The sequence below is a fragment of the Glycine max genome, chromosome 17 (genome assembly GCF_000004515.6).
Source record: "Glycine max cultivar Williams 82 chromosome 17, Glycine_max_v4.0, whole genome shotgun sequence".
NCBI lineage: Eukaryota > Viridiplantae > Streptophyta > Magnoliopsida > Fabales > Fabaceae > Glycine > Glycine max.
The window spans coordinates 13,935,928-14,007,303 of NC_038253.2; the positions used below are offsets into that span (position 1 = coordinate 13,935,928).

A 71,376-nucleotide genomic window follows, 5' to 3' on the forward strand; every position below is an offset into this window, starting at 1 on the left:
TGTAACTTCATTAAATGGTTACAAGTATTTCCTTACTATAATATATCATTACCCAAGGTTTGTTTAGGTTTTTCTCATGCATTCAAAGGCTGAGACATAGTCTTATTTAAAGAATTTTGTTGCCAATGTTGAAAGGTAGTTTGAGTCAAAAGTGAAAGTGATTAAGATCAAATAATGGATAAAAGTTTATCATGAAACAATTTTATGATGATACTAACATTGTGCATCAAACTACTTGTATCGAAACACCCCAACAGAAGGGCATTGCTGAAAGAAAACATCAACATTTGCTCAATGTGACTCGATCTTTGTTATTTCAACCAAATCTTCCAACTGTCTTCTGGTCCTATTGTTGATGAATTGGCAAGTGTACCAATTTCTCTCAAGTAGTAAAGTTAAAATGGAAGTCCGAGTACTATATTCATAGGGACTTTGTTTGTATTTAGGTAGATGAATATTTAATTTACAAGTAATATATAAGGAATTTAAAAAAGAAGATAAATAAAGATTAAAGATAAGATAAAGATTTAAATTAAAAGATGACAAAGAAAGATAAAAGATAAGATAAAGATTTAAATTAAAAGATGATAAAGATAAAAAAGTAGAAGATAAAATAGATAAGAAATTTTAATGTAAAAGATAAGAAAAAATAAAAGATAAAAATGATGATAAAAAGATGAATTCAGAAGATAAGAATATTGAGAATTTAGCCTACCAGAGTTACTCTTTGATATAATGTTAATGATTTTTTTCTATTTATAATTCTAATTTACACTTGCATCTACTAGTATACTCTAACTTTGGTCTCCCGCACAAAAGAACCTAGTTTATCTATTTTCTCTCCCAAATTCCTTTGCAGAGCTAAAATAGTAAATTGCATTAAGAACAAAGATGTATAACAGACTAAACAAATATCAACCTATCCCTAGTGATGACTTTATTTAGATACTCTTTCCTAACTCTATTAGAAAATAACGTTTTCCAACACTATCCCTAAAACTTATCATGCAAATGGGTGATCAAGTCACAAACAATAATATTAAGCACAAAAAAGGATAATGCAAATGTAATATTATAAATAGATAGGAAGAGAAATTACATCAAAAGTAGTTGACTGTCAAGTTCCTAACAAATGGGGTTTAGCCTCTCATTTTCATGGAGACTTTACAATTGCAAAAGTGGAATATTTAGTAAAGGGGGAAAAGATAAGAAAGGGAATGAAGGGGAAGAATGACTCTTATTGCTTGCTTCTCCTTCTTCTAGCCTTTGCCTTCTATGAGGAATTATATTCTGTTGGAATTTCTATGTGTCTTCTCCTTCTTCTCTCTTCTTCTTTTATAGATGCAGATTAGCGGACTTCTGAATTAGCTTGATTTTCTTTATTAGTCTTTCTTTCCTTAATTATTATGCTTTCCTAATTTCCTTAATTAGTCTTTTTTCCTTAATTAACCATTCTTTCCTTAATTAGTTTGTTTTCCTTAATTATTCTTGCATTTCTGGGCTTTATTTTACTCACTAAGCTTCATAAATCATCACTTTTAATATTCTCTGCACAAAAACTTAAATCATGTTAATCTAACAATTATTTTCTCAAAAAGGAAAAATTAGAAGAAAAATTACAAATTCCTCTATAATTTAACCCCAAAATATACTTATAATTAGCAGTTATCACCTATGCATTGGTTCACTCTATTGTTCTTATCAATTGCATGCATTCTCCCTTTCTTAATTATCATACTCCCTATGAAAAATTACATGGAAGCATCTATGATATTAAGTCTTTAAGAGTGTTTGGGTGTTTATGTTTTTCTAGTACTCTAGTAGCTAACATAATGAAACTAGATCCTAGGGTTGTCACTTCTATATTTTTGGGTTTTAAGCCAAACACCCCAAAGGATTCATTATTTTTTATCTTAAAACCAAGGCCATATTTGTCTCTAGGAATGTGATCTTCTATGAGGATTGTTTTCCATTCATTGGCCAATACAAACATGATCCTGTTCATGTCCTTTCTATTTCTTCTTCTCATTCCATTGATCAATTTGATTGGTTTCTCATCAAAATTACCAATACATAAAGCCAAGTTAGTGGCCAAGGCATACACTCAAGTGGAAGGGCAAGATTACCTAGACACCTTTTCTCTAGTGACCAAGCTAACCACAGTGAGACTTCTATTGGCCTTAGTTGCTATCAATTAATGGTACCTTAAGCAATTAGATGTAAATAATGCTTTCTTACATGGTGATTTGAATGAAGAGGTGTACATGATGCTTCCTCAAGGTATGTAGGTAGCCAAGCCTGGGCAAGTTTACAAGCTGCAAAGGTCCTTATATGGACTAAAACAAGCTAGCAAGCAGTGGTATACTAGGCCATCTTCCTTTCTGATTTCACATAGGCACAAGCAGTGTGCTTCAAATCATTCTTTGTTTCTCAAACATAGATTCAACACTATCACTACTCTGTTTGTTTATGTGGATGATAATGTTTTGTTAGGCAATGATTTGATTGAAATACAAGGTATTACAGAGTTGCTGGACAATGCTTTTAAGATAAAGGATTTAGGTGAGTTGAGATGCTTCTTAGGTTTTGAAGTAGCCAGAAAACATGTTGGTATCAATTTGTGTCAAAGGAAGTATGCCTTAGACATTCTCAGTGATGCTGGTATGCTTGGATCTAAGCCAGCATCTACTCCATCAGATTATGCTCTACTAAGTTGCATCAACAATTAGGAACTCCTCTTTCAATGGAAGATGCTTCCTCTTTTAGAAGGTTAATTGGAAGGCTGATCTACTTGACTAATACAAGACCAAATATCACTTATGTTGTGCAACATCTAAGCCAATTTGTTGTTGCTCTCACCTCAGCTCATCAACAGGTTGTTGTTCAAATTCTCAAATATATTAAGGGATCCCCAGGAGTAGGGATTTTCCTTTCTGCTGTAAGTAAAATTCATTTAAAGGGGATTAGTGATTTTGACTGGGCTAGTTGCATTGACACCAAAAGAACTATCACTGGTTATGCTATGTACATTGGTGACTCATTGATTTCATGGAAATCCAAGAAGCAAGCCACTGTATCCAGAAGCTCATCAGAAGTCGAATACAGAGCACTAGCCTGTACCATTTGTGAGCTACAATGACTTACCTATCTGCTGGAAGAATTTAAAGTAGACTTTGAGCAACCTGCTACTTTGTATTGTGACAACAAATCTGCCTTTCACATAGCTGTGAATCCAATGTTTCATGAAAGAACAAAACATATCGAGATTGACTACCACATAGTTCGAGAAAAAGTGTTAAGTGATCTTGTGAAGTTGCTTCCTATTCCTTCTGCAAATCAATTAGCTGATGTTTACACTAAAGCCCCAATGCCTATTGCTTTTAAATTTCTGCATTCCAAATTAGGAATATTTGATATCCATTCCTAGTTGGAGGGGCTCTTAGTGTTAGTTAGCTAGTTAATTAGAAGTTAGTTTAGTTGGTTGGAACTAGTAGTAGTTAGTTTAGTTTGTTGAAAGTTAGTTGTTATTGTAAATGATTATATATATAACCATCTGTACAACTTTCAGCATTGATTCAACATACAGAATTCCATTCATCATTTCCTATTTTTTTTTTCTTCCTAACTTTTCTTGCAAGCTTTCTTGTTTAGCTCTGCCTTCAACAATGACAGACATGAGGTTTATGAAGTGGGAGCATCAAGCATGACACAATTGGTAATGGATGACTCGAAAGCCATTAAGCCATTAATTGTTCCAGCAAGCATTGTTACTTTGATTAAGTTTGATTGGGAAAATTTACTTACAATATATTTAAATTTATCTTATCATATAAATAGCAAGTGTTCGAGAAAATTTATAAAAATAACTAACGATATGTTTATAAATTATTTTTAACTTAGTTCAATAAATTTTTAAAAATTGATTATAGCTTATAATTAACTTATTTAAAAATAGTTCAAGTCTTTGGTGAACTTGGAGTATCTTCTAATCATAGAGAATAATTTTTCGAAATACTTTAACATTTTTTTACATATATTCCTTCATATATATAGATTTAGAGATCCAATTTTTTACTACATATTTAAGAGGATGATTAATTGTCTTATAATACTCTAATGGGTGTGAAAAAAGTGTTGTAGATATTTATGTAAAAAAAAGTCAGTATTAAAAAAATACTTGTCTAAACAAATCTAAATTTTGTTATCTAATATATATTTGTCATTCCAATAACAAAAAAAAAAAAAAAATTGTCACTCAGGCTGCAAATTAACAAATTTTGAGGATAACAAAATTAAATAAAGCAATGAGCCAACGACAAATCTCACTATCAATAATGAAAAAAAAGACTTAACTAATTATCATAAAAAGGACATATACTTATAGTTTGTTATTAGAGTATATAATTTGTCTAAGAAAAAAATTAACTATTGTAGGCATTAATATTGCAGGTATTAATTCTTAGTATAGTACATCATATTAATTAATGATTTTTTTATATATATTATAAATATTTTAAATATTGCATAATTTTTTACGGTAAATATTAGTGTATGATATATTATATTATTAATGTAAACTCATAATATTTGTAATAATAATTTAATTTCTATTAGATAGACTATACCGACACAAACAAACCTAATGCTTAACATTTTTTTATCTATTAATTAGTAAATGACATTTTCTTGTACTGAATAAATATGTTGATCATTCTCGATCATCAATTGCACTGCAAGATGGGAATCCTTTCCACTAGTGAATCACTGCATGCATATATCTTTGAAGTTTAAATGACCTGCAGACTTGTATAAAGTGAAAAAATGGAAATCATTAATGTGTGGCCCAGGCTAGCTAGCAAGTAGCAACATCCCTTTCCAAAGTGAATTAATTTATATATAGTTGGCCTTGAAAGGGCTTTCCTCATTTTGATCACTTCCCTTTACTTGTACCAACAATATCACCACCTTGTATTATAAAGTTCCTGCATAAAATTGATGATCAGGTATCTATAAATGAGTCTAGAATTATTCTAGGGAGAATATAATGAAGGAGCAAGGTTATGATCCACACCCTGTAGCCAAGGTTGCCATCATACTGATGTTCCACGAAAAGAAACTCCATTATTGTGTCACAAAATGTGATAAAGTTCTATCCTGTGACGTGTCCCTGCATCACATTACAGATGAATGTTCACATCACCATGTGTTTAATGCAACAACACTCACATTCGAATTCAACTTTTAATATTATCAAACAATGTTTAATTATTTGGTAGGACTAATTAAAACAAAATTTGATAGAATTTGAAAATGCCCATTTTTAATTTCCTGAATTAGAGGATTTCTAATAGAATTTGATAGGACTTTAATTATTTACACATTAATTTTATAGTTTGAATTATGTGTGCGTGATATTTGGTTTCCTTAATATTTTTTAGCCATTTTTAAGTCTTATTTATAATACCAAGCAAAGTTGGTCCCTCTATCAATTTTCTTCTATTTATAATCTTCTAACTATCATTTTATATTCAAATATTTGATATTTATGGTTGATTTAAGACATAACATAATTTTAAATGATTAAAAAACAGAAATTTAGTGAAATTTTGAATAATTTTGTAGAATGTGATATTAGGGTTTAAGAAAAACATTTGATTTTTTTAATTTTACTTTTAGTGAAATTTAATAGATTGGTTGGAGAGTTTTGATTAAAAAAAGTCAAAAATAATCGATGTTTAAAGATTTCTCAATATATATATTACATGGTCCAAAAGACAGTGAGACGCTACAGCTGCACCCTTTCCATGTGTGCTGATCGAAGTAGACGCAGCATCTTCTTTATTAAATATTAATGCTTAATTCTTAGAGGGCTTTGGCCTAACCATTTGAATTCGGTATCCCTTTAATTTATCACGCCACTTTACAGCTAAGATGACATTATGTGCAACATTAGCCCTTTCTTTTTGGGTCTTCTTGCTGTTGGGGACTTCCATTGATTTTCATTATGGACAATATATTTAAAGCTATAAATCTCTCAAATTCTCTTGCACATATCTCATGTAAGAACTAATGTTTATTTTTCATTTATTATAATAAACTATTAATTTAATTTATTTCTTCAACAAATTTGAGCTAAGATTATGTTGATCTTTAAAAATATAATGTGCTGCTGGGTATGAGCTAAGATTATTTGTGTGAAGGATGTGATTAATTGACAACATGTATTGAGTTTGAGGAAAAGATCTAGATCAATTTTTACAAAACACACGTGAAGTTAGTAATGCAATTAAAGTCCACACGATAGAATAGTTCTATAGTGATCCCAAAAAATTAAATTTGGTAGAGATACCTTAAAATCTTGCCACAGAGCCAAAGGCCTTAAGTCTAAAGAGAGTATAGAATTTTTTTTTTGGTACATAAATGTATAGAAATGTCTAGCCTTCAAAAATTAATGTCAATTTAATCACTTAATACAATACATCAAAATAGATCTTTAAATAAAACAAGTCTGTTGGTAACAAAAAAATAACAAAACTAAATTAAGAACTTAATTTATATACCCTTTCAATGTAATTCTTTTTACACAAACATTCAGTGAAATTTCATAATTTTATATCATCATCCTTTTCATTAATATGATGTAGTAACAAATAGAATTCTCATCTATGAAAGAAATTACTAACTAGAACCTACCAACATAGGAGAGGGCTTTGCTAGTCCACTTCTTGATCTTGATTTTTTTTAAAAATTATTTTTCCACCAAAGTGTATTGCTATTTACTTTTGTTATTTATCTCAAAGAAGAGATGAGATAGATGCATAAAACTTTCCTTTTGGATTAAGAATATCTATAAGAAAGGTAAAGGAATATTTGTTCTGAGATTATAAAGGGGCTTAAGATTCTTTTTGTCAGGAAGGGAAGATAATTGTAGTAGTTTGTAGTCTTTGGTTAAGACAATGAATTATTGCTAGGAAAGATGATATGCATTAACTAAGATAGCTAGGGAATAAAGGCTTATGATGATGAATATTTCCTAAATCTTGTAGACAACTAATATAATGTTCCTTGGGATGATATTATTTGGTCTTCCAACCTTCTTGTGAATTAATATCATCTAGTGTGACACAATAAGTATATCATCCATCATTCGTTTATTCTTTGATTGCTTATTTGGAAGAAAAAAAAAATTCTACTCAAGATCACGTATGCAATTATGGCATTATTTAGCCGATAAGGTGTGCGTTGTGTAATAAAATGATAAAGAGCTTGAACAGTTTATCTTTTTTTTTTTTTTAACCGTTTATCTTTATATTGCCACTTCTATGATAAGATATAACATTTTTTTTGTACGGAGTATACCATGGGTCAACAGAAAGTTGAAAGGGAATCCTCCAATAGATGACTACTGATTTCAAAAGTTAAAACTCTATGCAACTTAATAGCTAAGTTGATGTTTACTACTGATAGAATATTTTTGCTCCTTTTAAATATCTAAAAGTTAAATTTTAGTCTCTCTAAATATGTCTTGAATTTTTGTGTAAATTTTTTTTCACTTTTACTCCCTCTAAAATATAAAAATGTGATTTTAATTCCCACATATGACACCACTAAGTTAAATGGAATGAAAATGCTATGAGATAGATAATAATGTGATAATTCATTAGTCACATCAACAATTAATCCAAAATTGTTTAGTGAGAGATGAAATATTTTTTTTTAAAAAAAAGAAAGTAAATTACACAAACCTCTCCTAAGTTAGGTTTAAAGAAATTACATGCCCATCTTTTATTTTTAAAAAATTTACACAAACTTTTCATGAGATTTAAGAAAATCACAAACAACTCCCCTCATTTTTAAAATGTATATAGATTTAATGTAATTATTGTTGGTATGGAGTTGGTTCAAGTGATTTTGTGTAATGAATCATTGATGACTTGATTGTGGTAATTTCATTTGCTTTCTGAAATCTATAATTGTTGATTTGGCTTGTTGTTTTGTTGAAATGAGGTTGGTTCAATGGTTTTGTTACTCAGTAGTTTTCATTTGACTTATAGGTTTATTGGTATGGAAACTTGATTAAGTTTTTTGCAACTTGATTTTTTTTATTCAATTGTCTCATGCTTGAAAGGAGAAAGACAAAGATATTTTTGGCAAAAAATACTCATTTAATGTCATGTGCATTGACTTTTTACTATCAAATGTTTATATCACATTTAGAATTAGGAGAGTTTGTATAGGTTTTAAAAATTAAGAAGAATTATGTGTAATTTTTTTAAATCTAAAAAAAAAATTGTATAATTTATCAAAAGAAAATTTTATCGAAAATTATTGGACTAACAACATATCAGGCATTTATATCCTGTGCTCTCACTATTGCATCGGACACCTCTCATTACATTTTGGAAAATCCATTAAATTTATATTCCAGAATAAACTTTCTCAAATATAATAAGAGGAACAAATAATAATCAGAGATTCAGAGTGCATGATACAATTGTTTACTGTTCAGCTTTTAATTGGGTCAGAAAAAGGAGTTTCCAAAAATTCATTCTAAACTGGGCCTAACAATCCATAGCCAGAAGAAAGCCCAATTATGCTGTGCACACCCTGCTTACTGAACTGAAGCGATGATGGTGTTCTGTCCTGTGTTGAAGGAAACGTCGAAACCTGAAAGCGAACCATGCCAGAACGAGAATCCACCAATGGTTACTGCAGCAGTGGCGAAGAAGACGGTGACGCCGCTTGGAGAGCAGCAATCGATTCCATTGCTCAAACCACCACCTATGTCGCTTCCACCACCAAACACAATCACCCAAATCATCATATTGATGATGATGACCACAAACCCAACACACAACAGCTTAAGCACTACCAACTCAAGGTCTCACTTTCAATTTCTTATTTTTCTGTTTATAGGTTTGTGTGTGTGTGTGTGTGTGTGTGTGTGTGTGTGAGAGAGAGAGAGAGAGAGAGAGAGAGAGAGAGAGAGAGAGAGAGAGAGGGTATGTTAAAGTTGCCAATTAGTATTTTTAAAAATAAAAAAGTTGGGAATTTGCCCTTTTCTCTGATTAGCCATGCCCTCAACACAAAATGTAGATTTGTTTACAAAGTTTGCATCTTTTTGCAAATGGGGCTAAAATTAGTTTCATGGGGTGGTTCAATTTCTGAACATGTGGCCTGCTTTGTTGCAGTTGCAGAACTTTTTTTTTTTTTTTCTGGTTCAAATTATTTCTCATCATTTCGTTACAACTTTACAACTCTCAGCTTGGACTTTTGCTATGAAGCTCTGATTATGTGGTGTACCTTTGTCCCCATTTTTTTTTCTGGTCTTTCGTTTCGATGGTATGTATATGTATATATATACTGTGGATGTTCTTGACAGGCACAAAAGCTTCTGAATGAAATATTGGAAAATTCAATAGAGATAGTGAGAAAACCTGTCCCTGTCGTGGATGAGGATCCCGAGAGCAATGAATGCGGCATTCGCTTGTTTAAACATGCTCAGCCAGGAATAGTGTTTGATCACGTAGGTAAGTAAGTGTGTCTTACCATCTTTGGCTTAAGTTAAGATATATCTGTTGTTGCAATTGATTGTTATGCCTATAAAGGGTTGATTTTAGATTTGGGGGTAGTTTTGTTTGCTTTTACTTTGCTATGGTAACTTGGCTTTATGTGGTAATTTTGTTGGTGGTGGCAGTAGGTCACTAGTCACCATTGTTCTTGACTTGAACATGAAAAATTTGAGAACTACTCTGAAATATGAAAAAGCTGCATTGTGGTAAAAGCAGCTTCTGGTGCTGGTAGTTTGGTGTTAAGCAAAAAAAGTACTACTTTTTCAGAATAGTGCACACGCACCCATCAGCGCCAGTTGTTAAGAAAGTGGAGCCCAGATCAGCATGCCATGCATCTCTTTTTTTCACTCTGCAATCTTTTGTTGACATCAGAGAAATTCAGAAGATTTGAATTTTTTTAGCACCGCTTTGTGATATATATTGCTGTGTGATACTGCAATTGCAATAATCCATTCGCTAGGTCGTTAACCACTGAGGAATTTGTCAGCCATTGTGCGCTAGTCACTAGCCATAGAGCAGCATGCTTGGGGCCTCTGCCATGACTTGTGGTAATGGTCTTTCTCAGCTGGTTGGCCAACTTAACCAGAATTACTGGTCCAGGTTATCAAGTGGACCATGTAATTATGAAGTATGAAGAAATTCAGAGTTATACTAGCACATATTTATAAATAAACCATTGTAGTTGAGTAAAGTAGTAAAAAAATGGTTTACTGGTTGTGAATTGTGACATCTTCTCGCAAGTTATTGGTTCGAGGAACTGAACTGTAAACACACCCTTGAAGGTTGAATTTGATCCCACACATCTTGCCATGATGTGGCGTCTGGCCTGGACTGGAGCAAGACTTATATTTATTTTTGACATTAGGATCTATTAAAATGAGTTTAATGATTGAAATTCTAAATAGTCTATTATAAATAAAACATTGTGCAAAAGGGTTAAAAAATTATTAACTTTGTGATGTTACCAAATTGCATTTGTATGTGTGACTTAGGCTTTTACATTATATGGCTGCAGATGAACTCCAACCACCAAGGAAACGGCCTAGACTACTTCCTGGAGGAGATATTGATGAGAAATCAAAGAAGGTCTAATAGTTAATTACTTAATTAACCTAAAAATGTCTTTGTGCATATTGTTTCTTTTTTGTATATATATATTTGGTTATTTTCTTAATGATTATGTGCTACCTCAGCAGTTTAGAAAACAGATTAGATCTGTTGCTGTTAACGGGATAGATATAATAGCTGCAGCAAATGATGCATACAAGAAGTCATTAGCTAGACTAGAAGCTAAAGATGCCGCAGCAAAAGCTAAAGCCAAGAGAGAAGAGGAAAGAATTGAAAATTTGAAAAAGATTAGGGGAGAAAGGTGGCTACCTTCCATGGCCAAGGAGATGCAGGTTAAAATTCGACACTGACATGTTATGTCTTTCCATGCTCTTAACTTCGATGCTAGTTTTATGTGTAACTCTATAACTGATTAGCTTTTTTTATTTGTTAGTTGAGCACTTGAGCTTGTTGTACACAATAATTTTATAGAATTATAACTTGGTTATGAATTTTTTTTTCTTCTTTTTTCTTTAACTTAACTATTCTGTTACATTACCGTTCACAAGTTCACATATTGAAATATCAGAAAATGTTTATCAGTTGCTGTGTACTATAAGGACAGAGGCACTTTTTTCTCTCTCTCTAGTCTTCAGATCAAGACACCTGAAACGTTTATTTCTTTTGTTCCGCGGGAGTGTTTTTGGGTCCATTAATTAGTCTCTTGAAAGCAGAGTGAGAGTATATATGCTTGGGCTTTTCTATTGACACTTCCTATTTACTAAATACTGCATTTTCTTATTATAAATACCTTTATACCAAAATTACCCTTTATATATAGAAAGTTATAAACCCTATTCTCTATATCCCATCTCCGTTGTTCTCTAAATAATTTCCCCCTTTCCCTTTTTCATCTATCCAAGGTTTTAAATTTTAACCTTATTTACATTGCATTGCACTCCTATGTTCAACTTCACTATTTCAATCTTGATAATGTGTACGACCTGTATTCAATTTCATTATACAAATATAATCATTTTGGAAACTATTTTTTGAAACACTATTTCATTTAAAAATAAAAATGTGTTTTGGAAAGTAATTTCCAAAATGCAATATAATCACCGTTTCAGCAATACTTTTTGAAATATTAACAAAAACAAAAGTGTTTCAGAAAATTATTTCTGAAGAGTTTAATACTTATGTATTAACAATGTAAAACAGTTTTATCCAATCATAAATTACTATTTGAATTATTTTAAGATAATTATTTTAAAAGTCAACGAACTTATCATATATGATGGATTGTAATTGAACGACTGTATAAATTTTTTTTACAAATGTATAATTCTTCTCTTAGGTAGTCCAAATGTGTTTACTATAAAGTTGATGAGTTGATTAGGCTTCTTGGAGTAAAGATATTGGAGAGTCATGATAAATATTTGGGTCTTTCCACCTTATTGGAAGATCAAAAACCCAAATTTTCAAGTTTTTTCGAGATAGTATTGATCAAATCAGTTGTGCAATTTATTCTCACATATGTGATGGATTGTTTCTTGCTACCACAATCCATTTGCCATGAAATTGCAAGTCTGACAGCCTGCTTTTATTGAGGAGGAGATGCAGATGGAAGGAAACTCCATTGGATGAATTGGAAAAAAATTGTCTAGGAATAAAAAACAAGAAGGATTGGGCTTTCCTTTTGTGCATTCTTTTAATTTAGCCTTGCTTGCTAAGAAGTGGTGGAGACTGATTGTCCAACCTGTTATTTTCCAAATAAATCAGTGTTGGAAGCCTCACAGGGGTACATACCAAGCTTTATGTGGTCTAGCATTTTCAATGCCAAATGGATAATTGACGAAGGCACATACTGGAGAGTTGACAATGGACGTGATATAATGCTCAACTTACCTGGGTGCAAAATTCCACCACATGAAAGCAATTTCGTAGAGGAGAATATGAGGGTTGCGAACATCATAAATCCTGAGTCAAGCTAATGGGATACTAGCCTGTTACGTGAACTGTTAGCATTTTATCACAACATGTTCAGACAAGACAACAGATAGAGTTCATTGCACATACCCTCTCTTTACTCCACTAGTTTCCTAAGTAAATGAATGGATTGAATTTTGAATGACCCAACTTTTATAGTTTATGAAGTCTATTTGTAATTGTAATAAATGTAACCAAATCATCACCCCAACATGCAATCCGTTAAATCCAATCAAGGGAAGCCCATAACCAGCACATATTTGTTTATTAGAGGGTTTGAAGATTTTCTAAACTTTACTCTTCTGCTTTGGTAAATTCCCGTTTTGCATTGCCCCATCCCTTGTCCTGTCCCCACTTCGCCCTGTCACTGATTTCCAAAATCCAAAGTCTGGTTTCGTTGAATAAGATAAAACTTAGGAAACATCGCGGAAGCAACCAACGTCTCTTTTATCTGCTGCCTGCAAGTTCCCAAAGCAAACAACAAGAACCCTCAGCATTGCAATATTATCGCTGTTCAAAGATGGCGCATGTGCTGGCAATGGTGGTGGACGGTGTTGGAGGCTTCGTCAAAACGCTTTGGGCTCTGCAAGAGCGGCGATGGTCTTACACTTTCGACGCTGTGGCCTCTGCTGCGGTGTCCGTAACCATGGCATTGGTGCTCTGCTTGTTGGCTATTCGTGCTAGTTATAGACATAGACGAGGCGATATGTTATTTGCCTCTTTCTGATGTTTCTCTTCTTATTCGCTCAGCAATTTTCATCAAAAATTCTGAATTATGATATCAATAAAGATGGATTAGCCGTGTTTTATTCATCATTGTATTGTATTATTAGTTTGGCTAATCCCTGAATCCTAGCTAAATTAAGTCTATTTTTGCGCAAATGTAGATCTGCAATTCCATATCGATATCACGTCGTTGTTCTATAGTCATGTAGTATCATTAATGATTCACACACATGACACATCCACGGCATGAACAATGCATGAAAGGCATATTCGTAACTACAATCGGATAAGGAAAGGTGGTAGAGTACGGTTTCTTGTTAATCCATCTGCGCATTTGCTAGGGCGGTGCGCCCACAATTTTCTCTTTCTTCTGGATGAAGTGAACTAAGCATTCAACTTGCAACTCCCTGCCAATTTTCCAAATTAAATAGTCAAATGCCGACTAAATTCGTTAAATTATGCCGCACATTCAATGATCCATGAACACAGGGCTTTGCCCAACATCTTGATTCACTAATAGTAATACTTTCTTCCTAGGTGCTGTACCAAGCTGCGCTAACTTCTTAGTCCTTCTTCAAGGCTCTACCTTTTTCTTATTTTGGACTAAAGCAGATGCACAGGAAACGATGATTTCCTTACTGCTGGAAGGGAGAAATTATTACATGATTTGGGACTACCATGGTCCCAGCTAATCTCTACATGACATATTATCGAGTGCTATCTTTTTTTTTTTAATTGAAAAACTCGACTGTGTCACGTAAAGAATGATAAATATGGAGGGAGCAAGTTTTTATGTGCCAAAAATTACATTTCACACAACATAACTACAGGTTACAAGAAAGGGCCCTTTAAAGCAATTAACAAAGAAAGGCTTTAAAAATGAAGTCAAGCCCGCAGGTATCCGTTCTCCTCCAAGTAGGATATCACTTCTTCAGCCATATCACTGGGAGACTTACAGTCACTTCCTTTCTGTTGTAATACTATCTGCAAGATTAAGAAGGCTCAGTCTTATGAAATGAAAATGAAAAGTGGAATCAATACAATGAAAACAGGAAAACAATGATTGAGAATCCCAGAAATGAAAATTCAGCAGAAGTTTCAAAGGAAAACTGGGAGTCTCGTTTACTACGACATCTGGTTTATATGGTAAGCTTATGATCTATCTATCAAACATTAGAGAACCCAAAGAAAAGGAAAAGAAATTAGAAAATGAAACAGAGTAAACTACCCCATCCAGAAGACAACAAATTTTCCCTCAACTTTTACACCATTTTTACACTGGTTAATGGTGACTCAGTTATTCATTAACAAATTGTATGGTTAATGTCGATAATGATTCAATTATTGGTTCACACAGGGTTACTACATATCAGTAACAGATTTTCTGTTCCTTAACCAAATTATATAAAGTATAAACCAATAATTGAGGCATTATTTAACATGTGTAAAAATGGTAAGAAAATAATGCCAACAGGCACAAAGCAACAAATACACACCTCACAACTACACGGTGGTTCATATGGATCATCTATACCAGTGAAACCTGCACAATACCAAATAAATAATTCAGTCCCATCAGGAGAAATGATACCCCCATGACGTTGATTAGAAAAAGAGAAAAATAAACACGATATATGTAGCTGTAGCTGAACTATTGATGTTAATGTAGTTGGATAATGAATCCAACAGTACATGATACCAAATTAGATTACAAGCAGTAATATGAAAATTTATATCACAAAACCTTTGATCTTTCCAGCTCGAGCAAGCTTGTAGAGTCCCTTTGGGTCCCTAGCTTCACACACATGTAGTGGAACATCTATGAAAACCTGCAATGTATAAGCATTGTGTTAGCTATGATTTATGAAGAACCACTTCTAGTTCTATAATTGTACAACATCCTATTAGCATATGCCAAACTACGTGTATTATTTGGATCACCAAAATAAGAATATTACCTCAATAAAATCTCCTTTTGAAAGTAGTGCTCTGCATGCATCTCTATCCTTTTGGTATGGTGATATTAAACTAGTGATGCAAATAACACCAGCATCTGCAAAGAGTTTTGCCACCTCACCTGAAATTTTTTAAATCGTGATGCCTGACTATTAATAAAACAATATATGATTGGAAGATATTGGGGGAAAAATTTACTAAAGCAAAATAAGAAAAATATAGATAAACTCACCAATCCTTCTAATGTTTTCAGAACGATCTTCTGCTCTAAAACTAAGATCCTGGTTTAGACCATGCCGAATATTGTCACCATCAAGGATGTAAGACAGTTTTCCTTTGGAGTGCAAGCTTTGACTCAGAGCACATGCAATAGTGCTTTTTCCTGCAATCAATATAAATGATTAATGAGTCTGGAATGGAGGGCAGGAGGGATGGAGTAATGGTATCTGGATTCTATTCTAGAAGAATTCAAAGTAATGGTGTATCCTGATATATGTAGAAAGTAGAAACTCATCACACAAGCTTTCATCTCATTCATCTGTAGAATTATATTTGATAACAAACATGAATTGCTTCAGCCAATGCCATGCTACAAGTTACACATTTTCAAGATATCATTACAAAATTTTAACTTGTATGGATTTTAATCTATATATAAATATAAAATCACCAAGAGAATAAATTAAAAATAAAAGCAGATGTTTGCAGGCAATCTAGCTGCTGATACTAATACATTATGTTAAGAAATCAGGGAAAATCATAGTAAGCATAATTCGACAAGGATCTGCCATGTATTACACTCCATACCTTGTATTAGATAAGCAAAGAAAATTAATTCTGACTGGGTATCTGATCTAGGGCAAAAACAACTGCAACTTTTATTTCACATGAACAAGTGTTAAACTAAAGCTGAGTGAGCTTAAACCACAAAAGTAGTAGACCTTGGTTGTAAGGTAGGCAGGTGAAAATTTGCACTATGAAGATTCAACAGCATAACTTTCTATGGTAATTTTTCAATGCCAATACATACTCCATATAGGAGATATACTAATTTATTTGATGGAAAAATAGTAGAACTATGTGTTGGGTGATTGTGGGTGATTGTAAGTGCCTATTATGGGTCTATATTAGCATATGCCAAGATTAGTTACAAGCAATAGGTCTGCAAGTCGGCCTCTGCATTATCATATATATATTCTGGAAAAATTGAAGAGTAATTAGTGTGTTTCTTTGATGACTTTCATCATGTCAATTGTCAGGGAAAAATTATCAATTGTAGCTACAAATAGATTGAAGAAATGAGGTGGAGAAACAAGACACTGCAACATTTGAACTGTAATTTGTACAACATAAACAGTGACAAAAAAAGGAGCATAAACTGAAAAGAATGGTCACTGTTTCTGCCAATCATTGAATGTAAGATATCAGACAACATATAACAAAATTACATGAAGCCTACCAGAGGAACAAACCAAATCACCAATAGAATTTAGAATCCTAGAGGAATAGGAAGTGTGGACTCTATTCTTCCTCACAACCATGCTCTTGATTAATTGAACTAATCAGACATTCAGATACAATAACTATCCAAAATGCCACAAACCTAGAGGAATAGGAAGTGTGGACTCTATTCTTGCTCACAACCATGCTCTTGATTAAATGAACTAATCAGACATTCAGATACAATAACTATCCAAAATGCCACAAACCTGATCCGCTGAGGCCAGTTAGCCATATAACACAGCCTTGTTGCTGAAGCAGCTGCTGTCTATCTTGTTTCTGAATTGGACAGTCATGCCACATAATGTTTGTCGAGTTCCCAACATTTGACATCTGGGTGAGATTTTTACCTAGTTAGATAATAGATTGGTTAACTTTGAACAATTTGAGCCCTAATTCCCTCAAGAATCATATATTCATTCGCTTCAAAGGTAGACATTAAATGAAGAGGCAAAAAAATGTCAACTATTCGTACATATGCATCAAGATTCAATCCTCACACAATAATTCAACAAAATCAACGAGACTTCCAGTTCCACTCACACAAAATTCCACAAAGAAATCTTCTGTTTCAGTTAACCTCAAGAAGACTCAAATTAACATTCCAAGCCTTTAAAGACGAATAGGATAAAAAAAGTAAAAATCACCATTTTTCTTCCTATTTTTTAAGAGCACGATGAAGATGCTTACCAGAAAAGTCACCTTAGTAGGCTTTATCAGCTATCAAGAACCACTCAACAAGAATCTGTTCGTTTTTTCTTTTGGGCAAACAGATGCATCAGATTTCAAATTGAAGATTCGGCACAACAGAAATGAAAAAAAAGTTGCTTGCTATATCTACACGGCACTGAATTATGATTATGACTCACGTAGCTGAGGTGTACAAATTTTAAATGGTTCAACACGAATCTCTTACTTCGCTGTCTTTTCCAATAATTATTATATCGTTGAATTTGTTTGCGCGTGACCAAATGAAACAGACGCATTTTTATATATAATAAAAAAAAGATTTAAGATTAAAGATTCCGAATGTATCAAAATTCCTCCCTGCACGGTCTTCTATGGTATAAAGAAGCTCGTTGAAAATTACCCATAATAACGACACTTAAACATTTGCATTTCAGAAAACACATCAATTCCAGATTCCAGATTCCAGATCTTGTTTGTGAATTGAAAACTAAAATCGCAGTACCAGAAAACGAAGATGTACGGTCCTCTGCGTTAGAATCCTCCTTCGCCGTAATTGGCTTGAACCAGTCATCGATCAGAGAAGCACTTACGCTTGCGTTCTCCTTCGCCCTAATCGGCTTTGATTTTGCACGGAGGACGAGGACGAGGCCTCGGCGGCCGCAGTGCAATCCAGTGACGTTGATTCCGCGGAGCTTCGGAAACCCTAGCGACTCCGCCGCCGGCGACGGGCCGCATTCGATGTTGCGAAAGATTCCGGCGTAGCAGGGCTGTCGCAGAGCCTTCGCGGTGGTCATCTGCGGCGGAGGAAGAAGAATCAGGCGGCGGAAAAAGCAAAAAATGAGAGAAAGTGAGTCTCTCTCTCCGTAACCGTTTTCTGTTATGGGTAATATTTATATTTATACTTTATAGTATAAAGCTTAGTGCGGATTCGATTTGGCATTACTCGTTAGCAATAGCGAAGGCAATGAAAATTGAAAGCAGTGTCGGATAAATAACAAATATACACTTGACGGTATTCGCCACCCTTGTTTGTGTTTGGTTCGATATGGAAAAATAAAGCTTGTATAAACGTTAATAGTAGTATATTCAGGGTTAAATTCTATTCCAGCATTTTCTTTTTCTCTTCTTTAATGAAGAAAATATTAAATAATTTTAAGATGTTAAATACAGTGAGCCACCGTGTGTGCATAAATATAGCTTGTATAAATATTAAAATAGGTAGGATTTTCTTTTTGTCCAATATCATACACTATGAGTATATTTTAATTTATTAAGCCGCATGTGGTGCATGACTAATACTACGGGTAGAAAAAGATCAAACTGTTCGACAAAGACTTATGATCTAGTCTACATCAAGTCCACATCATGTCATGTATTTTTAGGAAGTTTGTTTAAGGTTTTTACTAAAGTTTATTTACTTAAACAGAGTCTATGTTCAAAAAACTTTTTAGGCCTCATAACAAATTAACCTATTTAAAAAAGTTATAAATAATTATTCATTATTTGTTATAAAGAACAATTATTCATTATTAGTATTAAATCTTATATTTATTTATCTTTTTAAATGTTAATCATGTCCATTTACATAAAAAAAAGAATGTCATATTTAAATACCTTATTACAAAATATATTTTAAAATAAGATAATTAATGTTATATACAAACCTTAAAATTATGTGTATATCATATAAATAAGTTAGATTTGATTTTTATAAATTATTATATACATATTTTTATCTTTATTTTATTGTTAAATTATCACAAAATAGATCCTTAGAATAAACTTATAAATCATATCAGACTTTTATATAGGTAAGACACATGTTATTTAAAAACATTTTGAAGGATAATCAAGTTAGATTATAACCATATACTTTTAACTCGTATGTCCGACAAATCCTAGTTCAACTTAACCTATTTTTACTCTCAGTTGTCTCTGTCATAAAATAATTTTGCACAAGGTAAGAATTAAACACAAATTCTCTTACTAAATATATGTAAATGCAAACAGAATCTTATCTCACTAGTTAATCCTTTAAGTTAAAATAGTAGCATTTTGAGAGTTAAATTCAATTCCAACATTTTTTTTCCTTTAAAATGAAGAAAATATTTAATATTTTTAAGATGTTAAATACACTGAACCGCCTGGATGAAAAAATAAAGCTTGTATAAACATTAACAGTATTGTGAGAGTGAGAGTTAAAATGTATTTTAGATTTTTTTTCTTCTTAAAAAGTATTTTATAATTTTCATATTTTTAAGATGCTTTTTTACAGCATTTTTAAGATGTTAAATACACTAAACCACATGTATGAAAAAAAGATTTCTTCTTAAAAAAAAGCTTGTATAAACATTAATAGTATTTTGAGAGTTAAATTATATTCTAACGTTTTTTTTCTTCTTAAATGAAGAAAATATTAAATAATTTTAATATTATTAACATGTTAAATACATTATACACTGAACATCATGTTTGAAAAAATAAAAGCCTGTATAAACATTAATAGTATTTTGCAAATTAAATTCTACTTCAACATTACTTTTCTTCTACAGACTTAAATGAAGAAAATATTTAATATTTTTAAGATGTTAAATACATTAAACTATCATGCACACGTAAGGAAACATAAAAATTGTATAAACATTAATAGTATTTTGATACTTAATTCTATTTCAACATTTTTTCATCTTTTTAAGTGAAGAAAATATTAAATATTTTTATGATGTTAAAAATTAAATACACCACATGTATGAAAACAAAAAAGTTTGTATATATCATGTTGAGTGTTAAATTCAATTTCAACATTTTTTTCATCTTTTTAAGTGAAGAAAATATTAAATATTTAATTTAATTACTTATTTAGTTCTTACACTTAACTAACCTTCACATTTTTTTCCTTCTTAAATAAAAGAAATATTAAATATTTAATTTAATTATTCATTTATTCTTTATATTTAAATGAAGGAAATCGATACATCATGAATATCATCACCCCAATACAAGAGTAGTTAGGTTATAATGTCAACCTATTTACCCACCCACTATATACAACTAAAAGAATAGCCTATGCTAGAGTAGTGCAACTACTACAACTAAAAAAAAGAACTCATTAAAGTATGCTTCATATTATATAATTTAAGTTTTTTTAAAAGTAAATTACATCAATATATCATACATATTACAACCAATATATTATATTATTTGTTAACCACATAATTAATTAACATAATATTATTTTTTTAAAATGATATATGCAATTAGAATTGTATTTGATATAAAATAATAATGATAATAACAATACTTTTGTTATTTATTATTTTGTTTAACTATGCAGAAGGAATTCTCTCAAATTAATATATCCATGATAATTAATATGTAACTTTGATAAATAAGATATAAAAAAAAAGACAAAACATATCTAATACATGAATACATTCAAATTAAATTTATTTTAAATATAAAATAGAATGGGACGTAACTTTTTTACAGAAAAGTGGGACATAATTTTAAAAATTAGTTCATTATTTATTAAGAATTGAAATAAAAATAAAAAAACAACTTCAGTACATTTTGTCTATTATTAAAAAATATTAACACAAGTGATTCGATTATACTTGAATATCTTAATCAAAGTCCGAGATTCAATTTCAAACCTCGCATAAAGTCATGATTGAAGATACCAATGTACCACAAAAATGGATTGATCCTGTGAAAAGAATAGTATTTAGGTGTCAAATAGAATTTTCAAATACTTTCCAGAATAAACAAAAATCACACAAATTACAGAATACAAATTTTCCGTATAACAAAATTCATAAAAGAATGTCTGGATTGAATGATAACGAACTTGAGTGTTTAATTCAGTTTTTTTTAACAAAAAATAATAAATTTTATTAATATTTTAAAAAAAATAATTCTATTGGAGAATGCAATAAGCGAGCTCTTGGAAGTTGGATACAATGCGTCCTCCACCAAAACAATCAGCAAATCAGTGTGCTAATCAGTGTGCGCAGTGTGGATCTCATTTGCGATGGCACACCAATTACTTTGTGTCGAGTTGTCTATCAATGCAAATAACTGAAAGAAGATAAAAGACTAATGATAATTTAATTAGTAGTATATTTCTGATTTTTGCATTTAAATGAATTAAAATAATAATTTTCTTTTTTTACGGAAGAATTAAAGTAATAAATTTAATGGGTATATTTCTTTAAAAAATTAAAAATCTATTTTTGACAAGTGCCAAGGTCTCAAGAAATAACTTCTTCTATACCTCAATCCATACAGATTTTAGAAAATATTTTAATTTATCAATGTGTTTGTCGTCTAATTAATGAGTTTTAATAATGAAGAATTTGAATTTTCATCTTCTCTCCTTACCACTTTATGTGTTTGAGAAGAAAATATCATTAGATTGACATTTATTTGATTTTTTTAATCACTTTTCTCTACTTATCTATTTCTCATTTCATCTTCTCTCCACCTATTTATTAAAACATTTTCTTTTTTTTAACAAAGGATTAGTTCAGTTAGTTGAGTATGATATATGAATTGGTACAAACTTTCGATTGAAGTAGATCAGTAAGTCATTAAGAAGAGTTGGATAATAATTCTTAATCGATTATGACTTTTTTTGCTAAAGAATACACAAGTTCTTAAGTTCTAAAAATATACCAGAGTGATTAACTTTTAGAAGCTTTGTTAGTAGTAATATTCTTTGATAGTATTTTGTGTAAAATAATTTTCTAGTAAAAATCATACAAACATATTCTCATATACTGGTTCAAAAGCTACTCAAGAACGGTTAGACTCAGGCCAGGTAGAATATGTTTTTATCTTTAATTTTTGTGAGTAGGAGTTGCTTCTAGACTTTGAAAGTAGTTTGAGAAAACTTCTCATAATTTTTTGATAAATATATAACTTTTTAAAGCCAAAGTTCTCAAAATAAAAATACAAAAACAGTAAAAAGATAAAACACACATGATTTATACTTAATTCACCCACAATCTTAGATTACATCCCATTCCTATACTTATATGATTTTCACTAACACAAACACTAAATATGATACTCTTTCTTTACTAAAGCCTCCCCATGCGGTTACACTCAATATTCTCTAAGTACTACTTTCACGAAATTGTTAATTAATTAAATTAAAGGAATGTACCTACTTGTTAGGATTTAAAAGCAGCGCCATGAAAAGCAATTCTACATAGCTAAAAGGATCATGAAAGACAAAACAGAGAGTCAATGAAGTTTCGCACAACATACACGAAATGGATTATTATATAGTTATTATCCACTAAATTAATTATATCATAAGATTGTTTAATCGTACAATAAATTTATAAAAGTTTTTTCTTATATTATTCTTTATTATGTCAATTATTTTTCTCTTCTCTTACTAATTTTTCTCTTTATTATACATATAAAATTTTATACCAATACAATATTTTTCTCGTACTATTTGGCATAAATGTATAATCATATTTTGTTACTATAATCTATTATTCTGTTTTTTCATTTGCGTCAAAATTTATTTTTCTATTCAAAATGATTTGTTTTCATCAAAGTAGTTTTTTTTTTAATCTGTACTCTTGTTTTATTTTTTAAAAAAAATATCACGAAAATAATTATAAATTAAATTCCAAATTTTGACTTTGTTCATTGTTATTTTTTATGATCTTCAAATATTTCTTTGATTTATAATTCATTCACCTATCTTAGTTCATTTGTAACTTCGAATCTATTTAAACAGTCATAAATTTTTAAGTCAAATTAAAAAGGGAAATAAAATATATTTATAATAATAATTATGTATAATGAATAATTTTTTTATTACTTAAAGTAATATATACTGAAAAAAATTCCAGCAAAAGTCATTGAAAAAGAAAATAATAAATATATTTCCAATTATCATTTATATATAAATATCATTTTCAATAAAAGAAAAATAATAAAACATTTATTTAAATTAGTGGATAATTTTGTTCATAAATATTACATTACACTTTATAATTTGTTATTATGGCATCATTTAACAAACTAGAAAAAAATTAGAGGTTTAATTCCAAAAAATAATTTTGTTTTCATTAAAAGTTTAACAAATTAATCAGAAGTTTAATTCTTTAACTCTGGAAACAATTTTTTTTTCAGCTGCCACAACGTATAACTTCAATAAACATCTATGATTCAGTTAGCTAGTTTTTTTAGCTTTAAGTTAAATATAAGCTACTTTTCAACTTAATTTTAATTATTTTTTAAGCTGAAAGATAGAAAAAACATAAAGCAATAATAAAAAAACACAACAAAATTAATTGTCAAAAGTAATGAACATGCTTCTTGTCAAAATATATAGTGTCATAATAATATTTATGAAAAAAAGTGACAATAATTATTTTAATAAATTATTTTTAACTTAGTGCATGATTATTTTAATTTTCTTAAAAATGTGTTTATTTTATTGAAAAAATAATTTTTTTAGGGGAAAAAATTAGTTATATCAAGCATAATTACACTTTTAAAATTTATCTTAGTACCCTTAAAATTTATATATAAATTATATGGTCTAAAATATTGATAGCTTCTCAAAGTACGTTAGTCCTACATTTTATTTAAAGAATGTATTTCTTTTTAACTGTGTTAGAGCATCTTTAGACATGCTTAATGAGATGTTTATTTTGAGATATTATTATTTAGCTTTTCTTTACCATCAAAAGAAAATTTAATTAAGCATCATATTAACCTGCTTAAAATTAAGTTTTATTAATTCTATAAGTAACGGCCGGTAACTTATGCTTGAAAAAAATTGTATTGTCATTTAAGAGTGTGTGAGTTGCTTAAAACTACAATAATAATAAAATGTTTATATATGAATTACTTAATTATTTATGAAAGTTAATTAACAAAAAGATAAAAGATAAGAAATTAAAAATAATCTCCCCTCATGCATGCATTCAATCAAGTTGACACTGAATTTGGCACCCGAAACGCATTCTTGAGTCCAATCATCAACCTCTGCCGAAAAGTCCCATTCTTCACACTCCCAACATTCTCATCCGTCACAAAATGGAAACTCGCCGAACGCTCTGACCCCAACACACTCACTTGGCACTCTCGTAACAACACTCTGTTCATGCACCTAACCTCTTCTTCAAGGCTTCGAATGCGAGCATCTGTGGAATCCATCATTGTCTTTAGTTTCGCCGTTTCGCGCAAAGTTGCGTCGCGGTAGAGGAAGTCCCCTAGCGTCATGGAACGACGTCGTTGTCGTTGTCGTTGTCGTCGCGTGTTGTTCTCGAATCGGAGTTGATGACGTTGTGCACCAGCTAAGGCGATGGAGTGGCGAGTGTTGAGATGTTCTAGCATCACCGCTCGCACCACCAATCTCAACGGCATTCTCGGGTTTTGAACACACTCTACCAAGGTCTCACTTGAAAGCTTGGTGCAGTCTATGGAGTTGCATATTCCACTCCTCTCTTCCTCGGTTACTTTCTCAAACTTGTTTTCCTTCACAAATATATATAAAATCACCAAACATATATAAAGTCAATAACCCTATATCTAACAACCATTTTAACGTGTCGTACCTTAAGATACAGATCAACCATCTTATAGAGGACGTCGTGGCTCTCCTCCAATCTTCTACCCATGGATTCAGCCACGATTTGAAAATCTCCTGGCTGCATTTCATTCACGTCGTTTAAACGACTAACGCCGTGAACTGAAACGAGCGCTTCAATGCATCTGCTAACGAGACACGCCGTCGTTTCGGCCTCCGGAAGTAACAGCATGCAAGAACGGAGAACCGTTAACGCGTGCTCTTGGTTAGTGCCAACGACTTCGCGGAAGCGCGTTTCCGCCACGTGGCTTAGGCCGTCTCCTGCCGTCATTCCCAGTAGCTCCGACGCCGTTCTGATTACGGCGACGTTTGCTGGCGTCATTTGGACTTTGCCGCCGTTGTAACAGAATTCCGCTACGGCGGCGAAGGTCTCGGCCGTTATGTTTAACGGCGGAGAGAGAGTGAGGTCTGAGGTTTCCGTTAGATGGCGTTTTAGGTATGAGCTTTGTGATACCACGCGGTCCTGAATATAAGAAAAAGTAAAAATCGAGAACATGTATATAGTTTCATTAACAGCGCAAAAAGTGCTTCACTTATTCGTAAGTAATTGTTAATCATTGCTAATTAATTAATTCAATTAAAGGAATGTCCCTACGTGTTAGGATTTAAAAGCAGCACCATGAAAAGCATACATAACTAAAAGGATCATGAAAGACAAAACAGAGAGCAATGAAGTTTCGCACAGCATACACGAAATGGATTATTATCCACTAAACTAATTATATCATGATTGTTTAATCATACAATAAATTTTTATAAGTTTTTTTATTATATTATTCTTTAATCTTTATTAAGTCAATTGTTTTTTCTCTTCTCTTCATATTATATATATATATATATATATATATATATATATATATATATATATATATATATATATATATAGAATATTGTGCCAATACAATATTTTTCTCGTACTATTTGGTATAAATGTATAATCATATTTTGTTTCTACAATCTATTAATTATTCTTTTTACAATGTTGATGGGGTTTGAGACATAACTCCAATTTTCATATGAAGTTTGGTTGAGGATTGTGTAAATATCTTGCGAACACTAGCTGTTCGGTATTCTCATTTGAGTAGGGTTTATAAAAGGAAAGGAGATGGGATAGATTTTAACTTGGTGGTAAGCAAAAAGAAAATGACTTGCTGGGGTTCCTCTAGTTGTTAGGTATAGGAAAATGACAATGCTCTGTGTTTTTAATGAGATGAGAACTGTTCAACCATATATAAGTGGCTGATACATGCATGTGTGTTGAATTGACTATTAATGTATGCATTTTAACAGCATTAAGAGCTGAAATGATGAAAAATAATGGTAGGTTATTTTGCCTAGCTAGAGTAGATTCATATACCCTGTTCATAGGTTATTCTCCTTTTAATGGGTCCTTAATCATGCAAATCCTATCCTATATAATCGAAACAAAACATGAATTTCCTCTAATGTCACTGCCGATAATCTAGGTTGTGTTTTAACTTTCAAACAACCGCCAGTAATTCCAAGTAAGAAAATTGCAAATTCAGCCAACAATTTTTCTAGATTACATTACTTGCAATTTTCTTAGATAATATTGTAATTATGTTAATTAATTTGTTATTACAAGTATACAATTCTGGATGCGGGTATGATTGTGTCTAACTAAGCATAGAAGGCTCATGATCACCCATACAATGAAGTTGTTACAGAAATTGTTTTGCTCCAAAACAAACACTATAACATCAAGCAAGGCAACAACTCGTGAAAAATGAAAAAAACACAAACTTATTAAGAATTTAGAGAAACACAGGGATTCAAGAGCATATCAAACAACAAATCACAATGGTGAATCAACAGAGACCTTGTGTAGACGAAAACATATTCCTTGAACTCGTATCAAGACATCTGTTTCGCGGCCGATTTTCAGAGACCTAATTAATCGAATATTTTTTTTAATATATATGAGAAAAAATATAACTGAAATCAGTGCTGGAAACTAATATATGAAGAAAACTATATAGTATGAGAAAAATGGAATGCTAATAATGGAAAGAAGGAATTATTACCAGGCCTTTACTCTGGAGTGGAGAGATGCAGAAGAAGAGGAAAATGATGGTGAAGGGGAAGAAGGAGAGGAGTTAGAGGAAGAAAACTCGCATTCTTCCTCGTAGATGGTCTCAACTACTGCCCCTAATTGATTCAAACCCCTCATCTGTTTCTCTCGCTTCTCTTTCTTTGAATTGAATCGCTCTTATGCACTATGCACAGGACACACTTCTGAAAAGATTTTTCAATGCTTTTATTATAATCATATTCATAGGTATTGTTATTCACTGTAATAAGATCAATAACGGGTGAGAAAACTGGAAATAGCAGGTGTCCCTCGAGTCTAACAGTCAGAAATTTGACCTTGGGAATGAAAAAATATATATTAAAAGAAAAACACTTACCTTGTATTTTATTTTTTATGAGATTCTTTAAAAAAATAACGGTTGACAAAAATTATAATAACATCACGTATTCCCGGTCCAATATTGAAATTTCGATCTTCAGAATGAAAAAAATTATATTAAAAGAAAGAAAAATATTTATTTTATATCTTATTTTTTTCAGAATTATTTTGTACCAATCTGAAAATATAAAAAAAATACTATAATAAGAGCATTAATCATACAATCGAATTTTTTTTTATCATATTTTTATTTTTAACTCTTTAATCAATACGCACCGCTTAACATCTACCTACTAAGGTTTCGGGGAGGTCATAAATATTGTTTGGGGGTGGGAAGGAAACTTAATGGCACATGTGAGACTCATAAATGCTCACCTTAATTTCGCCCTTCTCTCTCTTTTATGTTTACGTGAAAAATACTGTACCATCAACTTCCTCGGATACCCAAATTCTATAGCAGGATAACATTTGCAACCAAATAATTCTTCAATATTATTATGTTTCTCACTTTATACAGAAAACTCTATGTAAGAAAATTTGTTGATGTTTTGCTTTTTTAGTATAGCATGAAGATAACCGATTGATAAAATAAATACTACGAGTCATAACCAATTTCTTGTTTCTTTGTTTACTCTCGATCGAGTCATGCAGTAGTAATAAGTAAGGTATTTTTAATTGAATCAAATTATTTCAAAATTTTAAATTTTAAAAAAAACTGAAAATCAATTAAATTGATATTGTATATAGAAACTTTTTTTTAATTGTAATCTAGTTTGATTTTCAGTTTTATCATTAAAACTAAATATATTGAATAAAACTCAACTTTAATAAATCAATAAATTAAGCATAAGTAATTAATGTATTAAACTTAAAGTTGAATTGTTTAAATATTGTTCGAATTTAAACTTTGACAGAAATAATATTTTATTAGACTTGGAAAAATTTATCTACAACTATTTTATAGGTGAAAAAAATAAAATAAAAAACTAAAATAAATTAAACGTTTTTTATAAGTTAAAATTAATTTATACACATTAATTTTTTTATAAAAAATAAGTATATAAACTGACTTTAAATTTATAAAATAACTCAAGTCATTTTATCTTTTTTGTTCTCATACAATTACAATTAAATAAGCACATTTTTTGACATCATTTTTTTAGTGATCGTATTGAAATTAAAACCTATGTGATTATATGTTTATTATTAGTTATTACTCAAATTCTTCACAACCACCAGATCAATTCTAATGATTCTCCAAAATTTAAACTTAAACCTTATACAAATGATCTAAATCCCCACCACTGGAAGCAAGCAACCCTAGTGGATTAATTAATAAGCTTAAGATTACTTTATACAATCATGAATAACCTACCTATTTACAGGAGGTACAAGAGCCGAATAAATGAATAATGCATTCTATATTTCGCAATTTTTTATTGTTTTAATGAAAAAAATAAATTCAGTTGACCCCGCCCAATTCGTTCATCCCCACTTTCCCGAAATAACAGACAACAGAAGAAACCGACCGTTATTCATTCTCAAACACTACAAAATTTCGGATCCTCACTCGTTTTGTTTCCCTCCTCTGCTTCTTCATCTCTCCCCTCTCCATTCATTTTCCTTTCGACTCTAACTAACTACTAAGAAATAGCAACTTTGCGTTTAGGGAGGTTCCCTCCTCACTCATTCTGTTCCCTTTCATTTTCCTAAGAATGTTACATTGTTACCATTGGTCGCTGTTTCAGCGTTACTTCATATTAGCATGCCTTTCTTAACGTAAGCCCGGGATTCGAAAAAATCGAATTGATAACAGAGAAGGCATCAAAGAAGGAAGAGATCAAAGAAAACTAAAAGGGTGATGGAGAGTTATTTGCATGAGAATTTTGGAGGAGTGAAATCCAAAAACACTACTGAAGAGGCTCTTCAGAAATGGAGGAAGGTATGTGGGGTTGTAAAGAACCCGAAACGACGCTTTCGTTTCACTGCCAACATCTCCAAGCGCTCCGAAGCAGCTGCTATGCGTCGTACCAATCAGGTAATCAATCTCTATTTTTTTTTTGTTTAGGGTTAGAGACCACTGAAAAATCACTGGGTCAGAGATTAATCCCGCTCGTGGAGCGTGACTGTCGCTGGCCCCCAAAGGAAATTTTATACATGGTGAGAATTGAACGTAGGTTGTCCCGCTTAATAGATCATTCTCACATATGTGAATGCAGCAGAGTCTTAGACTACTGTGCCAATCCTTTGGATTAATTTCTATATGTTTTTTTCCAATATATTTGGATTTTGGAACCTCAAACTGATAGCTTTCAATATAGGTTACGTATCTTTCAATATAGATTTCAAATGGGTGGATTTCTGATCTGTTTGTTGATAATGCAAATTCATTCTTGTCTGATGATTCTGCAACTCTGTAATAAACTATTTTTCTTTTGATAATATTTGTAAGTCGCAAACAATATGATTCCTCTATTCCCTCCTCAAAGTAATACCACGTAGAATGTGAGGTTGATACGGATTCTCAAAGGCTTGTTCTGTCCTTAATGCAGGAGAAGCTAAGGGTTGCTGTTTTGGTTTCCAAAGCTGCATTTCAATTTATCCAAGGTAAGTTTATTCAGAATCATTGGAAAATCTAAAAATTTAGAGTAAATAGTCCATGTACTTGAGTTTGTATGTCATCATCTAATCACAATTTGTTTTGTGAAAAAGTTTGTTGATTTCCACAATAATTATTTAAGTCATAATTATCATGGTTTCTGATTGGTTGACAATGTAAAACTTTTTATCCTAACAATGTATAGAAATTAAACTCCTACATTTAAAAATCAATTTGTTTACCTGTGAATTGTGATCATACCCGCAGGTGTTCAACCGAGCGATTATGTGTTACCTGACGAAGTAAAAGCTGCGGGTTTCCAAATCTGTGCTGAAGAACTGGGGTCTATTGTTGAAGGCCATGACGTAAAGAAGCTTAAGTTTCATGGTGGAGTAGATGGCATTGCAGGAAAGCTTTCAACATCAACCACCACGGGGCTTAGCGGTGATTCTGAATCACGGCACAGGAGACAAGAGCTTTTTGGAGTCAATAAATTCACCGAAAGCGAAGTTCGGAGTTTCTGGATTTTTGTTTATGAAGCCCTTCAAGACATGACTCTCATGATCCTAGGAGTGTGTGCTTTTGTGTCTCTGATAGTTGGCATAGCAACGGAAGGATGGCCTAAAGGTGCTCATGATGGACTTGGAATCGTTGCAAGTATCTTACTAGTTGTCTTCGTGACAGCAATGAGCGATTATCGCCAATCGTTGCAATTCAAGGACTTAGACAAGGAGAAGAAAAAGATTTCCATTCAGGTCACAAGAAACGGTTACAGGCAGAAAATGTCAATATATAGTTTACTCCCTGGTGACCTTGTGCATCTTTCTATTGGAGACCAAGTCCCTGCAGATGGTTTATTTGTTTCAGGGTTTTCTGTGTTGATTGATGAGTCGAGTTTAACCGGTGAGAGTGAGCCGGTGATGGTGACTTCCCAAAATCCTTTTCTTCTCTCTGGAACCAAGGTCCAAGATGGATCTTGCACCATGTTGATTACCACTGTTGGGATGAGGACTCAATGGGGCAAGTTGATGGCAACTCTGAGTGAAGGTGGAGATGATGAAACCCCATTGCAGGTGAATCTTTTTTTAATATTTATCAGCAAATGTTAGTTATTAGTATTATTAGTTTTTGTTGGTAGGAGGATTCGAACACGCAACCTCTTCCTTCACCACCAGACCAACCTTATATCTCCCATTGCAGGTGAAACTGAATGGAGTAGCAACCATCATTGGGAAGATAGGACTTGTCTTTGCCGTAATTACCTTTGCAGTTTTGGTGAAAGGACTAATGGGCCGCAAACTCCAAGAAGGAAGATTCTGGTGGTGGTCCGCGGACGATGCACTGGAGATGTTAGAATTCTTCGCCATTGCAGTTACCATTGTTGTTGTTGCTGTTCCGGAGGGGTTACCCTTAGCTGTGACATTGAGTCTTGCATTCGCAATGAAGAAGATGATGAATGACAAGGCCTTGGTGAGGCATTTGGCAGCATGTGAAACCATGGGATCAGCCACAACTATATGCAGTGACAAGACTGGGACACTAACAACCAACCGCATGACTGTGGTGAAAACATGCATCTGTATGAATATCAAGGAAGTGACTAGTAATGATTCCACTTTGTCCAGTGAACTCCCAGATTCTACTTTGAAAATGTTGCTTCAGTCAATCTTTAGTAACACTGGAGGAGAGGTTGTGGTTAACAAAAAGGGTAAGCGCGAAATCTTGGGGACTCCAACAGAGTCAGCACTATTGGAGTTTGGCTTATCACTGGGAGGGGATTTTCATGCAGAGAGACAAACATGTAAAGTTGTTAAAGTTGAGCCATTCAACTCTGAGAGGAAAAGAATGGGTGTGGTTTTGGAGATCCCTGGAGGAGGTTTAAGGGCTCATAGTAAAGGTGCTTCGGAAATCATTTTGGCTGCTTGTGACAAGGTGATCAACTCGAACGGCGATGTTGTCTCCATCGATGAAGAATCAAGTAATTATCTGAATAGTACAATCGACCAGTTTGCTGGTGAGGCACTTAGAACTCTTTGCCTTGCATATTTGGAATTGGAAAACGGGTTTTCCACGGAAGACCCTATTCCTGTTTCTGGCTACACGTGTGTAGGAATTGTTGGCATCAAAGATCCTGTTCGTCCTGGCGTTAAGGAATCGGTTGAAGTGTGTCGTTCGGCTGGAATCGTGGTGAGAATGGTTACAGGAGACAATATTAATACTGCAAAGGCCATAGCCAGGGAATGTGGGATTTTAACAGATGATGGAATAGCCATTGAGGGTCCAGACTTTAGAGAGAAGACTCAGGAAGAATTGTTTGAACTGATTCCCAAAATTCAGGTACTTCATATACCTGCTATATGAAAAACATCTTTGATTGATTCAATTCTTAAACAGGGAGATAATTGGTGCTTTAAATAATATAATGTGTTTGATTTTCTTTTAAGGTTATGGCTCGATCCTCACCTCTAGACAAACATACACTGGTGAAACACCTACGTACCACGTTCGGGGAAGTCGTAGCTGTAACTGGTGATGGAACAAATGATGCTCCGGCCCTTCATGAAGCTGATATTGGACTTGCAATGGGAATTGCTGGAACTGAGGTGAGTGAAATGCAATGATAAGCATGGTTAAATAGGGAATGGATCTATCTCATTTGAGATATTCACATGTGAAGAGAGAATCCTATTTAAGATATTTGTTTCATTCTCTTTTCATATGAATATATCATGTGAAAATCTATAAATGATTCATTCCTGGCCAATTATTTGAAACCAGAAGAAGAGAAAGGGAAATTTTGATCAAATGATCTTATTGTTCTAAAGCAAGGAGAATGGCTAATTTCATAATTTGTGTGCAGGTTGCTAAAGAAAGTGCAGATGTCATAATTCTGGATGATAATTTCTCCACAATAGTGACAGTGGCCAAATGGGGACGTTCAGTTTACATAAATATTCAAAAATTCGTACAGTTCCAGCTTACTGTAAATGTGGTTGCATTACTAGTAAACTTCTCATCAGCATGCATGACAGGTTAAAAAATTTTGCCTAATTAGCTTACATGCATCCTCTCATTCATTTTTCATTCCGTTCAAAGTGCAGTGGTAAAATGTGTTTATAAGAAAAATAAAACTTTTTTATCTCACGATTTTACATGTATTTGATTTTGATCTTCAGGCAGTGCACCCCTCACAGCTGTTCAACTTTTGTGGGTGAACATGATAATGGACACGCTGGGAGCACTTGCACTTGCAACTGAACCTCCAACCGATGATTTAATGAAGCGCATGCCAGTGGGGAGGAAGGGTGAATTCATCAACAATGTCATGTGGAGGAATATCTTAGGACAAGCATTGTATCAGTTTGTGGTGATATGGTTCCTTCAGTCAGTAGGAAAATGGGTCTTTTTTCTCCGAGGCCCGAATGCTGAAGTGGTCTTAAACACACTTATTTTCAACACATTTGTATTCTGTCAGGTAAGTCTTCTTAAACACCCCTCTTGAGAGCAGGGATTAGTTAAGACGTCCCACATTTTGTGCACCCTGAGAATTGAGCCAGGCAACGTGGGACTTTCTAACAGGATTTGTAGTAGCCTAAGGTTCATATAACCAATTTGCTTAGGCAGATGCTTGAAAAAGATAATGAATTGGAACAGGGTACATTTGCCTTACTAGGTATGCGGATTAATTGGTTTGGTTATGCAGGTTTTCAATGAGGTCAACTCTCGCGAGATGGAGGATACAGATGTTTTTAAAGGCATATGGGATAATCATGTGTTCATCGGTGTCCTTGGTGCAACGGTTTTCTTTCAAATCCTAATAGTTGAGTACTTGGGAACCTTTGCCAACACAACCCCTCTAAGTCTGGTACAATGGATCTTTTGCTTAGGAGCTGGGTATGTGGGTCTGCCACTTGCAGTTCGCTTAAAGCAGATCCCAGTCTGAAGCATGCATGTGAAGGGATATTGAGTTTTTAAAACACAGTTTCAGATTTGTTATGTTACCTTGCTTCGAGGTTCCCTATATTCTTTTGTACATTCACTAATAGGCCGTGTATTGGTTGAGGTTTTCTCGGGTTAGAATCACAAGTTAAGCATGAAAAATAAAGTAGAAATCTGGAGTCTCACAGCCATTATATATAGTTAGTCTTGTATAAGTGACTATCAAATCACTGCTTAACCATTTTATTTAGTTCAAATTGTTTATTTTTCATGGCTAGTAGAAAGGTAGGCTAGAGAACAAAATGTAAACCTGGACGCTTTTGCTGAGTGGATAATGTTGACTCTTTTGATGATTAGACTGAAAATAATTGTACAAGTTGCTTTCAAATATTACACCTTATTTCTTGTTGTAGCTGACATGTAGCAACTTCAATGCATGTTCGATAACACAATGAATTGAACTCACTATGGTTTTCTAAAGCAACAAATACACACTATCAGTTACTAGTGATAAAATTGTTATTTTCTATGATATTTTCGTTTGCTGAATGTGAGAATCAATAACTTGTCTTGCAAGTATTGTAAAATCATAGTAAAAATCAATAAACTTATAAGTTTGGTCTAACCAATACATATGTCTAGACTTAGATAATTCATATGAGGTAACCTCAATATTATTGTTGTAAAACAAATAAGATTTCTTTTTTTGAAAATATATGTATTTGATTGTATCTTTTTAACTGTTTTTGTTATATTATTATAAACGGGTTAAATTACTTATTTGATTCCTATAGTTTCATGGTTCTTACCTTTTTAGTCCTTATAGTTTGAAAATGGTCTTTTTAGTCCTTATAATTTATATTTTAATTCTCTTTTAGTCCATGTAGTTTAAAAATGTTCTTTTTAGTCCCTATAGTTTATATTTTAATTCTCTTTTAGTTCTAGTAATTTGAAAATTATAGGGACTAAAAAAATAAGAATCATGAAATTATATGGACTAAAAAGACCACTTTCAAAATTGCAGGAACTAAAAGATAATTAAAATGTAAACTATAGGGACTAAAAAGACCACTTTCAAACTATAAGGACTAAAAAAATAAGAATCATGAAACTATAGGGACCAAATGAGTAATTTAACCTTGTGAACTTCTAAATGCTTTAATGGTTAAAACTGTTGGCATAATTTTAATAAAATTGAAAACTATTATCCATATTTATTTCTGCACTTACCAACAAACAATGAGAATGAAGAGGACGACTAACCAATTAGATGGTGGAGATTTACAACTATCTCATCAAGGATTTGGTAAGCTTCATTTATCCTCTAGCATTCTGCTAACTGGTTCATTTTTCTACAGGAAACCGGTGCAGGTAATTAGTTTAATGACCTTTTTTTTTTTCTTTTTTTAACTAAAAGGTTCAGGATAATATGATATATGTACGCTTCATTGCTCAATGCTGCATGTGTTAATTGTCATAGCTGTATAGGATGTAATGTGGAACTTTCCAAGTAGCATTTCTGATTTCACTTCCTGGCCGTTTCTTTCGGTTCACTGCAACATTTTTTTTTAACATTTTACTTGAAGAGTTGAAGGTGAACTTGTAATGTGCATTGTAACCTCTCATATGATGTAAGCAAAAATCATAGCCTTGTATGTCACCAAAGTGTTCATCAATTTTCGTGTAATAAAACTTCCTGCGTTACTCTGTTACTCCAAATACCAATCAATCAACAGAATTCAAGTTATCTCTCTTCGCCCAAACCAACATATACATAAATGAATTGCTGAAAAAACTGTTATTTATTATTAATAAATGATTCAAAAAATACATAAAATAGAAACATTCTATAATATGAAAATGTGTGGGACTCTAATCTAATCAAACCTATCTTAACTATGGGATGTGAATTAGACTAGAATTAACAAAAGATATGCATGTCTTGCACTAATGCACTCCCCATTAAAAAATCATTTCTGGTTATGATGAAATTGAGTGTAAGTGGTAAACAAGCAACAGATTCTGCCAACAGTTTATTCTCTCCCCCACCATGCCTGCAAGTTTTTGATGTTCAATCTCAAGAAAAGCTTCCTTCACTATTGCTTGTGGATGAGATTCTCTTGGTAATGGTAGAAATCCTGTTGAAGTTTATACCTTTGGCACTAAATTTGGGAAAACATTCATTTTACTTTCACTGTTATCCTAAGACACTGTTATTCCTTTCATATTCACAACACTAGGGGGATAAGCCTTCCTCATCTGAACTTCTATCTTGTCTTGCATGGTACTTGTTGAGAACAGGTAAGGATGCACTTGCGGCTATCCTGAAGGATCTAGCTGAACCAATCACAGTCCTATCCTGCATCCTCCCCACTTCTTTGCAGACTTGATCCAAACTATTTAGAAAGTCTCTTACAACCATAAAAATTCGGAAAGGGTGCGCTTCTTCCTTTGCTGCATCCCCGTGAAAGTATTTTGTAACTTCTTTCACAAGGAACAAGGCCTTTCTCTCATCAGCCTTGATCCTAACAATTTCCTCTTCAGCATCTTTCAGAAACAGTGCGGTCGAGTTAAAGAAATTCCCGTGCATATCTGGCTTTCTACATTGCAAAACTAATCTCACTTTGTCAAGTCCAATTTCAAGCTTTGAGACATAGCTGCTTAAAACATCCGAATCCATTCCTGCTGCCTTTTTGACATTACCAAGGTCTCTACTCAGTCCAGCCACAACCTGCAATCCTTTCTTTCTGAACTCATCCTCGTTGAATTGGGAATTTGATTGGTTTTGAACATTCTCGTCTGCAGATTCTCCGCCTGTTCCTTCGGATCTAATGATCTCTTGAACCACAAAGTGGAGCAGTGTTGTCTTGCCATCTGTGCCCTTTATGTCTACAAGTTTTAGAAGTGTGTCCAGTTTGAAAGATTTAGCGCCACCGCGATTTGTGCCAACATTCATTCTGTTTCCTGTCCTTAGAACAGCTTCAAGAAGTTTGAGGAATAACCGACTGTTCTTTAATTCCTCACTTGCTGCCTGACAGATATCAACAGCCGATTGATTAGTTTATAAGGAGGCAGAACAAAATGCAATCAAAAGCAAGACATTGAAGATATCAAGGGATGAATATAAGCCAGCCATACCTCCAGGGTCTGAAAGGACTTCCTAAGGTAGTTAACTTCAGTTTCAAAATTAGCTCTGTACAGCATGGCTTCAATTCTCTTAAAAGCTAAAGGGATATCAAGCACTGCTTTAAGAAATCTTTCTGCAGATCCAAGTCTTGAGAGGTCACCATCATAATTTTTAAGTTTTATTTCTTCCTCCTTTGTTAGAGCCATCTTCACTAGAGTCTCCAATAGCTCAGTTCCCAAACCTTCAGGATTCCCTGTGTTATTCAAAAAGCGTTACCACCAAAGATGAGTTTTGCCAGGTGGAAATACTGGTTCTAGATAAGCAATTAGTTAAAGGTAAAAACAATGTCTATGCCAAGGAAACAACCAAAGAAATATATTTTACAGCTTTATTACTTATATGAAGTAGTATTATCAACTGGAACAGTGAAAGTATATTATGAAAAACTACATTATGGGCAGATCCTTTCAGATATTATTGTCTCTTCTGATTTTGCTTCTGAGTTACACTTATATATGTCATTTGAGGTGGAGCCACAAAAGTTGTAGTTCCTCCTCTAATAGAATATGAATGAGTAGATCATAAATATCCATGCCATTAATTCATCATCAATATATTTATATTTAAGTTTATAAGTATTTCTTGGAATTATGGCACGTGGACTGTAAGGAAGCTATAAGGGAGAGTTGCTGGTTTATCTTCAGTTGATAATGATATCATGTAAATTAGTACTTAGATGACCCAATTTGCGGAAACAGAAAGGATAAAGGAACACTGCCACAGAAGCAAGAGAAAGGTTAAAAAAAATAAAAAAATGATACACTTAAGGAATAAAAGACAGAAATATATTTGGGTTACAAGAATGGAGTAAAAACGGTAAAATCATCTGTCTTTATGATGACACAATCATGGCTCATCATGAAACAAGGATGGCACTGCTTTTAGGGTAAGTTTGACCATTACAGCTAAAAAAAGGCAAAGCTAGGTGGTTGATAAGGATTGTTACAATAATAGGCTGGTCCATTAAGATGGAAAGGGCAATATGAAGTTCAATAACATTAATTCCTCAGAAAAAAGAAGGGAAAAAAAAGTTTGATAATGAATTTAAGATCTTTCTCGGATGGAACTTTATAGAAAGAACCAGCATGATGACACTGGTGGATGTTTGGCCATTGCTCAATACTTGTAAGGCTGTTAAGACAAGACCATGCTATATGTTTAATGAGCTAGATCTGAATCTTATGTGACATTTTCTTTTAATCTCCCTAAAATAACTCATAATAAATAATCTAACAAAATTGATTTATCAACAAAGACCAAGGAGATATAAGCTTGAGTCAGCCGTTGAAAAAGAGTGAAGGAAGGGGAGAGAGATAGTGGGTTTAAATCTTCCCAACTGATATTTATAACAAAACTAACAAATTAATGATAAAAAAAAAAAAATAGATGACCAAGGACATTGTGTGTTTGTGTTGCAGTTAAAGCCTGATTACTATCTATGTCCAGAAATAGGCAAGAAAAGAAAAAAGAACAAATGAATAAACTTACCATCTAAAAGAGCTTCGCACACCTCATCTCTTGTCACGTTGAGTGCCCTGAGAAGTATAGCTATGTTTTGAGATTTCTTGGGATCCAACACCCTATTCTCCGGTTCAACAGGAGGAAGAACTGATCTTCTAGTAACACTCTCTTTAAAAGCAGAACCTGTGGATTTGCAGCCAAACAGTGTCTCCATCATGTCCTCATTTAACCTATATGCATTCCACAAAACCAACAACATTAGTTCACATTCCACAAACTCACATTAACTAACTAACTCAAGTTATCATTATAATCATATCACAAATCGGTTTACTTACTGAAAGGAGCTGGATTTTAACTGGTCCCACACAGTGGCACGGTCCGAAGTAGCAGACACTTTATCCCAATGCAGAGCCTTCAACTTGGGTTTTGCTCCATCCACGTCATCACCTTCACGCCTTTTGTAAACTTCCTCAGAAGAAGGACCTTTCCTTACACTAACACTGTTACCAGAAGATTCTCCTTCATATGGGGACCATGACTCTCGGTTCTTCCTCGACACAGAGGAAGAAGATGAACTAATTGACGGAGACCAACCCTTTCGCGACGGAAGTGGTGGCGGCGGCGGTGGCGGAGGAGGAGGAGGAGGTTTAAGTGAAGTAGTGGACTCGTTTGAATGAAGATGAGTCAAATTCGGTGCTGGGGGATGCGATGAGAATTTGGGTCTTCTAGATGGACCCAAAGTCATTTCTTTTTTCACGGGATGAAATGTTGTTGAATCTGCCGGCGCCGGTAATTCTGCCGGAGAAGGCCTAACGGACGGGACGACCATGTTTCTGATATCCGGCGACGGGGCCGAAAACCGGGATTTCGGCGAAGTTCTCTTCGAGTAAGGAACCACCGACGCGGCGGCGGAGAGACAGCTGTGGCGCGAGACCGGCGTGAAGAAATTCTCTTCGCGGCCGAGCGACGAGCCGCGCGGCGAGTGGAACGCCGTCTCGCAGCTTTCCTCCTCGGAGGACGATGACGAGTCAGAGAATTCCGCCGGCGGCGAGTGGCTCTCGTCCGGGGGCTTGTGCGGCGGCGGAAGCGGCTGCAGCTCTGGGCTGGGGCGGTAACGGTGATCGGAGCTAAGCTTAATGGAATCAAGTTTCCGGTAAGGGGAAGTGTTAACGGTCATTCTGTTGGGTTCGCTCAGCGAAGTTCTGGCGGGCTCCACCGTGCCAATGTAGAGAAAACTCGAGGGTGGTGGCAGCGGTGGGGCCCGCGGAGAATCTTCTAGAACCCTGCGAGAAACAAGTTTCTGTGTCTCCGCCGGGTGTCTTACTCTGTGTCTGTATAAGAAGAAGCCCAATGCGGAGAACATTCCAAGTGTAACAATGCCCACGGAGATCGCAATCGCCACCTTCTTCCCCGGTTTCGTTGGCTGCGTCGCCGTCGGGTTCGCAATCACGCCGCCGGAGGTCTTCGCCGGCGGCAGGTTCTGCACGGGAGGCGGCTGCCCGGCGGGATACTCGTTGAAGAAAGGAATGTCGGGAGAGGACGGAATGTCCGGTGGTGGTGGCGGCGGTGGAGTAACCGGCGGTGGAGCCGACACCGCCGGGAACAATGGCTGGTGGAGAATCCTTCTTGTTCTTGTTTCATTGTAAGAGGATAATTGAGTTGTGTTGGTAATAGTAGCTTTGGAAGTGGAGAAGAATAGAGAGAACGATGATATTATAAAAAAGAAGCTCAAATGATGATGAGCTTTCATGGTGAATTTTGTGGACTTCTCTGCTTATTATCTCCTTATGATCATCCACCCAATAATACATCGCTGGTTTTTGTTTCCGCAAATTCCTTAGCCGGAAAGACAAACAAAAAAGAAAATAAAGAGAGAGGAAACTTCTTTGGGTTGTAACGTTAACTACGTAAGTAAGAGTAAATCCTAATCACTGTAATCAATGAGGAATTAATGTGACGTGGCAATGAAACAACATGGGTGTCTACATTATGGCATAACAACGAACGACGACGACCTTTATCGTCTGTTTCATGTTGTTGTGTTCCGTTGGTAAACGAGGGCAAAGCATAAACTCTATGGGAGATGCCGTGAAATTCTGTGGCCACTCGCCACTTTATCTTTTCTACGGCTAAGTAGTTGCTTTTACACTTTTCAGTTAAATATATAAATAATAAATTGTTTTAGAGGGAAAAAAAAAATACAAAGATCGTGTCGGAATGAGGCATTATATAAGCTTGCCTGCTATGTGCTACAAGGAAAGGAAAGGACATGGTATTAGGTTAGGGTAGCGGATGGCGTGTTAATGGAAGGGAATCCTTAATCGCGACTATAACACGTTACCTACTTGATGTAGGGTATGGCAAAAAATAAAATGTTACCATATGTTAATATTACCCTCCAACAGTGAATTACATAATTTTTCAAGCACCCCTCTCGTTTATCCCTGAATAATAGAACTATAATTTAGAAACAAGTCTCTTTTAAAAAGCTGTTGTGTTGAGACTTGTCCTTAACCCTATTTTGTGGGAAAAACAAGCATGCTTATAGAAAGCAAAAAAAAAAAAAAATGCTTTGTTTATCCTTTGTTGTTGGTCTATGATTACATACCGCACCAGCTAACTCTGGATTTAAATTATCAGTGATAGAGTGTGTCTCACTTCATGTCCTATCAATAAAAACACATGTCATGTCATTTAAAATATTCACTAGACTTCTCTACCTTTACAATTCCCTACACTATTATACCTTCTTTTTCCATTCCAAGCGGGCCCTACTTGTTGTTCAGTCTCCGAAGCCATTTCGGATCCAACCACAACAAGTTTCAGATTCGGAAACTAGGGAAGGAAGAGAGTCGCAACAAAGATGTGAAGAAGGAAGAAAATGAATCGTTATCTATTTCCTCAACACAAATCAATCTTTCCCTTTCTCCAAAATTAATTTGCACCTTGTGGCTCCTACAACAACCATCGAAGACCCATCCAATGTACATGAAATAAATATCCACCTCGTTGTCATCCGATTTTTGACGATGGCCTCATTTGCTTCTTCGATCGAGGCCTCAAGTTCAATTACGCTTTCCAACCTCACTCCTCTTCCGTTCACTTTCTTCAGCAACTTCAGATGCATAAAAGAATGTTGCAATTTTTTGAATTCCAGAAACCAAAATCTTGCTCTGTTTGCGTTTAAACAATTACTTCTTCTATTTTGATCTTGATTGAGAAAATCTCAATGGGTTTCAATGCTTTGAATTGGTGTAGTCGGGAATAGAAAAGAAATTTTGTGTTGAAATTTTCGAGCTTTGAAACAATTAAGTGCTTTGTTTTATTAGTAATTGGGAATGGAAGACAACTTTGTAATGAGATGATTTTATTTTTTTTATCAGATTTTGTGATGTGATGATGATGAAGAAAGAAAAGGGATAATGGTGTTGAAACGATAATAATTGATGGAAAAAGAGGGATAACAATGTAGGGAATTGTTAAGGGCAATGTGGGAAAAACGGAAAAGTCTAGTTCGATATTTTAAATGACATGGTATGTTTTTATTGGTGGTGCATGAAGTGAGACACACTCATGAGATTGGTGATTTGAATATGCTAACTCTTATGTTTCAAAATAAATGTTTTCATTTCAAATTTAAATATGATAAAATCACGTTAATGTTTATATTTATCTTTTTTTAATAGACATTAAATAAGTGAGACTTATTTATTATTTATTCTCTAGAAAGTTGGAAAAAAATAAAGCATTACATAAGGAGAAGGAAAGAAAGAGGGAGATTATTAATTACTAATTAATTCTAAACATGTTTTGTTCATGTTAGAGAACACCAAACTAAAGTCTCTACTAATGTCTCCTTCTAACTTTGTCCAACCATGAACCTAAGGAGAATCATGTAATCCTTCCTCCTACTTATATGCGGTGTCCTCTGACAACCTTGTACATGTGTTCCTCTTACATTAGGTCTTCTAAGTCATGTGTTTAATGTGTGTAGCCTTGTCAACTTTGTATAGGATGGATGTGTTATTGTCCGTCCCTAACATGTCAAAGACGTGATGTGTTGTCTAACCTTGTCACTACATCCATACGATATTGGGTACAGTACGTACTTGATAGTACAAGAAAATGTTTCATGATACTTATATATAATACTTGTCCAATATAGTCAATTTTCTAATATGGTAAATGATTGATAGAGTCTATTAGTCCTTGAATCGATGAGATGACTCATGAACCAGATGGGTTTAACATGGACTAATTTTTAGATATTAGGGTGAATTGGGTGGTTTATGGATCACTAGCTATTAAGTCTTTTTTATCTTAAGTGTGAGTCAGTCCTTGTGAGGACAAAGAAGATCATACGGTTCACAATCCATCATCTATCTATATATTGACGTAAATGCTTAAGTGGATGTGTGATCAATCTTTGTGAGAACATAGTTAATCAAAGAATCCACTTCTTAATTAGAAATTTGTTTAACTCTAATTTTCTATATTTTCATTTCTACATTATTTTACATGTTTTTATACATTTTTATCACATAAAAGAAAGAATGCATTGCTGCTTAAACTGTCTTCTCAATACACTAATTTTTCAGAAATGAGAGGAGGAAAATTAAGGGGAGATAATTAATTACTAATAAACCCTTAACACTTCTTAATTAGAAAATTATATAGCTGATTTTTCTATATTTTTATTTCTACATTACTTTGCACCTCTTCATACATTTTTATCACATCACTTATCAAATTGTTATTTTTTTTCCTCTCTTTCCTTCTTTTCTTTCCTTATGTCCCAAAGCATATACATTTTTGGAGTATGAAAAAAAAAATGTTCAAGTAATATATCTTCTTTACGTCTTAAAAACAAAATTTTTATCTTCTAAGGATCCAAGGGGAATGAAAAAGTTTCATTTCCTAATAGCATAATCAACACTCAATAGTCTCGTAGGATATATGAGAATTTATTATGGGAATTAAAAGTGTTAGGCATTGAAAATGATGAGTGATTGTTGTTTAAAACAAAAATTAAATAAAAATTACTTAGTTCAGCCATTTGGTTGTGTTTGTTTCAAGTATCAAAGAAGATCCCAGGAAAAATGAAAAAAAAAATACATTCTCATGTTTTTTTTTACAAGTTTTAAGTAAATATTCTTAGAAATTGTCATTTCAAATGAATATAAAGTATTGTGTTTTCCTTACCTTTTTTTCTCATTGTAAAAGGTGGATTTATTATATTCTCATGGGAATATCTAAGTTATTTCCTATTTAACTAGCTACTTATCTTCCCTCCACTCTTTTGGATTTTTTTCTTCCACTTTTGTTTTTTTATTTTATTAAATATTTTTTTCTAACATTATAAGTGTCCATCAAAAAAGTTCATGGAAAAGAATATTCATGAGCATAATATTTTTGGGAATACAACATTACATTTTTCTTTTGTTTTGTTTAGAGCTTGAAGAGACTTATCAATAAATAGTGGGACCCACATAAATTTGTTATTTTTGAGAAATTTTAGTAAATAAGAAAGAATTTGTTAGACAATGTATCAATAACATTTCTCTTAAAAGAAAGGTCGGGTTAAGTTTTGGAAGAGGGAAGTGAAAAAAAGCATTGGATTTTGTTTGGAGAGCTAGACAAGTGTTTAAATCATTCTTGTACAGAGAGAGGAATAGGTATTCCTATAACCCTATATGTTTTAAGTTGTGTTTGGGATTATAACCACAAAAATTAGATTATTTCAATAATCAATTATAATTAGAATTAGTTTTTGTTTGAGTAAGTATGCTAAAAAGTGATTTGAAGATAATTAGTAGAAAAGTTGATGGTTGATATTAAGTTATTTCAATTCTTTTAAAAAAGAAGAAATGATCTTTATAATATAAATAAACATAAATTAATTTATGTTTTTCTTAAAATCTCTTAATTAAAATAATCACTAAATTATTTAACGTCAACTTTTATATATATATGTAACAAAGCAGCCATTATATTACTACAACTCATAGTACTCAGGATTGTACTCAGATCAGAATTTAGTTTCTCTATTACTATTATTTACTACTATATGGATTTGGACAGTGCAACAATACCTTGAGGATGCTAACAACCGATCGAACCCTTCATTCCCGTTGAAACCGTCGGTAGAATCAGACAACGTACTGGTACATATATTAAGAAGAATGATACTTAATTAAATTGACCAGAATCTTTTTTTTTTTTTCGATAACTAAAATTACCAGAATCTGAAATTGCCACGAACTATTTAAAAGATATAATATAATTAAGAAGACTTACTCTAAAACACGTTGATTAATTATTTTAACTGCAGTTGTTAGTTCAAAAGAAACGGCTAGCCCTTAATTAAATGAGTATTTTAGTAGGAATATGCTGGCGGTAGACTTTAGTGGCAGATTTTTCCTGCCAATTTGGATACTTGTCTAGTAAATTCCAGCTCAACTTACACATACATGTGCTTACTGAGGGCACATTAGGACAGATTAAGCAGGCATATTCCATAATTTCACTACGTAACAATATAAAAAACAATTTACAATCATAACATTGGATCTGAATTTCCAGCTCTCCTAGAGAGCAAAAGAAAGACGGCCATTAAAAAGATCAACGCTTAACATAACGTATACATACACAATAAATTAGGACATATAAGATTCACCATTAGATACCCAATTAAAGAAGAAAAGAAAAAAGAAATCATATGGGTTTAATTCCTTATTAATAAAATGTTGAAAAAACTCGAATTTTTTCACTTCGCGAAGTTAAGATAAACACTTAGTAATTAAAGATTATAATGGGAACACACGGTTCTCCAATATGAAGATTTTTCCATTATACAAAAGAATAGTAGGGTTACAAGAATGTGTTTACTAAATTGACTCACTCTACGGTGGCTCACTCAAGCTTGAGAATAGAGATTTTTCAAGCTATTTATTTTCTCTCTCAAAGAGACTCTCTAACTTTCTAGCTTTCTCACTCTAAAAAATGGATTTACTCTTGTCTTGGATAATTAGGAATGAAGGCTCCTACTCTAGCTTATTTATACTACTCCACCTCCACAATGAATGGTGGAGATTACTTGTATCCTTGGGTGAAGATTAATTCTCTAGAATGCTCCACACATTCTAGGAGTCTCTACACTCTTCTACTTCCTTCCATATCCTTCCATACTCTTCCATAAAGTTCCACACATCTCCAGAATATTCCAGAGGTTTCCACATTCTTCCACAAGCTTCTAGCGAGTTCTACACTACTCTAGAGTTCTCTAGGACGTTCTAGAAAATTCTACACTTTTCTAGAAAGCTCTAGAATTTTCTAGAACCTCTCCAATTAAGGAAGGATCCCAACAAATCTCCCCCTCCCGACTTAATTGGGGGGGTAGTAGCAAACTGACACCTTGACAGCAATCTTCAAACTTCTTTGTCGGTAGTACTTTGGTCATCATGTCTAACCAGTTCTCGTCTGTGTGAACCTTGTCAAGATGTACTTTCTTTTCCTCGAGGACATCTCGGATCCAATAATACCTTATGTCAATGTGCTTTGTGCGGGAATGAAATGTTGATTTCTTTGCCAAGTAAATTGCACTTTGATTATTGCACTTCAAAACATACCTATCTTGATCTATTCCCAGCTCCTGCAACATGTTCTTCATCCACAACATCTCCTTGCAAGCTTCAGTGGATGCGATATACTCCGCCTCAGTGGTGGATAATGCAACACACTTTTGCAGCTTTGATTGCCAGGAAATAGCTCCCCTTGCAAAAGTAGTTAGGTATCCCGATGTTGATTTCCTTAAATCAATATCACCGGCCAAGTCTGCATCTGTGTATCCTTCTAACACAGGTTTTCCTTTTCCAAAGCATAAACATCTTTTGGAAGTTCCACGTAGATATCGAAGGATCCATTTGACAGCAACCCAATGCTCATTCCCCGGGTTGGCCAAGAAGCGACTGAGGACTTTAACTGCATAGGCGATATCTGGTCTTGTGCATATCATTGCATACATGAGACTGCCTACTACATATGAATATAGAATCTTCTTCATTTCCTCCATTTCTTTCTCACTTGTGGTACTTTGCTTCGAACTCAGGTTGAAGTGTCCAGCAAGTGGTGTGTTAACTGACTTTGATTTGTGCATGTTGAATCTTTCCAACACCTTCTCAACATACCACGAGAGAGAATATTTCTTCAAAGTCAATGCCTTTTTCTTGACCGAATCCTTTGATGGCCAACCGAGCTTTATAGAGAGGCTTTGATTTACTACCTTCGGTCTTGATTTGATACACTCACTTATTATTCAAGGCTCTTCTCCCTTTTGGAAGCTCCACCAATTCATAGGTGTTATTCTCATGCAAGGATTGCATCTCTTCTTGCATGGCTCTTCTCCACTCTTCTTTATGAATATCATTGATTTCTTCTTTATAGCTTTGAGGCTCCCCCTCATCAGTGAGCATCACGTACTCCTCTGTGTTATATCGAGTGGATGGCCTTCTTTCCCTAGAGGATTGTCTTGACTCTAGCACTGACAGAGAGCTAGATTGAGGATCTTCTTGAGCTGGTTCATCATGAGTCTCCTGATTGTTTTACTCTAACACAGGCTCATGATCTTCAGCATCACTATTTTCTGTCGTGTCATTATCCTCACATCGAACTGGAGTTAGTTCAGTGTTCTTGCTGCTTCTCAATCTTAGCTTCTCTGAATTTTTAATGTCTTCGATCGTTTGGTCTTTGAAGAATACAACATCTCTGCTAAGGACAACCTTCTTATTGATTGGATCCCAAAGCCGATAGCCAATGGGTGAGCGAAGGTAGATACATTCCTTCGTCTTTGCATCAAGCTTAGCTCGTTCATCTTGAGGGATGTGAACAAATTCCCTACACCCAAACAGCTTGAGATGATTGTATAAAGCTTTCTTGTCCGTCCAAACTTCCTCTGGAATAGCCCCTTCCAAAGGAATTGATGGTGTAAGGTTGACAATGTCAACCACGGCCATTATAGCTTCTCCCCGAAATGATTTAGGTAATTTAGCATGAGAAAACATGCATCAAATTCTTTCTTCAATTGTTCAATTCATTCTCTCAGCTAGCCCATTCAACTTCGTGTCTTGGGTGGAATCTTCTCTAGCCTAATGCCATATTTCTTGCAATAGGCTTCAAAGGGACCTCTATACTCACCTCCATTGTCAGATCGTATGTTCTTGATCTTTCTTCCAATCTCACGCTCCACTAGAGCATGGAATTCTTTGAAGGCATCAAGCACTTGATCCTTTGATTTTAACAGGTGCAACCACACCTTCCTTGAATGGTCATCAATGAAGGTGACAAAGTACAATGCACCACCAATGGATCTCTCGGTCATTGAACACACATCGGTGTGTACAAGGTCAAGAATGTTCTTTCTCCTTGTGGGCGGAGAAGATCTTTTGAAAACAACTCTGTGTTGTTTTCCAGCTAAACAGTGAGCACAAGGATCAAGTGGCTTACCTTTCACGTTAGGGATGAGATTTTTTCGAGCTAGCATGCGAAGACCCTTCTCACTGATATGCCCAAGTCATTTATGCCATACTTCCATATCATTAGTGGTTATGTTTACCTCTCCTTTGCAGAGCTTAGCTTGCATCACTATAATGATCCTTCCTTCTTTCCTCGAGCCATGACTATACTTCCTTTGGTGAGCTTCCACTTTCCTTCACCAAAGTAGTTCATCAGACCAGCATCGTCTAGCTTCCCAGCGGAGATAAGATTGAGATGCATAGCCGGGACATGCCTCACATCTTTTAGGACAAGCTTGCATCTGGTGCTTGTTGTTAGGGTGATGTTTCCTATCCCGACGATCTTGCTCCTATCTTGATTTCCCATTTTCACCGTGCCAAAGTCACTGCTTTGGTAGGATGAGAATAAATTTCCATGTAGAGTAACATGGAAAGAGGCACCAGAATCAACAACCCAAGAACTATCATCACAAGCAATGTTTAGGATATTACCTTCACCAACGAGATATAACAAATCTTCTTTTGAAACTACGACAGTAGTATTCTTCTCTTCTTGCTTCTTTGTTGGGCTGACTTGGTCTGACTTAACGTTACCGGCCTTTTGATCTCTCTTGAAGGATCAACATTCTATTTTTCTGTGGCCTATCCTTCCACAGTAGTAGCATGTAATTTTTTAGCGTGATTTGGATCTACCTCGAGATTGATGTGGATCTCGACTCTTATTACATCCACGAGTCTCATTCCTACCCCGATTCTCAATAACATTAGCCTCGGGATGGATAGACTCACCTCTTTGCTTCTTCACCAAGAAGGTTGTCACTGACTTATCCATGGTGAGCTTTCCTTTCGGAGCTGAGTTAATAAGTGTAACCACAAGTGTGTCTCAATTTTCCAGCAAGGAACTAAGGAGTAGAAAGGCTTGCAACTCATCATCAATCTTCATCTCAATTTTGGTTAATTAATTTACGAGCTCTTTAAAATTATTTAAGTGCTCAATCATACTATGACCATCCTTATACTCCAACTTCACCAACCGTCGAACTAAATTGGCTTTATTACGAGGTGTTTTCTTTTGAATCATGGACTCAAGCTTTATCCATAATTCATAAGCATTTGTGTAAGTAGAAAAATGCTCAAAGAGAGTTTTGTCAATGTACTTACGAATCATAGCAACGACCTTCTGATTTAGTAACTCCCACTGAGCATCACTCTTACCTTCTACCTTGTCTATGTAGATGATGGTCTCATGCAAATCCTTGCAGTATAGATGATCCTCCACCATCGGCTTCCAATATGAGTAGTTGTTAGTCATGAGCTTGAACATGTCTTCATCATGAGCGACGTTATCCTCCATCTTGAACTGCACGAGCTAATGACGACTTTGGATGAACCTAGCTCTGATACCACTATTGGGAAAACTCGAACTTTCCCGTTTCATGAAGTTAAGATAGGCACTTAGTAATTAAAGGTAGTAATGGGAGCACATGATTATAATTCTCCAATATGAAGATTCTTCCACTATACAAAAAAAATAGTAGGGTTACAAGGATGTGTTTACTAAATTGACTCACTCTACGATGGCTCACTCAAGCTTGAGGATAGAGACTTTCCAAGCTATTTATCTTCTCTCTCAAAGAGGCTCTCTAACTTTCTAGCTTTCTCACTCTAAAAATTGGATTCACTCTTGTCTTGGATGGTTAGGAATGAAGGCTCCTACCTTTATTTATACTACTCCACCTCCACAATGAATGGTGGAGATTACTTGTATCCTAAGGTAGAGATTAATTCTCTAGAATGCTTCACACATTCTAGGAGTCTCTACACTCTTCTACTCCCTTCCATATCCTTCCATACTCTTCCATAAGGTTTCACACATCTCCAGAATATTTCAGAGGTTTCCATCTTCTTCCACAAGCTTCTAGCGAGTTCTACACTACTCTAGAGTTTTCTAGGACGTTCTAGAAAATTCTACACTTTTCTAGAAAGTTCTAGAATTTTCTATAACCACTCCAATTAAGGAGGGATCCCAACATAAAAATAGATAACCTAAGAATAAATATTTGTCGAATAAAAAACATTAATATGCTATAAATTTGCTACAATATATTTTTGAATTTATAATTGAGATTGTGATCAACACTGTGAATAGTGAAATAATATAGTTAAGATTAGATCTAAAAGTTTTTCACACAAATAATTCAAAAAAAATTAATTATTTACACAAGTAATATGATTAAAAAATTATTTACGTGGATGATACAAATTATTGTTCACGTTGAGAAATCGATTTCTCAAAAACCGATTTCTTAACGTGAATAATTTTTTTGTCTGCCTTAGTTTAAAAATCGGTTCTTAGAAATCGATTTTTGAACTAAGGTTTTTTTACAACACACGTTATAATGTGTTTTTAATATTTTTTAATCAATGTTAGAAAATCAGTTTTCTAGGAACCGATTTCATAACATGATTTTTCTTTTTATTTTTTTGTTATTTATTTTTAATATTTTTGTTTTTTAAAATTTTTCCTTTTTAATTATCTATATTTTTGTTTAAATTGGTTAAACTGAAAATAATTTGTAGTTTGAGAAGATTTTATATTATTTTTGTTATTTCTTTTAATTTTATTTGTAGTTTAAAATGAAATAAAGTTAATTTAAAAGAAAATGTTGTTAAAAACAATTTTAAGATAATACTTCTACTATATTATTTATTTTTTATTCTTATGTATTTTCATCTTGATCATGTTTTGAGTAATAATAATTTTAATTTTTATAGATTATAGTTTATTTTACATAGATTTTTTTTCCAATGATTTATGAGTTTATTATCCAATATAAAAAAAATCAGATTTAAATAATAAAATTAATATAAAATAGATCTATAAATAGATTAATAAACCAAACTAAACTTTTAAATAGATTAAATGAAACTTAAAAATAAAATCTATAACAGATAATAGAAATTTTTAAAGTAATTTCTTGCATATTCATAATTTTATTGTATGTCTCTCTCTTTTAAATCACTTATTTATTTTTATTTTCATCTTTAAATTAAATTTTAATATTTTTATAGTTAAAAATAAATTTTTATCACAATTTTAGTTATTCATTATAAAATTAAAATATAATTTATTTATTTAAATATATGTTTGTTTATTATGAATTATTAAAAATATTTATTTATTATTGTTTTCAATTAAATAAAAACATTTAGCTTATTAAAAATAAGTGGAGAAAAATAGAAATGGTAACAAAAAGAAAAAGAGAAACTAGCAAATGAGCAAAAGATGATAAAAAAAATATAAGAAATGGTTTAAATTAGTGTGCTCAACTGCTCATTATTAGTATTGAATAAAATAATATAGTTCATGTATTGACAATGTTAGCAGCATTTTTCCTTTTACAATTAACCTTATTCAACTAATTATAGTACAAGTTACGTCTTTCAATAAAAGTTGAAGTGAACTTTTTCAAAAGATTTTTGGCTTAGTTTGTCCGAGAATCCATCGCTTTGCAAAGGTTGGAAGTGTGTTCAATCAATGCAGAGGACACTAGTAGGTTCACTAGATGGGACTCGACATGTGTAGTGTTTCTGTATTTTGTTATTCCCATGAGTCCATAAGCATTAGCTAGTTTCATTGGAATTAAAGGTTGGTAATAATAGCTTGACTTGTTTTGCCCATAAAGCAAGTAAAAATAGCTCCTACAATTGCAACTACAAGCCAAATAGGGATCACGTGCAAATTTCTCCCTCAACAACACATACACTGACCACATGAGTGTTTTTATTCCTTTGTGTTTTCATTTTATTCGATGATTAAAATACATATTTGAAATTTAAAAAAAAAAACATATGTAACCAACAGGTTGAATTGGACTAAAATATTTAAAATACAAAATATTTTAAAATCACCAACAACAAAACAAAATATTTAAATTTGAAACAAAACAACAAAGGAATCTTAGACCAAGAACTGTGTGGCAATTCCCGGAATTTGTCACGGTCACACCACCTTTTATTCAGCCTAACTGTGAAATCTCCAGCGGACCGAACCTCTCTCAGGTTTATTGTCTCTTAGACCAAGAACCGTGTGTCGCATTGATTGAACTCAAGAACAATGTGAGTGTTTGTCTTTCTTTGTGTGTCATCGATGGCTTTTTTTAGTACTTGAGTATAAACTTGGCCACATGCAAGCATTACTTCGACTTCTCTTCCTCCTTTGTTGAACAATGCATTACACCTTAGATATGTTAATTTTACTAGCGCACCTATTGGAAGATTTCTTGATTTCTTGAGTATCGAATTAATCGACTCAGCAAGATTGGTGGTCATGTGCCTCCATCGCCGATCACCATCCTTGCGAGAGTCCATTTTTCTCGCGAAATCTTGCTGAGCCAATTAATTGCTCGATTAGCATCTGCTTCCTCCCTCATAATGTTGTAGTAGTGATTGAACGTAGGCTCTATCCTTGCATATGCTGAGTAGTGATAAACATACAATTTCAATATTGTGAATAATACAAAATGAAGTGATATTTAATATGAAGAGAAAAAAGTTTGTCACTCACCCATATTGATAATTAGTTTTTTGATGACATTGTTCTTATAACTCCTCATGTAATTCTGTGCAATTTGTCGAATGCAGAACACATGCGTAGAATTTTGTGTTGTTCATCCACTATCACGTCTTGAGTAGATATTTTTTATTGACGCGTGTCTATCTGAAATCAAACCACATACCATGTTATGGGGTGACAAGCCTTTTAAAATTTGGAGGATGAAAAGTCATGCTCTCGCTAATTCACTCTCGACAACAACCAAGGCTATTAGAAGGATTTTATTGTTGCCATCTTGTGCAACTGCTACAAGAAGGGTCCCCTTGTACTTACCGTACAACCATGTTCCATCAATCTAAACCATGGGCTTGCAATATTGAAACTCATTGATACATAGTATGAAACTCCAAAAAAGACAATGAAACATCACGAAACCCTCTACTGCTTGACCTTTTTTTGGTGGCATTGGCAGTGTTTCCTTTTCCACAACCATACCAAGAAGAAATTGTTGCACTAGTTGTTGTAGATGTTTTCAATAGCCTTTTGCATTGCCAACCATGCTTTGTGGTACGTGGTGGTGTATCCTTCAATGCTTTTGATGTGTGCTATCAATACTCGCACTGAAGTTGATGGATTATTTTCAATCAAGCTGTGAATGCTTTTACTGATGAACAAATGACATTTTTGTAAGATCTTGTGAGATTGATGGATTCGAACATGTATGGGGTTCACGGAGCTTTCTTATTCCCCACCACTTACTTGCCAGGATGTTGATGCCCTGCACCTCCAAGCATAATTATCGTCATTACAAATGATAATTAGTTTTGTTGGGTTCAATAGTTGTGTCTTGTAGTTAGCTCTTTTGCTCACATGATACTACTGCAAAGCACGTTGGACTTCTTTGTGATCCAAGCTATGGTTGTATTCAGAATCTTGAAAATTTGATTCTTCAAAATTTTGCATGTGTGGTGGTATGTAGTATGGTGGTATGGTTATTATTGGTAGAACATGTTCAACTTCTTCCTCATCATCATCCTCTTGTGGTTGATTTTGTAGAACTTTGTCTTCATCCTCAATAAAGGGACAGAGTTCTTCGTTAGGTAAGCCAAGCTCTATTGTAAACTCGGGCTCGTTTGTTTGGGTTGATGAGGTAGGATCTACTGTGAGGTAGGCTCTACTATAGGGGTACTCAAGTATGGGTGAGGTTGATCCTCAGTAGCATCAAATGCTTGAGTCTAAAAAATTGGTGGAAAATGGTGCAGAAAGAAGTTGGGTAAAAGAATATGAGTTTAGTTCAAATAAATTTTATTGTGGTTGGGTTAAAGCAAAAGTGTCTTGGGTTGCATCGGATGTGTGTGAATAATGGGATTAAGGATAATATTGTGGTTGATGAGGTACTGGTTAAGGGTTTGGGGTGGGAAGTGTATGTAGCTTAATGTTTGCATACAATTCAGAGCATTGAAGAATCTGACTTTGGCGAACACTAGAAATCATACCTTTGACTTCTTCGTCGTTAACAAGTTGCATTGCGATAAACTTGAGCATTCCACACCCCACTACGTGTGGGTATGGTCATGAAATACCGTATACTTGGTCCAATGGTTGAAAATGGAGCCTTTCATGGATTTTTCTTTTCAAGGCTTGAAGTGTGAGGATTCACTTTGTTTGAAAAAACAATGGTGGGGACATTGAAACATATTTCCTTCATCTATTTTGATTATTTGACCATTGTAGTGCACTAACCATTTGACATATGAGGAAGACATGTTGTGTAATAGAGAAAGAAATGTGGCAAAGGGTGTTGTGCGGATGTGTTAAACAAAGGTGAATATGACTTCTATATATAAGGGTCAGGGTTAAAGGTATACAACCTATGGTTAGGGTTTGAAGCATTGGATTTCCTAACGTGAATAAATGATGATGAATGTGTGAACCCATGAGTGAGAGAAAAAGAAAAAAAGAAGAAAGATTAAAGAAAAGAAGTTCACTTTCCTCTTAAGTGTAGGGTACAGGGTTAAAGTAAAGGGTGTACGACCTAGGGTTAGGGCTAAGGTTTAGGGTTTGAAGCATTGGATTTTCTAACATGAATAAATGAGGATGAAGTTATGAACCCATGAGTGAGAGAAAAAGAAGAAAAGAAGAAACATTAGAGAAAAAAGTTATTTCTCCTCTTAAGTGTAGGGTCTAGGGTCAAAGTAAAGGGTCTACGACCTAGGGTTAGGGCTAAGATTTAGGGTTTGAAGCATTGGATTTTCTAACATGAATAAATGAGGATGAAGTTATGAACCCATGAGTGAGAGAAAAAGAAGAAAAGAAGAAACATTAGAGAAAAAAGTTATTTCTCCTCTTAAGTGTAGGGTCTAGGGTCAAAGTAAAGGGTCTACGACCTAGGGTTAGGGCTAAGATTTAGGGTTTGAAGAATTGAATTTCCTTATGTGAATAAATGAGGATGAAGTTGTGAACCTGTGAGTGAGAGAAAAAGATGAAAAGAAAAAAACATCAGAGAAAAGAAGTTTTTTCTCCTCTTAAGTGTGGGGTCTAAGGTCAGAGTTAAGGACTTACAACCTAGGGTTAGGGCTAGATTATAGGATTTAGTGTCCATGGATCAGTTAATATACTATGGTTAGGGGTTTTGCGACAAACATATGGATCGGGGTTGAGAATTAGGGCAAAAATAAGAAAAAATTACTAAGACTTGAAGATTTCAGTCCATGATGACAACTTTTGGCACTTAGATTATTATTTGCATCAGTTGTTTTGGTTAAAATAATGTCTCGTTCTCATAGCTCTCATGTCGATGAAGCCATTAAAATAACTTTCAAGTCTCGATTCAACCCTAAAATGGATTAACGAAGTGGTCAAAAACAAGAAAAAATTACTAAGACTTGAAGATATCAATCTATGAGGACAACTTTTGGCACTTAGATTGTTATTAGTATCAACTATTTTGATTAAAATAATGTTTCATTCCTGTAGTTTTCATGTTAATTTAGCCATTAAGACAAATTTCGAGTCTTAATTCGACCCACAATTGCATTAACGAAGTGGCCAAAACAAGAAAAAATTACTAACACTTGAAGATTTCAATCGATACTTCAATCTTTTGGCATTAAAACACACATGACGAAAACTCGGAAATACAACAATGAAAAACACATATGACAAATACAAATCATTAAATACTAAAATAACGATCAAATAAATTGGGGGTTGGGGGAGGGATTTCTTTAAAACTCGATTCAAGGTTCATTGTTTCATCGAGGTATTCATCCAAATCTTCTAAGTTCAAAGAGCTGACATAAATTGATGGTGGGTGTGCACATGTTTGTGTGGGTGTGTCTGGGGTGGCAATACATAACTCCAGGCATGTGAGCTTGGAGATTCATGCGAACATAAAAAACATAATCATTATGTCCTCATCATCATGCAACATGCATCCCCTGTACTGGCCACAATCACCAACAAATGATGCAAGTAATCGAAAATGTATATCCTTGGTCACCTTACCATTTGGTAGACTAATCATGTTTCCAATAGCTTGCTTCAAGGCATCAAATGACATTTTTTGTCAAGTTGAACGATCTTTGGTGAACTGCTTACAAACATCAAACCATATTTAGTTTTTATGATGGTGTTATCATAATACACAATCACATTGACTGATGATGAAGTCATGGTTTAGGGTTTAGGGTAGCAAAAAGGTTTCTGATTAAGGTGATGGATCAGATTGCCTTAGTGCGGACCATATTTATAACATTTAATGGCTTATCATATACACTTCAAAAAGAATGGTCAAGATCCCACAAATAAAATGAACGGCCTAGATATCACTAATTGGAGCAACACACGTTGAACGACCAAGATCCCACCAACTAAATGAACGGCTAAGATATAACCGATTAGAGCAATGCACGTTGAATGACCAAGATCCCACCGAATGAATTATGTTACTGTTAGAACAATGCATGTACTGTCATCATATACACTAACTCACAGACTCACTTTCTCTCATTCATATATATCCCTTTTTAACTTCTTCTTGACGTTAGTATCAAAGCCTAAACAATGGCATTTACAACTGCTCCTCTTCTTTGGAAACAACACATTCATAGATCTGGAGAATTATGTAATACATTCTGCTTAATTAAATGTTAATTATGTTATGATTAACAAATAATGTTGTTGTTATTATTTTGATTTCTGCAGGTAGCAGACGATGTAATCCAGTCATATGCTTAGGCTATGCCTTCTCCTGATCCTAAAATTGAACTTTTGTTGGTTCAAGCTGGGTTTTCATATATTTCAAAGCTCGAACAAGTTAAAATTGACAATGCATTAGTGACTGCTTTGCTTGAAAGGTGGAGACATGTGTCACACGTTTAATCTTCCTGTTCGTGAATGCACAATCATCTTACGCGTTGATGGAAGACCAATTACTGGCCCAACATATTATGATTGGGAAGAAATGTGCACATAATATATAGGTGATGTTCCCCTAGAGAATGCACTGTGGGATCAACACTTAAATTAAAATTGTTAAAAGAAAACATGTTGACTCTCCCAGTAGAACCCATACCACAACAACTAGCGGTCCATTGTAGGACATACATTTTAGAATTGATTGGTGGGGTGTTGATGTCAAACAAGTCAGGGGACAGAGTTCACCTGATGTATCTACCCCTATTAGCATATCTTGATCGGGCTGGCTAGTACAGCTGGGGTTTGACATGTTTAGCACATTTGTATAGAGAAATGTGTAAGGCTATTTATTTCACATCCAAAAAAATGGGAGGATGTACAATATGGTTAAAGTCTTGGGCATCGTATCGTATGGCATTCATTCAACCGAGGGTCAAGCACCAGCCGTTATATCCACTTGTAACTAGGTAAACAAAAATTTATCACTCAAACAAAATCCATTTTTAGTAATGTATTTTACACTAGCATATTACATTTCACAAGATGGAGCGACAGAGGGCTATGGTTTTCTGGAATCCCACGCGGTGATGTGATAGGCTACAAGTCAAGATTCAACAACATGCATAGGAAAGAGGTTGTTGAACCATTTGGTTTTTGTTTTATTTATTCAAACATTAATTACATTGTTTTTAAAATTACTAACATAACTTATTTTTCAATTCCATTGGATGCCTTACGAAGGTTTTAAGTCTTTTCTACTAGAAAATGCATACAAGGATTCCTAAATATGGAGTGCTTGTGTGGCTTTAATTTGTTTTCCAATTGTAGTATGGCATCAAACTGACAAGGTCATGCTCCAATTTGGACTTTTTCAAGACATACCAAATCCACCGCATAATCTTGACAAAGTCCATCATACTGACATGAGAGGACATCGTGACACAAATTAGGCAGAGGAACACCAATGGTGGATTGCAATTTAGAAGGAAAGACGCAAATATGTGTTGATCGACCAACCAATTCTAAGAAAGATTGAACATAAGTCACTACATGAATTGTTACCGAACAAATTCAAAAATTTTCTAACAAGGTTTACAACTTATCTAAACGTTGCTGCCACATCTTGTTCAGCTCCATACATAAAAATTGGACAATGTCCTCCATAATAAAGTCCACCAGTCGTTGCCAGCATACATGATGAAGGACTACAACCACATGCTTAATCATATGAATTCATGTCACATCCTCATCATCATTAAAAAGATTATGGGTACAATCCGTAGTTCTTCAGTGTTAGCGGAGAAGACTTTATGAGCAATCTCATGGGTACAAATCTTTGAACACCAGAGTCTGCTTATGCGTACATGCAAAGTATGTTCATACCTTTGTTTGCATCCTTTCACCAAAGTATTGTCGATAGTTCTTCAACTAATGACTTCGTCCAGGAAGAACAATTTTTTGTTCCTGATGAACAACTTCAACCACAAGAACATAGACGAATACATCGACAGCCGGCAAGAAACAGGCAACCTCCCAGATGAGGAACTAGTTGACACAGACAACATTAATTACTTGCCCTTATTAATTATGTCCTATTAGATTGATTGTCAATTTTCCCTTATTAATTGAATCAACATTGAACAATGTATTAATTGATTGAGCACTGCATTTTTCTAATACAAATTGACTGAACATTTATTTTTTCTAGACAATTTGATCCCACATTGCTTTTCCTCATACGATTTGACCTCACATTGCTTGTTTCGAGACGATGTGACTACCCAATGCTTTCTACAAGATGATTTGACTAAACATTGTTTTTTTAATAGGACAAATCAAATGTAATTAGTTAAGATTCAATCTAAACCATTTATATTGTCGGTGAAATCTTAGGCGTTGGTACGAGTCATGACCCATAACATATTAACGTAAATGAAGTTATTGTTCACTTGTCAGAAATCACATATAACTTCATCTTTTGTGCTAGAAAAGGGTGATCGAGATAGCACCGATGACAATTTATGATCTATAACGCATTGACATAAACGAGATTATTATTCACCCGCCAGGAATCCTACAGAGCTTCTTCTTTTGTGCCAAAAAAGAAGTGGTTAAGATAACACCGACGATAATCAACGACCCATAATGCATTGATGTAAATGAGGTTACTGTTCACCCGTCAGGAATCCTGCATAGCTTTGTCCTTTATGCCAAAAAAGGAGTAACCAAGATAGCATCGACGACAATCAATGACTCATAATGCATTGATGTAAACGAGGTTACTGTTCATCCATCAGGAATCCTGCAGAGTTTCATCCTTTGTGCCAGAAAAGGAGTGGTCAAGATAACATCGATGACAATCAACAAACCATTATTGTGTTATCTCTTCCGTTCAAAGCTCAACTCATTTATTTGTATAAATATGGATAGTGTATAGATGTAAACTTTAATATCTCATCATCTTAAAACCATTTATTTTTCACAAAGTCTCATTCATCACGGACAATAATCCATGGGAGTTTCTCAACATTGATGACTTAGACCTCCCATCCTTTGTTCGTCCTTCTAACCCAAATTTGTCATCCTCCAGTTCAACAACACTTATTTTTGGTCCCACGGGGTTCATACAAGTTGTTATAATGAATCAAATATCTAGGGAACTCCTAACTCAAGAATTCATAATGTGTGCCCACCAGGAAACTCAACATGAATTTAATAGGAATCCATGGTTATGTGCTTTAGATTTCGTTCGATCACAAAATCAGTTACCTTAAAACATTTATTGTATTTGATACACATAAACTTTCAATTGATTGTTGAATTCATATAATTATAGGATTGGTAAATTTTGATGACACACCTCACGAGACACTGTTAGGATCCATTGATTATACTTTTGATCATGTACCTTTAACATTTTTTATTGTCAAAACTTATATCCCAACGATTTTGACAACATGAGAGTTACACTCAAGGTAGTCAAGTTTAATTTGGTCTCTAACAATTACATTTCTATTTTTGGAATATTGGTTTGTGAGAATTTTAATTTCAGGATCCTACAAGGACTATTGATTCCACTTTGCGATAGACAATCATACAAGATAAAGGTTTTGGCCAATATATAGCTATTGGTTTTGTCTTAGTTCTATGAGAGGTAAGTTTCTTACTCTTGTTGCTAATTTCTTACTTTATGTGTCGTATAAAGTTTGTTTTTGTATTGAACTGAATGGTATATTCTACCGGCAGTTGTGTTTTGTCCCTTTCCTCTTCACTCAAAATGTTATTTGAATATTACACTGCAAAATATTGTCAAGGTAATGTTTTTGCATTTTAGGTTACCAATAATTTTGGTATTCACAATTTTGCATTGTATGCCCATATGTTGTTAATATTTGATACAAGTATTCCGAAAGAGAATTTTGTGCGTGTAACATGTCATGAAGTATGTTTGAGCAATGACTTTATCGTTTATGTTTGTTTTTTATGGTTTTGATTATGTATGTTTTAGGAATGTTATGTGTAATCTTCTTTTATTTTATGGATTATCATTTAAGTGCAATTACAATGTCTTTTTAATAATAGTAGTATTTCCAATTTACATTAAGTTTTATTATTTAATATAATATATTAACTCATAATTAGCTAATTATATTATAAAAGGAGTTTATTAAGTCTAAAGTCTAATTTTTACAAACTCTGGACATGATTTTAAAGCCTTTCTAAACTAATTCAAGTTAAAAATTGAGAGGGATAACACAATAGTAAAATTGTTTGGTTTCATTTAAAGATTAATTATTTTTTCTTAAAATACTATTCTAAATAAATTATATTCAAGTATTCATAGTTTTATATCAACGCATACTATTAAAATTGAACATAATTTATTTATTTAATTTTTTTAGGTAAAAGAATTAAATCACTTAAATATATGTATTTTTTATAAATATTTAACTAAATTTTATTTATATTGAGTATTTAAATATACATTTTTTAAAAAAAGGTTTAAATTCTTTTTAAAACAGTTAAGATTCTTCTAAAAAGATTAATAAAAAAAATACAAAAACAATTTAACAAAAAAAAAACTTTCTGAACTGAGATTTTTTTTTTTTAAAAAAAAAGAAAAACACCAGGAACTAATTTCATAAGGTGATTTAAAAAAAATGATGTTAGCCGATTTCATAACATGTTAAAAAAACACAGGTGAGAGGTCCGTTTGAGGGGACCAGTTTTCAGATTAAATAATAAATTAACACTTATTCCGTTCTCTTCAATCCTGACTACCAATTCTAACAGAGATGTCTATTTTTTTATAAATTGAACTACTTTCTTAAAAGAAGTCAAATTTCATAAGTTTTTATTTCAATTTTTAATCGAACAATTTACTATAGTTTAATTATATTTATTTTATATGGAATAAGTTTTTATGGCATAACCTATTGATGTTCTTAATATTATATAGAAAAAGTATTGAATAAAAAGCAAATATATTTAATATCTAAAAGTATATGTATAGCAGCCCAAATCCCACCGGCGATTGGAAAGTTGGAGCTAGATCGTGAATTCTCAAAAATAAATATATGAAATTAAGTGAAAGCTGAAAAGCACGATTGGATCAATGTAAGAAAGATATTGTTAATGTTGTCCAAAGGTCCTTTATCACAAATCACATTGCATAAAAAAGTGGCTATTTGTATTTTAACTTTCCCTCCCCAAATTCTTATTAGTCATTATTGCATGCCTCTTTTATCTTATCCCTTATTTTATAATTTTACTGTGTACACATGCACACTATTTTTTATCCTTTACAACTAACATTATCTCCATTCAAATCATGGTTTTTTTCCGAGGAACAAATCATAGACTTTCATTACACTTAATGGTTCACAAAAATTAGTCAATTTGTTCTATTATTAATTATTTAATTACATAATTTTTCATTATTCATAAAACTTGGTCAATACTATTTTAATTGGTCAATTGCCATAAAAATAGTAAATGTTATTAGAAATTAGTCTATATTAACATTTATCAAAATTTAGTAATATTACCTTTAAAAAATAGTAATATTGATCAGTCTAATAACTGTTAATTAACCCATCATTTTGAAATGTTAAATGGAATACCACCCTTATATATGAGGTATGGACAAAATCTTGAGTTTATCTAAATAGAAAAATGGAATAATTATAATTAAATATTGTAAAAATATATTTATAAATATGAAGTGGAGTATATGTATAAATTAAATGTGTCATGTGTGCAACTAAATGTAATATTTTAATATATTCATATCTAAAAAAAATATTTGATGTGCAATTGCCAAATATGTAAATATAAAGAATTTTTTAGCTTGAATATGTAATTATAAAGACGCATGCAATAATAATAATTAAAGTGCGATCACAAGTATCTGAAAAAGCACAATTTTACACATAAGAAGGATGGATTTTATCCCTTAAAAAGATGGATTTTAGAAAATTTAATATTAAAATATGAACATAGTAAAACATATCTTTTTGTTCAAGTATAATTTTTCAGATGTGGTTCACTTAGAAATTACTTAAAAAATTAAAATTAAATGATAAACAAATAGAAAATATGAATATACGTTGAAAAATTCCACTCACATTAATAACATTTAACTGGTAAGTAAACTAATATTATTTTTGGTAAGGTGGTAAGGAACCTAATATAACACACTGAAATGCTAGGCCCTGCAGAACTATTTTTTATTATACTCAAATGTCATTGCGTAGAGATATGTTTTACGCTTCTATTTATTTATTTTTTTGAAATGTTTTACGTATAAAAATAATTTACGATGCAGTAAAAAAAATATGAATAATACAACAAAATTTATAATTAATGCCGGTATTTTTTGTTCATTAAAATTTCAATTGATTCGTTGTCACTGGCCAAAAAGTTTCATAGCAATCGGAAGCCACTCTATTATATCAGAGCCAGGTTTCGATCCTGGGACCTGTGGGTTATGGGCCCACCACGCTTCCGCTGCGCCACTCTGATTTGTTGAAACATGGTTGCAATAAGATATATATAGTATAAAACACGATGCTACGATTTATTCATCTTCTAACCTTTGATAAAGTGGTCCACCTAAGTCTTTTCTTCCTTTCATAGTATACTAATATCTCTTTTTTCTCTAAAAGGTGAGTGTTGATCAGGATAGAGAATAAAAAGAAGTGCAACAATTTACAAGATGAACATGCCAACGGTTGAGATAAAGGGTTGTGGGTGAGCACTTCATAGTTGAGGGGATGAGAGACAAAAGATAAAAACTTAAAAAAGAAGTAACAGTGTTAACACTGTGCACTCATCATAACCCTAATGAGCCGTGATCAAAAGTTTGATGCTTTACTTAACTGGACAACGTCTCTTCCCCTTGAATATAGCATTCCAGCTTGTGATTGTTCTCTTTTATTACTTTGCTGGATTTTTTTATTTTTTATTTTTACTTACTTTTCGGCTAGCTACTTGTTCATTGGTGCTTAATCTATATATTTCATTATTTTCTGTGCTGAACTTTGGGGGAAATATTCCTCACGCATTATTTTTTCCTTTTCCCTATATAAAATTTGCACACCCTACCTAGCTGACAGTGAAGGTGACATTGAGCTTGTAGGGTTCATCTTGATACAATTACAATAATGTTTTATGAGGAATGTTGAAGACATTTTTATTTGTAGTTGGTTAAAATTTATTAAAAATAATTAGTTTTGATGAATTTTATATTTAAATGAGAAGAGATAATCATTAAATAAAAAATAACATCAAGATAATTTTTTATAAATTACAGTTTATCGCATAAAGAATATAATTGTTATGACATTATTGGCTGATTGGATTCCACATAATTGTTATGTTATTTTTTGGCATCATTATCTCCTTGAACGTTCTGAAGCATGTGGAGATGCTTTGGACTATATACCATAAGGGGTTTCTCCTTCACTTCTTTGGTTCTGGACAAGAACATTATGCCTTGTGAAAGGCATCTTGCCACACCACATTTCAATCAGATGACAAATGTTTTCGCCCCACTCCACGTGGCTGGTTTTACCAATAAGGTGCTCCAAAATTGATTATTCAATCATGCGATGTGAATATGATATGTGACTTTTGTCCGAGTGTTAATTTGTCTTCTCACATTTTGATTATAGAACCAAATTACATAAATATCATGAGTTGATATAAATATGATTGATTTTTTTAAAAGGAATATAAATATGATTGGTTGTGACTTGTAAGTTGAGGTTTCCAAATATTTATAATATGTAGCTGTTATTAGATTTAATGTAGCAAAGATATTTGTTGAGATCTAATGTAAAGCATGGCTTTTTCTGTTTCAAATTCCCAATCACATTTGCAAGTGTCAACTTTAATTTCTTTATAGATCTAATCTAAATTGTTTTTAATTTTATTTTTCTATTTATTTAATATTACGTTGACTATTTTGGGGGTATACATATGATTAAAGGCGGGACTTATTATCACTTGTTTCCTATCCGCTTTCTCTCTATTGGCTCCACTATAACAATATTACAATATTTATATAATTCACCTAATAATAATAGTTAAATAATAAGATTAAAATCACTCAATTTATCAAAAAATTAACTTTAATTCTTAATATTTTCACTTTTTAAGATTTTTAATTTTTTTTCATATGTAATTTGAATTAGAACACATTTCATGTACAACTTTTTTTTTACGATATGTACAACTTATTTAATAACATATATAAATGTAGTATTAAATTAAGGACAAAAATACGCAAGACAAATTCTTCGCAAGTCTATTCATCTCCGATGAAGATTAAAGTTATGTTTAATTTGTTCACTTCATCAAACCTAATCCCAAACTTATCCTGATCTTTGATGAATGTGGGGATCAGGTGGGCAAATAGTTCTTTTCTCACCTGTTACCATTCCTAGGCCCCCCACTTATGTTCCTCTTCACCCTTTAAAAAAATCTAAACAGACGAAACAAAAATATTTATATCACCATTTGTCCATTTCTATTAAAAGTTAAAATTCATGTACAACAATTTCTTTTTTCCTTTTAGATTGCTTTTGTTTAAGTTTTATTGTTCTTTTTTTATTACAATAAACTATATTATTAAAGCAAAAACTAAGAAAGTATTCGGTATATAATAATATAAATAGAATGAAATGAACTAATCCATTTTATTCTTTTATTTTGTTCTACTTTGATTTTTTTTCATGTTTTATTTTATTTTTAAAATATAAAACAAAAGCTATTCGTTGTATTCTAACATGATTTGCCAAATGCTGCCCAAGTAACAAGACAAATGAAAGAAATATAGCATGGGCTTCCACTTCCAGGTACTGGGCTCCACAAATATTACTGTTTGAATATGTGCGTTTAGATGGGCCTAGCTTTCTTCAACCTGGCTCATTATTTAAGATCATCCACAAGCTATAATTCTGGGCTAACGGTTGAAACAGAGGAAAAAAATGGGAACCTCACCACCATTTTCATACCTTTCACTCCTTACTTCTTAATTAGGGTGTTACTTTGGGCACCCAGCAGTTTTGTTCGGACACCCAGCACCCTAGGTGAAAGGGCTAAAATGCCCTTCATCCTATTAATATAAATATGACTACAGTGTGCGTCCGTACGATTCCGCCGCAGTGCTTCTTCCTTCTCATGGTGGTCTCCTTCATTCTCCTTCTGCTTCTTCGTTCTCCTTCACGCACGTTGTGATCTTCTTCATTCCCCTCGTGATCTCCTTCATTCTCTTGGTGGTTCGTGGTTCTTCCTCGTTGCGATTCTTCCTCCACTTTTCGTGCGGCTGTGGTTTTTCTTCTTTTCTTCTTCTTCCTCCTCTTCTTGTGCCGTTGTGGTTCTTATTCTTCCTCTCTAACAAAAAAAATGACATTTTTCTGCAAAAACCTCATACAAATCATCAATCAATATGGTTCATATGGATTGTCAATTCGTATGAACCATAAGGATCAGCAACCATACGGATTCCGTATGTGTCATACGGATTACTGATCCATATGATTTTTTTTGTTGAATATTTTTTTTTATTTTTCTTCTTCTAAATTTATTTTTTTTAATTTTTTATTTTTCAATTATTATTTAAATTGTTTCGTAGTGTAATGTTGTTTTATAATGTTAGTAAAATTTTATAATTTTTTTATTTAAATGTTAAGTATTGATTTTATTTATAAAAAAATATATTAGTTATTACTAAGACTAGATTAGATTGCTAAAATTAAGATTAGATTGCTAAAATTAAGATTAGATTGGTAAAACAATTAATTTTTAATATTGTTATATTATATTTGTCTAACTTTTAAAAAAAATCGAAACAAATATTTAAAAGATATTGAATTTGTTACTTATGAAAAATATTGAAATCATAATTAAAAATAATTTAAATTTGCTAGTTACAAAAAATATTTAAACGAAAATTTTTAATAATTAAAATTTGTTATAAAAATATTGAAACATAATTTTTAATTGTACAATAAATTTGTTATAAAAATTATGAAACCAAAATTTAAAATTTAAAATATGATAAGATTTTTAGTTTAAGATAATTATTGAAATCAAATTTAAAAATATATTTGATTTGGTAGTTATAAAAAATATTGAAACCAAAATTTAAAATATGATAAGATTGTTAGTTTCAGATAATGATTGAAATAAAATTTTAAAATATATTAATTTTGTTAGTTATAAAAAAATATTGAAACCAAAATTTAAGATTTAAAATTTAATTATTAATCCATGCGGATTTAAAATTTTTAAAAAAATTCAGAAACATACGACTCATGTGGATCATCAATTTGTATGGCCATACAGATTGTTGATCCATATGAACCATATGAATTCAATCCATATGGCCATACGAATTGATGATCTACATGAGTCATTCGGATTGACAATCCGTATGTTTCTAAATTTTTTTTACGTACTTCTTCTTCTCTGACGACGAATAATCGCTCAACTTCACTGTATCATTTTGAACAACGCATGTACACCATCGGAGACAAAAAATGCTCAGAAAAGGAGACTAACAAAAGCTAATGAAAACAACTTACACTAAGGGTGTGACATTTTGCTGAAAAAAAAAGCTACATAAATGAAAAATCAAACCTCCTATTTGTAACCAAAAATACCCATAAGAGTATTTTCGGCATTTTCAGAAACTGTTGGGTGTCCCAACAAAAATGTTGGGTGCCCCAAACAGTTGTCTCTTAATTATTGCAAGGCCTTTTTTTAATTTAGTATTTTTTATGCTAAGAAATCGATTGGTTGCTGGAAAAGAAGAAGAAGAAGAAGAAGAAATCATTATGGAACTAGCTAGAAGCTACCCAAGGACCTAGCCTAATTCCCTTGTTAGAATATAAAATAATAAATTTAATTTAATTGTAACACTTTATTCATGTAAAAAAAAACTATTGACCACTCAAAAATTACTTTATATGTGACAAATTGTTCTTTTCGAAATGTGGAAGATAGTGGTATGAACTCAAATGACCTGCGAAAGTTACAACAATATATACTCTCAAAGAGAGATGGGCTTGATATGAAATCCATGAACAAAGATGGAGGTATCTAGACAAAGATCATATATATTGTAAAAAATGCACATGCGTGTAGCAATGACATTTGAAATATATATAGCTATTAGACCTAGGTTGAAGTTTTTTCTGGCAACGAGACCTAGTTTAAAGTTAGTATCACAGGTTCTATCCCAACCAAACAACCCAAAAATTCATCTATTTTTATACTCTTTTTTTCTTTCTTTCATTTCTCTTTCACTTCTTTCATTTTCTTCTCGGAACAAAAAAAAAGTTTACAGGGATCTTTTCAGTAAAATAAAAATAAAAATTGACAAACAATTTATACTTTTTTAAGATCTTATTTTCATTTAAGTCAAAAATAACTTTTAATTAAAAAAATAAGCTAGATATAACATGCTCAAATATTTCACATAAAAAATCAATTTTTGGATGAGAATGGTTTCTTGAGTTTTGTATTCGATATTGAAAAACATTTTCATGCAAATACTCCTGAAAATAGAATAACATTCCACAAACCATATGCTCTAATGTGGTTCAAATTGAAAAGTTATAAAAAAAATATAAGAAATTTGATACATATACAGTAATTTATATAATATCATTTTTCTATCCTTTTCTATCATTATGATATATAATAAATGACATGAAAGAAAAAATAAACACAAAATATATTATTGTATAAATCATTGTAAATGTAAAATTTCTCAAAATAAAACCAACTCTCATTTATAACATTTGATTGACATGAAGATAAATATATGATCAAATTAAAATGAATTGGTCAATTTAGGGAGTTTAACTTAGAAGTTTGAACACTAGTGGGAAAGAAAACTTTGAAGTTTGACCATGTCACATGTGTACCATAAGACCGTAGTGTTATGAAGTGAAAGCAATCTTTCAGTTACACATCGAATTCAAGTGAATGAATGTTTCTAAGAAACCCATCAAATCTTGTATTTTTGGTCAAAACATTTAGGTAAGTAAATCATTGTAGAAAGTAATTTTATATTTTAGCTCAACCCAAAATTGAAAACAACAATGAATAAGGACAAAATAGTTAAAGTAAGGTTAGATTCAATAATGACTAAGAAAAATTGAGGGGAGTGAGAGGCATCCATTGTTAGACTTTTTTACCTAGGTAATTTCGCAAAACTATTTACCAATATGGAAGTTTTAGAAAACTATTTACCTGTAGGGATATTTTTCCAACTAGGATTTAGGAGGTGTCACAGTAAGTGGCGCCTTGTGTTTTTCATTTGTTTGTACACAAGAAGCGTCACCCTACTTGGTGTCACCAACTTCTGCAATTTGTCAATCATGCAATGTCCTTGTCAGGTTGGGAAACGCCACTTAAATGTTTGCTACAAGTTCAATTTTTGCCACCAAGGAAGACGCCAACTTAAGTAGCACCTTGTGAGCTTTTCTCTTGCAACAACATGACCAAACCATTTTTTGCTAATAATTTTGTACCAAATCACATACACACACATGTATATTACAAATTGCTACAATACAACACATACACATCTCTCACAAGTGCAATGGAAGTTTAATACAAAATACTAATATAGTGTTTTTTTTAATTTAACCATGTTGTGGTACAATTACATAGTGTAAAATTACATTGCACAATTAAACCCTCGCTCGGTGACACCTCACAATACAAATGTCACTCCACATGCCCACAAGTGGACATGTGGAATCCACTACCTTCCCTCTTCCTTGAGTCCCACAGCCACCACCACACAACTTCACATTTTGAATCCCATTTGGTGACTTACACTCCAATTCTCTCTTCTCTCACACACATTCAGCTACACCCACACCTAAAGAGAGAAAACAAAACAATTTCCTTCTTCCTTGGTGGTCTGGTCAAGAGACAAGGAGGAGAAGAAGAAGCATAAATTTTGCACCTTGCTTTCTTGTGTTGCCATTGCTAGGAGCTCAAAATAAGCTTGCAACCTTCACCCTTTTCTCTTCTAATTTTGTGTTCAGCTTGCCCTTGGTAAGTGGGTAGTTCTTCTTTTTCAACTCAACCTTAACTGATTGCTTTTGGGAGGAGGCAACCTTGGTGTATTTATCCTCCATAATCATGCATTGCACAACTTTTGGTTTTGTGAAGAGAAATGAAAAGGTTTTTGAGAAATTTGTTTTGAAAACTAAATGCATGCATGTTTTTCTTCTTATTTTTGTTTTGTTTGTTTTTTAGGAGAGCTCTAAATACAAAGGATACTTTTCCCAATTTTTCCCAAATTTTTTGCAGAAGTGTGAAATTCGAAAATTTGAGCCAACAAAATGGTGAGACTAGATGGAAATTTGAGTTATCTGGACCAATCTTAGTAATTTGAGTTTATCTTAAAATCAACCCATTTTTTCATGAAATTGGTCTTGTTTTATAGTAGATGAATTTGCAACAACTTCTTTGTTAGAGCCCTTGAGAGATGAGGTCAAATTAAGGTCTATTTGTGACATGCAAGGTGGTTGTACTATTTTGCAAGTTGGGTCTAACATTGTGTGATTTTCCTTAATTTTGAGTCTTTGTGGTTTTCAAATTAAAATTTTGTTTATAGTTTATTAAACTAGAGAGAAAATAATTTTTAACCATGTATATTAGAAAAATTATAGAGGTTATCTTCAAATTTTAAAGGGCAATGAAAAACAGAGTGGTGGTTGGAAGGACCTTTCGAGAAGTCTAGGAAGGCTTGAATGAAAAAATTTATTAGGAACGACACAAAATTAATTATTGAATAATATTTACCTTTTTGGACAGATGTCTCTGTTAAATTTAAACTGTAAAAAGTATAACTCAAATTGGTTTTGGGAAGATGAAGAAATTTACAAATCTTTGAACTATGAAAAAACTAGGAAACACTCTATCGTGTTGCCTTGTCGAATTTGTAGGATTTTTTTTGTATATTTTTGCTAATAAATTGGCTTACAATGTTAGAAATCTTAGATAATTGTCTTCAAGGCTCTATGAAAAGTTTCTCTGAATAAAATTATTTGCTAAGTTTCATTGAGCCTTAAATTTGCTCTGGTTTTTTAGGGTTAGGGTTTCTAATGCTTATTACAATTGTTGTGTTAAATTTCCTATTTTTGACTAAGTATTAACACGTTGAATTTGCTTGTTCATATATGTCTTGTGTTCTATGTTGAATTCTATGAAAACTCAGGAAGTGTGAATTTCGGGCAATTATTATTGTCATGTGCATTGTATGTCTCGAACGATGTGCAATGTTGTGTATAGTTCACAAGGATTTGGACATGAGTACTCGTGTGAATAGGATTCTTTTTGAGAGAGTAATGCACTTAAGAGACGTGCAAGTGAATGTGAATACACAGTGGAATGTAAAACATGCAAGTTAAAGAAAGTCGCATAAGACGTTTTGACCGTGTCAATGATTGATGAAGTGGAGGTCAAATGCCAATGTCACCTAAAGTGATGAAGGGGATATGAGTCCTTAAAAATATATGATTAAGGATCAAACTCATGTGCCAATTCATCGTCGTGTGGTACCAAAAGTAGAGGAACCCCACTGGGACAAGAAAATAATGCTATGAGTACAGAGGTTCATTGAGGAGACCATCCTCACTG

General features: G+C 33.0%; 6 protein-coding genes and 1 non-coding gene across 16 annotated transcripts; 3 read left to right on the forward strand and 4 right to left on the reverse strand.

The window, feature by feature from the left end:
- The first annotated feature begins 2,743 nt into the window (after positions 1–2,743).
- On the forward strand, positions 2,744–3,139 carry LOC102663736 (uncharacterized mitochondrial protein AtMg00810-like). Its single transcript, XM_006601405.1, has one exon. It carries the CDS (start codon positions 2,744–2,746, stop codon positions 3,137–3,139), a length of 396 nt encoding a protein of 131 aa, XP_006601468.1.
- A 5,420-nt stretch (positions 3,140–8,559) lies between these two features.
- On the forward strand, positions 8,560–11,139 carry LOC100306325 (uncharacterized). 2 transcript variants are annotated; one of them, XM_006600061.4, is made up of 4 exons: positions 8,560–8,881; positions 9,383–9,530; positions 10,588–10,658; positions 10,766–11,127. In XM_006600061.4, exons 1-4 carry the CDS (start codon positions 8,681–8,683, stop codon positions 10,988–10,990), a joined length of 645 nt encoding a protein of 214 aa, XP_006600124.1. In that variant the 5' UTR covers positions 8,560–8,680; the 3' UTR covers positions 10,991–11,127. The 2 variants fall into 2 exon arrangements, with proteins under 2 accessions (XP_006600124.1, NP_001237057.2); NM_001250128.2 differs by having other exon boundaries at positions 8,636–8,881; positions 10,769–11,139.
- Positions 11,140–13,705: 2,566 nt separating this feature from the next.
- On the reverse strand, positions 13,706–18,551 carry LOC100500116 (adenyl sulfate kinase 1-like protein). Of its 8 annotated transcripts, XM_041010867.1 has the most exons (8): positions 18,424–18,514; positions 17,983–18,274; positions 17,000–17,140; positions 15,523–15,672; positions 15,293–15,411; positions 15,079–15,163; positions 14,831–14,877; positions 13,706–14,318 (listed from the first exon to the last, which is right to left on the reverse strand). In XM_041010867.1, exons 2-8 carry the CDS (start codon positions 18,272–18,274, stop codon positions 14,220–14,222), a joined length of 933 nt encoding a protein of 310 aa, XP_040866801.1. In that variant the 5' UTR covers positions 18,424–18,514; the 3' UTR covers positions 13,706–14,219. The 8 variants fall into 8 exon arrangements, with proteins under 8 accessions (XP_040866801.1, XP_006600143.1, XP_040866802.1 ...); XM_006600080.4 differs by lacking the exons at positions 17,983–18,274; positions 18,424–18,514 and adding an exon at positions 17,481–17,973 and having other exon boundaries at positions 17,000–17,123; XM_041010868.1 differs by lacking the exons at positions 17,983–18,274; positions 18,424–18,514 and adding an exon at positions 17,266–17,471 and having other exon boundaries at positions 17,000–17,123.
- Positions 18,552–24,334: 5,783 nt separating this feature from the next.
- On the reverse strand, positions 24,335–27,449 carry LOC100815132 (BTB/POZ domain-containing protein At3g49900). The gene is made up of 4 exons (XM_003549961.5): positions 27,147–27,449; positions 26,942–27,011; positions 25,070–25,564; positions 24,335–24,989 (listed from the first exon to the last, which is right to left on the reverse strand). Exons 1-4 carry the CDS (start codon positions 27,290–27,292, stop codon positions 24,441–24,443), a joined length of 1,260 nt encoding a protein of 419 aa, XP_003550009.3. The 5' UTR covers positions 27,293–27,449; the 3' UTR covers positions 24,335–24,440.
- A 1,668-nt stretch (positions 27,450–29,117) lies between these two features.
- LOC100815662 (calcium-transporting ATPase 2, plasma membrane-type) lies at positions 29,118–34,348 on the forward strand. 2 transcript variants are annotated; one of them, XM_041011238.1, is made up of 9 exons: positions 29,118–29,570; positions 30,085–30,139; positions 30,399–31,204; positions 31,332–32,185; positions 32,408–32,468; positions 32,576–32,734; positions 32,992–33,163; positions 33,308–33,606; positions 33,835–34,348. In XM_041011238.1, exons 1-9 carry the CDS (start codon positions 29,394–29,396, stop codon positions 34,072–34,074), a joined length of 2,823 nt encoding a protein of 940 aa, XP_040867172.1. In that variant the 5' UTR covers positions 29,118–29,393; the 3' UTR covers positions 34,075–34,348. The 2 variants fall into 2 exon arrangements, with proteins under 2 accessions (XP_040867172.1, XP_003550010.1); XM_003549962.5 differs by having other exon boundaries at positions 31,332–32,468.
- A 1,505-nt stretch (positions 34,349–35,853) lies between these two features.
- On the reverse strand, positions 35,854–40,906 carry LOC100803578 (formin-like protein 6). Its single transcript, XM_003550928.4, has 4 exons — positions 39,057–40,906; positions 38,746–38,948; positions 37,209–37,450; positions 35,854–37,101 (listed from the first exon to the last, which is right to left on the reverse strand). The coding sequence occupies exons 1-4, from the start codon at positions 40,469–40,471 to the stop codon at positions 36,307–36,309; spliced, it is 2,655 nt and encodes an 884-aa protein (XP_003550976.1). The 5' UTR covers positions 40,472–40,906; the 3' UTR covers positions 35,854–36,306.
- Positions 40,907–63,156: 22,250 nt separating this feature from the next.
- TRNAM-CAU (transfer RNA methionine (anticodon CAU)) lies at positions 63,157–63,228 on the reverse strand. Its single transcript has one exon. It is a non-coding gene; the product is annotated as a tRNA-Met (tRNA).
- Between the last annotated feature and the right edge of the window lie 8,148 nt (positions 63,229–71,376).

Excerpts from the sequence above, each read along its gene's own strand:
- LOC102663736 (XM_006601405.1), top strand. The coding sequence starts at position 2,744 with ATGGAAGATGCTTCCTCTTTTAGAAGGTTAATTGGAAGGCTGATCTAC.
- LOC100306325 (XM_006600061.4), top strand. The coding sequence starts at position 8,681 with ATGCCAGAACGAGAATCCACCAATGGTTACTGCAGCAGTGGCGAAGAA. Across the intron at positions 8,882-9,382 it reads TTAAGCACTACCAACTCAAG|GCACAAAAGCTTCTGAATGA; the intron begins GTCTCACTTTCA and ends TGTTCTTGACAG. Across the intron at positions 9,531-10,587 it reads AATAGTGTTTGATCACGTAG|ATGAACTCCAACCACCAAGG; the intron begins GTAAGTAAGTGT and ends ATATGGCTGCAG.
- LOC100500116 (XM_041010867.1), bottom strand. The coding sequence starts at position 18,274 with ATGACCACCGCGAAGGCTCTGCGACAGCCCTGCTACGCCGGAATCTTT. Across the intron at positions 17,141-17,982 it reads CCGTACATCTTCGTTTTCTG|GTAAAAATCTCACCCAGATG; the intron begins GTACTGCGATTT and ends TTATCTAACTAG. Across the intron at positions 15,412-15,522 it reads TGAAAACATTAGAAGGATTG|GTGAGGTGGCAAAACTCTTT; the intron begins GTGAGTTTATCT and ends AAAAAATTTCAG.
- LOC100815132 (XM_003549961.5), bottom strand. The coding sequence starts at position 27,292 with ATGAGGGGTTTGAATCAATTAGGGGCAGTAGTTGAGACCATCTACGAG. Across the intron at positions 25,565-26,941 it reads TATGTTTTCGTCTACACAAG|GACCGCGTGGTATCACAAAG; the intron begins GTCTCTGTTGAT and ends TCTTATATTCAG. Across the intron at positions 24,990-25,069 it reads TGGTTGATCTGTATCTTAAG|GAAAACAAGTTTGAGAAAGT; the intron begins GTACGACACGTT and ends ATATTTGTGAAG.
- LOC100815662 (XM_003549962.5), top strand. The coding sequence starts at position 29,394 with ATGGAGAGTTATTTGCATGAGAATTTTGGAGGAGTGAAATCCAAAAAC. Across the intron at positions 33,164-33,307 it reads CTCATCAGCATGCATGACAG|GCAGTGCACCCCTCACAGCT; the intron begins GTTAAAAAATTT and ends TTTGATCTTCAG. Across the intron at positions 33,607-33,834 it reads ACACATTTGTATTCTGTCAG|GTTTTCAATGAGGTCAACTC; the intron begins GTAAGTCTTCTT and ends TTGGTTATGCAG.
- LOC100803578 (XM_003550928.4), bottom strand. The coding sequence starts at position 40,471 with ATGAAAGCTCATCATCATTTGAGCTTCTTTTTTATAATATCATCGTTC. Across the intron at positions 37,451-38,745 it reads GTGCGAAGCTCTTTTAGATG|GGAATCCTGAAGGTTTGGGA; the intron begins GTAAGTTTATTC and ends TGAATAACACAG. Across the intron at positions 37,102-37,208 it reads AGTCCTTTCAGACCCTGGAG|GCAGCAAGTGAGGAATTAAA; the intron begins GTATGGCTGGCT and ends GATATCTGTCAG.